At 38.5% G+C, this 72,089-nt stretch overlaps 3 protein-coding genes and 1 long non-coding RNA gene across 5 annotated transcripts; all 4 read right to left on the bottom strand.

The window, feature by feature from the left end:
• Positions 1-11,778: 11,778 nt before the first annotated feature.
• LOC306861860 (uncharacterized protein) lies at positions 11,779-15,432 on the bottom strand (the record flags this gene model as incomplete). The annotated part of the gene is made up of 5 exons (XM_079404337.1): positions 11,779-12,376; positions 14,073-14,195; positions 14,374-14,570; positions 14,801-14,903; positions 15,386-15,432. The coding sequence occupies 5 exons, from the start codon at positions 15,430-15,432 to the stop codon at positions 11,779-11,781; spliced, it is 1,068 nt and encodes a 355-aa protein (XP_079260463.1).
• A 2,760-nt stretch (positions 15,433-18,192) lies between these two features.
• Positions 18,193-35,904, bottom strand: LOC306861548 (cullin-associated NEDD8-dissociated protein 1-like). The gene is made up of 15 exons (XM_079403875.1): positions 35,577-35,904; positions 33,112-33,255; positions 32,474-32,628; positions 32,180-32,303; positions 26,400-26,656; positions 25,093-25,198; positions 24,744-24,889; positions 23,264-23,556; positions 22,995-23,136; positions 21,326-22,819; positions 21,084-21,179; positions 20,769-20,938; positions 20,523-20,687; positions 20,033-20,140; positions 18,193-19,738 (listed from the first exon to the last, which is right to left on the bottom strand). The coding sequence occupies exons 1-15, from the start codon at positions 35,642-35,644 to the stop codon at positions 19,514-19,516; spliced, it is 3,693 nt and encodes a 1,230-aa protein (XP_079260001.1). The 5' UTR covers positions 35,645-35,904; the 3' UTR covers positions 18,193-19,513.
• A 5,520-nt stretch (positions 35,905-41,424) lies between these two features.
• Positions 41,425-48,511, bottom strand: LOC306861224 (sterile alpha motif domain-containing protein 3-like). Its single transcript, XM_079403371.1, has 6 exons — positions 48,295-48,511; positions 47,325-47,418; positions 43,331-44,382; positions 43,077-43,232; positions 42,707-42,799; positions 41,425-42,556 (listed from the first exon to the last, which is right to left on the bottom strand). Exons 2-6 carry the CDS (start codon positions 47,338-47,340, stop codon positions 42,266-42,268), a joined length of 1,608 nt encoding a protein of 535 aa, XP_079259497.1. The 5' UTR covers positions 47,341-47,418; positions 48,295-48,511; the 3' UTR covers positions 41,425-42,265.
• A 2,070-nt stretch (positions 48,512-50,581) lies between these two features.
• Positions 50,582-54,104, bottom strand: LOC306861307. Of its 2 annotated transcripts, none has more exons than XR_013783462.1 (6): positions 53,852-54,104; positions 53,236-53,333; positions 52,704-52,835; positions 52,557-52,664; positions 51,354-51,467; positions 50,582-50,883 (listed from the first exon to the last, which is right to left on the bottom strand). It is a non-coding gene; the product is annotated as an uncharacterized lncRNA (long non-coding RNA). The 2 variants fall into 2 exon arrangements; XR_013783463.1 differs by having other exon boundaries at positions 50,582-50,886; positions 53,852-54,059.
• Between the last annotated feature and the right edge of the window lie 17,985 nt (positions 54,105-72,089).

The raw sequence follows: 72,089 nt of genomic DNA on the forward strand, positions 1-72,089 counted from the left end.
CTGATGGACATCGACTGTCTCCAGCAGGCTAACAATCCAACTGGTTTCCTGTTCATGCTTCAATTCTGTTGGTTAAAATGTGTCATTGAAGAGAAAACAAAAAAGACACATATACAGCAGCTGATGCCGTTTGGACCCATTGGCTTTCTGAGGAGCTTGAGACTTGTTACCTCACATATGATCACCGTAGCCTTCTGTTAGCCAAGCTCAAAAGGCCAGGGCATGAGTACAGAGTAGATGTGTGACAAAGTAAAATTACACTGCTTAATAATTGATGGGGTTGAAAATGAAAATGTGTGTGTGTGTGTGTGTGCGCGCGGGAAATAGAAAGACGCTCAATTTGACTCCTCCTTCCAAAGTAATGAGTACTGTCACTCTGTAATTGATCCACACTTTTCTGGGTTTGATCTTCTACTACTCAACTCAACAGTTATATTTTCCCAGTGCATGAAGAAACCTACTATGTGTCACACTAGTTAAACTACAGGATTAACAGTCTGTCCATCAGCGCTCATTCAGTCAATAGAAACATATCTGTTTACTTATAAATGATAGCAAAGCATCTGCAGAAAAAAAGGTTATTTAGGTTAACATGGGAAAAGAAATATACCATACAAATACTAGTATGTGCAACCTATTACGAAGTCAATACCAATTTTGTAATGGTCACAGGGACAGGTTATGGTCCTATATGTAAGCATGGGGGTGGGGGACACTTGTTCATTGACTGCCACGTGACAGTAGAAGTGTTCTTAAAGGAACAATTCAACTAACTATTTTAATTCTTTTATCATCTTGATACTCATAATAGAATTTAAATTTTGTGTAACACTGAAACATAAAACCTAATGACTGTTACAAGCAAAATCATATATAAAAGAGTCATAAAAATAGCTAAGAGTTATTGCCACTACTTTACCTATATCTCCAGACACCGATCACCATATCAGTCTTAAGTCACTGCTGCCGGTCATTCCTTATCATTATGATCCTTTCCTAGCAGCAATCAGTGCTTCTCATGACGCTTTTCAGTTTCTGTTTATCATCTTATTCGTAATCATTTTATACAGATCTGAGAATTTTTATGCTTAATCAGACTCTCTCACATTATCTCACATTGCCACAGGAAGAGGTTCACACTAGCTTATATAAACAACCAGACATAATTAAAAATGGTGTTGCAGTCAGAGAGAAAAATGAAACCCAAACAACTTGGCTATATGTATAATCTAATATTCCTCTCACTGCCCCATAAAACAAATATTGGATCAGTTTAAAATAATATGGCTGAGGGTTTTCTAGCCCCTCAAATCAGCGTCTTAGATTATTTTCTTTTCATTATTTTCAGGCTACACCAAATAGACAGCAGAACTGCCGAACAGACCAGAGTCTTAATTATGCATGGCAGGGTTTTAATACATCAGGGCCTATACAGACTGGTCATGGAGCAGCTTTGAGCTAAAATAAAAAAAAATAAGCAGTGCTTTAGTGCCTTCTTGACTTTCTCTGACATGTCAACCAAAAGAAACATCAAATGTGAAATGTGATTTACAGAAATTATGAGAGCTTCCCAGGGCCTGTTGTGTGTGGTACTGATGCTCCTTCACACTAAAAGGACATAATCAGGTGGTCTACCCAGGCTGGTGGCATTTTGTGGTGGAAAATGAATCACTTACACTGTGGACACTTTATTCACTGCAGCAAATTTAGTGACTACAGAAATCCCATGAGAGGAATGGACAGTTTTCATGCCTGCCGCCCGAGCTGCTCTCTGCTTCTCAAGTTACACCTCTAAATGCTGCAGGGTTGCTCATATAAAAGCATTGTCTTCAAACCCAAGACATTTTTTGTAAAGTTCACAGACCCTCTCTTAACTTACAAGAATGTCACATGACAATACTATACAAAACATTCAGAAAAACCCCCCCCAAACAATATATGCACAGTATGTGCAGTAGTAATCTAAGTAGTCATGCTCAGACTTCACACCCATAGACCACTGGCTGAACGTCTGTTACATATCGCGCACAAAATTGGAAACACTTCAGGAGTTTAGAAGTTGTCATCTGATTGGTTGAATTCTAAAAAATTTCTGGGAGACGGGTGTGTCATGTTCTTTAACGTTCCACCTGGAAACAAAAATGCTGTGATGCCAAACCCCTTTATGGAAGACGAAAGCCAGTATCAATCAGGATCAGGATTATCAGGATCAACTGAACGCTGGATTTTCAAAAGTATGTGCAATATTTAAAGTTTGCGGCATAGAATCTTTCAAATATGTCCAAGAGTTTTACACACCGGTCTGTTATTGTGAGGACATTTCCACGCCCCTAAACATGACACGGCACAATATGAAACGTGATTGGTTGCTTTACCTGTCAGTCATGTGGCCTCTTTGGCGAGCCTTGGTCATTCAAAGCGGTTCTGAAGGTCTGGCTGCGTGAGACTATATTCTAAGAGGATAGTTCACCCCAAAATATATTTATCTTAAAAAAATGTGTACAGAATATTTCACACTCAACTATATGTACTTCTCTCTTCTGTGGAAAGAATTTTGAAGAACATTGATGTCCAAACAATTTTGACTGTTGAGTTGACTTTATTGTATTTACATTAAAACTGCGATTGCTAGGGTGTTCTAGGTGGATGCTTACTTGCAAATGAGCCCACTTCTAAGTTTCTTCACATTTTGGTACCTAGATATGGTTTAGGCCTTTCATTCAATCCAAGAGCAGATTTACTAACAGCTTGAGCCAGCGCAAACCGTCTTTTGGAATTAAAATAGTTCTGTCAGCATTTATTAAAGACGTGCAGTGAAGAATTAGTGCTGAAAAGACATGGACACAGTTATTTTTCACCTGACCTTATTGAATACGCATTTGTATGAGTTTCCCTTTCAGACGCAAAATTTATGGGAGGAGAGTATTAAAATAAATCACGCAACACGATTTACTAACGTTTACCCTCATCAGATTACTAGTATTTGCTTCATTATTTAATGCCTGAAAAAAACATTTCTTAAAGCAGGTGGTAATTTGTGCTGCTCTTGGTATATTGCGCTGGTCATTATGGAAATGTTCTGGCTGCGTCTGTGTTCTTTAATGTGCGCATTGTCAGTAAATCACCTCCAGAATTTTCCCCTCCCATTGGCGCTTCTATGGAATTGCGCTCTAATGCTACTTTGCCCTGTTTAGTAAATATGGCCCCAAGTCTTTGGGATGTTCACCTGCTTGCCAGAAAAAAATATAAGACACACAATTGAAGGTTTCACTGATATCCACAGCACAGTCTGGGGACATAACGAGCACCACTAAAAACAATACTGGTTACAAGCATAATCCTCAAATTGTCTGACAACATTAATTTCCTTTACAACAAAACTACAAAAGAAAACCAAGCGAATATGAGCGCATGTTCAGTGTGTGATGTCCAAAGCAAAAAATAATCTGAAAGTTGGTAGGGTCTGCATTTTTCCATGCCACCCTGCCATCTGTGACCATCTGTGCTGCTGTTACTATGAAATCATAAAGGCTGATGGTCTCTAGCTTGATGGCACAGTGTGATTATGGGGGCATGGTGTCTGTAAAATGGTCGCATATATAGTAGCACGTCATTCTCATGACACAGTTGGACACAGATGGCGTGATCCTCAGGCCAAATTTTTCCTCATGGACCCAATGCCCTGCACAGCGAGGAGTCCAATTCAGCTTAAAACTAATCCACCTTTAAGACACTCTCTGTGCCCAACCATGTGTTGACCTCACAGTATCATAAAGCACGCTTACTGACATACGAGCTGTCACACTAACCTCAGGTGTGTCCCTAGGCTTAATAAAACACAGACACAGAGAAATTATATGGTTACACTCATTACACTGATCACAAACTGCACAATGTAGTCAAATGAGAAGTCCCTGCAAACATGCTCCTGAGGGGCACATGCTGGCTGTTTGCAGGCACAGTTGGCTAGGGCCAGCCCACCCCAAACCTAAACAGGCCCAGTGCGGGCTTGCCTAGGGAGGGCCACAGCTTTGGGCTCAACGTGGGCTCGCACACTAGCAGACTGTCCACATTTATCCCATGACGGCCCAGTGTGGGCCAACCTGTTCGGGCCCAGAGCAACTTTTGTACTTTTGGGCCCATGCAGGTTTTGTGTAGGCAGCCCTGTAATGCAACTAGGAGAATACTAACATTGACTTAACAGTGCCATTCTTTAGTCACTCAGTTGAAGTAAAGTAAAGTAAAAGTAAAGGATGAAATGGAATGGCTCAAACCTAAAGACACCTTTTCAGGCCAGGGATCCTCAAATCTGGCTCACAAGATCCACTTTCCTGCAGAGTTTAGCATTAACCCTAATCAAACACACCTGAGCATGCTAATCAGTGTCTGCAGGATCATTAGAAAATCACAGGTTGGTGAGCTTGTTGCTAAACTCTGCAGGAAAGTTAGTTTAATGTGCCAGAATTGAGGATCCCTGATATAGGCCGATTTGCTTTTCAGAGGCTGTTTGAAAGTGCTCCTTTCAGCCAAGTCCTTCCCGAGAATCTGATTGAGCTTTGCCAATGAATACTTTTGCACATCAAAACATATTTTCAGCAGAGGTCAAAGTAATAATTTGGTATTTTTTATGTTAATTTGTAGTATTTTTATATTTGCATAGATATGTTGTCCCTTTCAGAGTGTTACATTAGTTGTATTAACCTGAATTGAATGTTTTCTAATTTGTATTTAATAAATCCATTGATTTAAAATCCCTTTGACTATACTGTACATTTTTGACAATTCAGACATTAGTTATGTGGTGACTGCGTCCATTTCAGATATATAATAACTGTTTTTCCTAACGACTTAAGTTATAGTAGCTAAAAAGTATTTGTAGTGATTTATTGTGGTAGATTAATAGTGTGGGCCTAGTGAGGGCTTCCTGGGGGCTAAGTGAGGGCTGCCCGTGCAGGGCCAGCGCTAAAGGGCCAACATTTTGCCATTGAACAAATTCTCAGAGGCCCTGTGCTGACAGCCCGCTTCAGCATATTTTTGAGTTTTCTCAACTTGTTGTTTTAAGTTTATACAACAAAAAGTTGAGAATCTCCTACAAAAATAAGTTGAGAGAACTTGTTGGCTCAACTTATTATTATTATTTTTTTTTTAAAGTGTAGCCCTAAGTGGGCCCGTAAAGGGCCACCACAGGCTTGTTTAGAAGTGGCTCCCATGCGATATGTTCTACCATGAGCACCCACTGTTTTGTCGCGTAGCTGCATGTAAAACATATGGTCTGCCTTCTTAGAGCTTAGCTTAGTTTGTTCGTTGTGTTTTGTTTATTTATTTAAGGCTAATGTGCTTAGGACACCGGGTTGTGGTGTTGCCCCTTTGATTGACAGGTTGGGTGTCCACCCACATGAGGTCAGAGGTTGTAACCGTGACCTGTTTCCCGGAGAGTACAGATCAGCTGAGAAATACCTCCAGCTACATTGTACTGTCCCCTCCCATGCCCTGCCCGTGTCGCCCCACAAATACCATGCAATTCCCTGATACTTTTTATCTTTGTCCCTCTGAGCTGCTTTGGAAAGTTAAAGGGAGAATTTAAAAATACGACAATTTTTCACCTGCCTTTTTAGCCGACAAACTATCCTTCTGTTCAACTGCACATCTATTAACAGCCTTAAAGGAGCAAGCTAGCTAACTTAACCTCCAGAAACCAATCATTTTATTTTTGGCAGTCATTTCGTGGCATGGCGAGACACTCGCTAACCCTGTCCAGCTGTCCCCTCTGCTCTTTACTCTGGGTGCAAGGCTTTCTTTAGGGCAGGATTAGTTTACCTCTGCAGGAGTGATCTCACACACACATACACACACACACTCAAGGAGAGTGACAGGTTGAAAGGCTGTACAGGGCTCCTCACTGGCCTTTATAAAGCTGACTCACAGTATATGCAGGTGAATCAACAGTGCAGCCATTCTCTGAATACTGCCTATCCTGAAATAGCCCTTCAGGCCAAACACCTTTTGTTGTTGAGCAAGAGTCCTGTGGTCGTTTACGACTCTTTGAATTGCTTAAAGAACTGACTGACCCACAAAATAGGCAAGGCAGGGCAAGGCAAGTTTATTTATATAGCACAATTCATACACATAGAAAATATAGTGGTAATTCAAAGTGCTTTACATAAAAAAAGTGAAATAGTCATTAAAAATAATAATCACAACAATAAAAAACAAGGAATTAAAAATAATAATAAAAACAAGGAATTTTAAAATGATATAGAAATTGATTTAAAATTAATTTAAAACAGTTTGCAACAGTATGCATTCACCTTGAGAACTTCATCTTTGTTTCCAAATGCAATGACTTCAGTTTTCTCCTTGTTTAACTGAAGAAAGTTTTGGCACATCCAACTGTTAAAAATAGGCAATTTTAAGTTACCAAATGTTTCAGTTGGATTTAAATTAGCATGAATTATAAGTAATTTGAAGGCATTGTAAACATTTTTAATGGAAATACACACTTGTCCCTACTCCCTAACTGATATCATTTTTTTTAACATGAAAAAAGACAGTTGGATGGGCCACAGTTTTTATCCAATCAGTAAGCTATATAGAATCACTCTCTGCTTGAACAGATATTTGCCATCTTTGGACCATAGAATTTGTAGAGCCTAATCACTCTGCACTGATGATGTCTTGACAATGTTTAATATCTCATGCAAATATCAGGTAGTTAGTTACGTAAAGTTTCTTGTCATGACGTTCATGGAGTGGTGACAAGACCTCTTGTGCCTTCTTTTAAGCAGCAGGCTTTTCCCAGTAGGAGGCTAATCTGTATTCCACTCTCTTTCCTGCTCATTCTATCCCTGTTCTTTAATGTTTGTTTATCTTGAGGCTTGTAGAATAATTCCATTAGTTACACTGACTCTCAAGGGGCTTTGAGTCTGCAGTGCAATGACTTCATACGTGAGCTGATGTTACAATCACATCACACGTGGCCTTGAGTTCTTGAAAGATGTTTAGCTGTGTTCTCAATATAGTCCAATTAATTGTCAAAGACAAAATCTGTTGTATTCGAACGATGTCAGAAAGAAATTCTGCAGATAGATTCAACAGATCTTATGACTTGTACAAGATGTTTTTCTACCAAGCAGCAACGTCACTTTTGTACCACTAGATGCCAAATGGAATTGTGTGTGTATATATATATATAATAAGGAAGTCATCAACAATTTTCATCTGCCATGGATATCAAGAACAAAAGGAACCCATGCCATTAAGTTAAACTGGAAGTGAACATTGTGGATGCACGATGATTCCTCACCATATAGTAATCAATATTATGAGACGAGTGATTCGTCCATAAAGAATTTATTGGGGGTACTAGTTGAGCCCTCACTTGAGGTGATGTCTTTATTAGCATACTACAATCAAAATAGATTTTTATTGTCAGTAATGTACATAAAATCAAGTCCTTTGTTTAAGAGAGGTCGTAAAGGACATCTGCTCTACATTATTGCTGTTGTCTTGCAAAGTCCATGTGATTTCTCACCTTACACTGCCACTGATTAGACCACCACTGCCCAGTGAACCCCCCAAAGTGCTAAGTTAAATTCATATTGTGGAAATTAACTAGCACGCACGCTTGGAGATTCGTTTAAATAGAGTCCTTAAATAAATGGCTTGGTCAGCTCTCTCTGGCCCGCAGTGCATCGGGCCCCTGCGGAAGTCACAAGAGGACGCAGCCGTTTAAAGACAAGCGCCTGGCATGTGTTGACAGACACGGGGGGATCTGCTCTGGCAGTCTTGGCAAAAGCTTTTATGAAAGTTACTGAATGATGCAGCTCCAAAAACAGGCCACACAGCGATCCAAATGAACCCATTCACCTAGACCCGCACTCTCTAAGCCAACAAAGTGATCCTGTGCTTTCAAAACAGGAATGGTGAACCAACTATATACATTTATGACCTCAATTTATGGTCCATGAATTTTTATGATGCAAACAAACCTTATCAGCAACGAGCAGATTTGCATAGACAACACATTCTGTTATTTTGTCATGGCTTTATTTGTGATGGGAATCAGGTTTCCCGTTCCAAGTTTTGATGATCTTGTATTTTATATGGTTTTACTACAATACATGTTTGCTTAACTACAAATACATCCACACCGTAGTGAGTCTATTGATGCCAGAGGTTCTCTTGTGCCATGCATTTGTTCTGTGGCCCATAAAATATTCAAAGCACATTCATACTGTCACTTACATGTTTGGACTGATGCAACATATTTGCCACATTCAAGTCAGGCCATGTTCATTAGAAAGGGCCATTGACGGACATTAAATACAATGACATTGTTCATTGTTACCTGTATGTCATGATACCTTATGTTTTATCTGATGTTTATCAAATAAAATGAATTGAAAGTAGAACAGCTACTTTTAGAAACATCTGTAACCCTTTCTCTGCTTATTGCTGATGAGAGGTCTTCTGGTTACAGATTTGACACTGTCGTAATCTTCACGAATTGATACCGACTGCTGAGGTGGTAATTTGTGGCACTGCTGTGCTTGCAGTCAAATATAGAAAGTTACGTGAACACATCGGCACAGTGCAAAATCTCACTATGCACAAAAAGAGCATGCTGGTCCCTCTGAGAGATAAAGATCGCATGATGCAGTATTTCGTGAACAGGTGTTGTTCCTGAACTGGTTGCATGTCAGTTTCGGATGGAACTGAGGAGGAGCTCAAACTATAGATTACAAACAGCCGAGCAAAAACAGATGAGTGGTGAAAGCTTCACTATGGCCTTAGATAATCTTAGACAGGCAATAATCTGTAGGAGTTAGTGTATAAACACATATGCACATGCTTTAGTTGAGATCATATGACATTGAGCATACAGCGTACATACGCACAGGATTGACACCTCATTGTAAGTGAATTGGAGCGTGTGCCCTAGTGACTATACTGGTGGCCTTCCAGTTTTGGAGGGGGGTCTGATGCTGAAGCAACAACTGTGGCTGCAAGACTAATATTTCACTAGAAATCTGATAGGCAGATGAATGACCTCCACATAAGAGAGCTGTCTGTAAATGCACTGCAGCTGTTGCCCATATATGTTTCTTTCTCACAGTAACAATCAAACCAGAGAATTTTACAATTTCATTAAATGCTCACATAATACAAACATAACTCATCTAGGGGTGCAGAGGCAGTTTTTCTTACAGCTGAACAAGTCATACAAAGATCAGAAGACAATGATTAATTAATGCTCTTATCAAAGTATTTTGAAATTTAGGGGAAAAAAGTTTAAAGAATAGGTTAATCCAATGTCTGTTATTGACATTTGCTAATCCGTATCTCCAATCCTTAAACTGTAGCCCAAAGTAGTAATTATTTATAGTTAATGAACTATTCAATATTGCACAGCTGCTTTGTTAAAACTTCTGTAGATGTAAGTTACTCCTACAGTCATGTCCAATTTATTAACATTAGCTCATGCATTAGGTGTCAAAAACTAAAATGTAAAATACTTCTACAAAATTAAGTTAATATTAATTTATGCATAGCATATGCTAATACAAGTTGTATGTAATTTAACATTAAAGTATTATGAATTAAAGAAAAGTAGTAGGCTATATTTATAAATTAAACTAGATTAAGAAATACTATAAAAATGTTCAACAAGTAACATTGCACAACATAACCCTTGAGTTTTGCCAGGAAAAAGGCTTGTTATGCCCTCTAGTGGCAAATGTATTCCAGTACATGGTCACTAACTGGTTTATGTATTTACTCATATTTTCCCCTAGAGAGACTTTCCAACTGAAGTACACTTACTATATTTGCTTCAAGATTTCCTGAGAAACTGAGAAATTTACATCTATGGTCATTTGGCAGTTGGGTCAGTGTGTTCAGCATGGGGCCCATTTGCCATAATTCTCTTTAGGAATGAGAGGAATGCCTGTCATTTGGAGAGAAAAATGTCAGGCAGTACCGGGACAAGGTTGTGGGGTGGGGGGATGGGGGGTGGAGACGTGGGTAATATCTGACCAGATAATCGGAGCGTGAAACCAGGGAGCTGTTACTCCCATACACAAGCACAGCAGGAGAAACAGGACTTGAGAAAAAGGCCACATGCTCGCTCACTTACACACACACACACACACGCACACACTGACACAGCAATGAAGCTAAGCCTGGGCCGCTGAAGACCTAGGTTGTGACATGTTTGTTTATACTGAAAAAAGTGCATGCTAAGGTTGTTACACATGTTCCTGCCTTAATCACTGTAAAGCAAAGTTGGAAAAAGCCCTTCTATGCTTTTCAATATCTCCGTGCCACTGTATTTCCTGCGCTTTGACTAAAGAATGAAAAAATGAGAAAATACTGCTCCGACCTCATTGCTGAAGTAGCAATGGAGATCATAGACATGCTTGGTGATTTACCGTTGTGACATTTTTGCCTTTCCATTCCAGACTGTGCACTTAGAATTCTTCCTGACAGCGCTGTGAGACAGACTCGGCTCCACAGGGGGGGGCCTGGTCCACCCAATCATGATCTTGGCCCACCCTGGGCTGACCAGAAGGATGGGGGAATGCAAACATATTTCAGTTTAACCTAATTCAAATTTACAACAGCATTATTAATGAGCTTTTTAAATGAACTTAAATATGTGTGTTATTTCTACATGACAACACAGTGCTGGGTCAGAAACTGAAGCTGTCATTGGACCATTGTTTTAAGTTTAGCAATAATGTGAACAAGTTCCCATATCCCTTTAATCATTAGAAATCACTTACACACTCTCCTCAGTTTAAATAAAAGTATAACATTAAAAATGTAATATTATAAAGTGTTCTGGTTAGAACTGACTTTTAAATGACATGGCAGCTTTACATGGTAAATAATTGAAGGGTTGGGGCAAGAGCAATTGTAAAACACAAAATGTCTTTAGATCCTAAATTCACTGAAGCAGTGACACATATTCAGCATATCCTCAGTTAAATTATCTTCAAGCCTTAGAAAGAGTATAAAATCAATTCACTGCTAAGAAATTTTCAAAACAAACCGATTGCTTTCTATCTATAGAAGATTTCCTCATGGCCACGAGGTTGGGAGCAATAATAAACAGTTTTTAACATAAAAATAACTGTAATCATAGGTATATTAATGGTACAGTTACTTCTAGCAAATACACATACACACAAAAACACATTCTTATAACAAAAGATGGCAGATACATCTGTAGTAGGCTATTATGGAACTTTAAAAATTGCCCTTGGCTCCCTATCACACTGTAGATTCTTCTCAACTGAGAAAATTGTATTGATTTTAAAAAGAAAGGCCATGGAAAGAAAAATGACATTCCTCCTCAGTAAGACAGACTTATGATTCCTATCCTGGGATCCAGGAAATTGTACGGCATGACTTTATAATGCTCCTCTGAGGCACTTCCTATACCTGTGGAACAGTGCAGCCCCCAGGGTCCAATTACGACAGTTTAATGATCCTTAGGGCTTCCATGGTAACCAGATGAAAGATGATTGGTTATACAGCAATAACTTGAGTTGTGCACAGGAGAACATTATGACCGTGAGTGCAATAATGAGGACTGAGCAATCAGGAAAAATGCCAAGAGATTGCACAGATGTCTGTTTTGGCTTGAAAAAAATAAATTGGTGATCTTTTTGTAATCCTTTGTGCACAGATCAATGTTAACTTTGAACTGCACTGAGCAGCACTAAAGTCCAATTAGTCATGTCAGATTACTCGGCAGCCATCTTGGTTGTTCCTTTAATCCGCATGCCGAAATTCTGTGCGGCACAGGTGTTTCGGAGAAGGCGTCGGGCAAGTCATGGTGATTTTGGGAAGCTTCTGTCCTTGGGAGTTGCACAGCTCCACAGTGCGTTCCATCAGGGAATCGTATAAACCCCTGTGTGCAGGCAACAGATCAACCTGGTCCTGGAGACAAGGAAAGTGGACCTGTGGCAGAGCTGCACAAAAAGGCAATGGAGAGTGTAGGATCTGGCGGCACAGATGCTCCTGGAACCCATAAAATGGCTCCAGCAGGTGGGCCGCCAGTGGGCAGTCAAATACTCCTCCGTTTGGTGCTTTTTTCAGCACAGACCTCAGGGGCTGGCACGCTCTTTCAGTCTGCCTCATCTGTTGCATGGTGTCAGGACTGATAGGGTACACTGCCTGCACTACAGGACTTTGGAAAGTGAGTCGTGATCTCGGGGACACTCCAGAGGCTTTGGCAGGAAGCAAGCAGGGCCCATTTCCTTGAACGCTATGCACCTTGAAAGAGAGAGACATCTGCCCGACAGGTACAATTTTTGGATGCATCAATGCATGAACAGGTTTAGCTGAACTGAATTCCATTTTGTCCGGCCTTTTTCATAAGAGAATAAGAATCATTAGACATTTAAATACCACAATCTTTTATTTGCTCAAAACTAACAAGCATGCACACTTTGATAGTGTAGCACCAGCTATGTAATTAGTGATGCTTGCTTAGTTTCTTGCAAAACTTTAAGTATGTTTCATGTGTTTATTGTTTATGTTCTACAAAAAAAGAATGATACATCAATTTGAGTGGCTCAGTTGTGCTATTACTTTTGTAAGCAGAGACTATTGTCTTATAATGTCATCCAATGTCTTATATCTAATGACCAGACCACCTAAAAGTGCCTGACAATGATTCAGAAGACTCTAGTAAGTGCTTACCCAGTGAATGTTTTATTTAAAGGTTATTTCTTCATGTTTTTTAACATTCAAAATGTCCGGTTTTTTAATGTATTAAGAGCATTTTTTCTAGGTTTATGCAAATGTTAGAGGAACATTCCATTCTGTCATTTAAAAAATGTAATGAAAACGTTATTTTTCAATGTTTTCTTGACATTCAAAATGTCCAGTTTTAAGAATTTTTTTTTTCTTGGTTATGCAAAAATCCTTTAAATATTCTCCTGGGAACATTGCTTCTACTCATCCATCTATCCTCCACGCCACTTATGCTCTCTATGTTACTAACCCTTTAGTAACATCAAAGTAATGCACTAAAACACTGGGAAATTTGCAGATTAAAGAGAGAGAAGTTTAGTGGCAGAGTTTGGCTTTTTAGTATGAATGTGAGAAACTTGGGTCAGATGCAAGTAACACAAATCTATAACACAAACAAGTCTAAACATAAAAGTCTATAGCTTCAAAAGGAAATCAGTGAAAATGGTGCAGAATTATTAATTACATATGATCTATATGATCACTATACATATATTTCAAAGCCTTGTCTGCATAGTTGGCCACAGAATGGTCCAGTACTGCAAAGGTTATCAGGTTTTCAATCACATTAAGGTCCAAATACCATTTCATTAGCGATGGTCCTGGCAAGCAGAGACATCTGAAACTCATTGCTCTTAAAGTTCTGTATCTACCAAAGTCAGGCATTTAAACATACTCTCCGCGCTTTACAAGCAGACCTGACTGTGCTGTTGGTTGCATTGTGTAATTCCACTTTATTGGGACACTTTAATTTCAGTTTATTAGCCCAGCTGTGGGGGCTGATAGTATGTGAATAGAAATCTAAATGCCTTCTCTCTCCCTCTCGGTTCTCAGCGCTGAACTCTGTTCTCTCTCTCTCGCACCTCACAGCCTCAAATAAATGAGGAAAGCAGAAAAATACATGCCCATGTGACGCCGAGACTAACCAGGCTTTAAATCATTAATAAGCAGAAAATGACTCCGCACATATCTGCCGGGCAAGATATCGACTCTGCCTTTTCATTTTTGTTCTGTGAATTTAACAGCGCCCATAAATGCAGAACGAAGTCAAACCATGCAAAAAAAGAGCCTCCTGCCTACTCAGTGACAAGTATGAAAGAGCTTAACATTCCTTCAGCCAAAAAGCTAAGGGCACTGAATTCTGCTGCAAATTCTTATCGTCAGGGTTTAGATGGCCAGTCAGTAGATGGTTGATATTGATCTATGAGCTCACGGTTTTAAGTCCACAGTGGCGTGACTTTCATTTTTATAAAATGTACTTGAAATACACCTGCATAGGCTAACTTTTTAAGGAACAAAGGTGGCATTACCTGCATCCAGACCTACAAGGTGGTCTTGGGGGGTCTGTTTCCTTCCAAGTATTCCTGGATTTGGTGATTGGTGGGAGTTTGGAGACAGTTTTGCATCCAGTGCCTTTCACAATCAAACTGCACCTGGTAATCATATGTTTATACCAGCATATCATTGAATACTGACAAATAGTGGTGTTTGCATTACAGGAATAGTTAAGATTTAGAACTTGAGGGTGATTAAATGACAATATATTCGGTGAATTATTCCGATATAACATTGCTTATGAAGGGAACCAGTTAAAAAAATTATATTTTGTACCTGGCGGTTATGAGAGGGGGTAAACCAGATACGTTGTGATTCTTAGAATGTCTGTATGACCTCTTGTCTCTGGGTTGGAGGGTTAGTCCAGTCATTACCGCTGGCAAGCTCTTATGACTCCTAACATCATCATCATCATCTTCATCCCTGAGTGGCCCCTTTACACCAGGGAGACACGGAAGGCTGGCAATTACATCCTATGCAAAACAAGCAGAGTTGGCAAATACATCCATGTGATGTTCTAGATGCCATATAATGTGTGATAATGTACAGTTAACCAGTCATTACTGCAAAATAAATCATGACTAGGTGAATAGGTTCATTATGTACCAAGGCAGTTATTTTGCGACACTATCCCACCGACCTATTATACAACTACTTATTTACAGTTTAATGGTCAGTAGTCTTGTTGATTCTGCAGTTTTACCCTGTGTTGCAGAAATGAGGCCGGTTCTGAGAAATGCGATGGTACAGGTGAAACATCACGAAAAGGGGATTGACTTCTGTGTTTCCTGATTTCTTTGGAGGGCCTGTTGACAGAGCAAGTGATAAGATTTGATACATTTACATTGCAAGTATCCCCAACTGTGCTGTTAGCTATAAATGTGTATTTTATTGTTTGTTCTTGCCATACTAAAGGCTTATATAACCAAATACACTGCAAAAAAGCTTTTCTTACTTGCATTTTTTATCTTGTTTCCAGCCAAAACATCTAAAAAATTAAGCAAAATAATCTTAATTCAAACAGAAAACAATATTTTGCTTACCCCATTGGCAGATTTTGATTGTTTCAAGCAAAAACTCACTCAATTTTGACTTGTTTTTACTGAAAACAAGACAATAATTTTTACTTGTCTAGAAAATCCTTCTTGATTTAAGAATTGTTTAGATATTTTGACTGGAAAGAAAGAAAAACGTATTTTTTTGGCAGTGTACGTAATGCATCCCAACATAAATATTACTTTAAAATAGTTGCATTACTGTTTCATATTAACAGCACAGAAAATATTACCAGTCTCCATTCCCATCCACAGGAATGCCTTTGCCAGAAAAGCCCATCTTGATTCTTATTTACCCTTAAAGAGGACAAAATGTTAGAACCCTGAACACAAAAAAATAGGTTCATAATTACCAAATAAACTTTAATTAATATCACTAAACCTCTCCCTCCTATAAATAATAGTTTAATTAAAGATATTCTTGAGCAATAATTCCGCTCTTATCTTTACCAACAGGATTTCAAGAATTCCATTAGTCTTCAAGGAGTCCATTAACATATAAATAGGTGTTTCATTGCATAAATCCAATGCATGTGCACTGAAAATATATTTTCAGCCACAGTGGAGATAATTCATCTACTGATACATCAGGATTGTTTTAAATCAATCTCATGCTTTCACATATTAATCAAACACAATCTACCTTGAAATATAAAAGGTGTTGCCTGCCCGTTTCCTTCCACATAAACCTTAAATTTCCTTATTCTCCATTTGAAATTTGTCAGTGCCAGATTAAAGAAGATTTAGCATGAAAACTAAAGAAATTAGTGTATTCGGGTCTTGCAGCCAACAACCTAAAAAGCAATATAATATTGTAAAAAGATGCACACGTTTACTGGACACCTTGCAGTTCTCAACTGAACATAAGTTCTTGAAATGCAACAAAAGAACTTTAGAGTAAGGCAAATATCCTGTTTTGATATCAGGATAATTTGGAACAATATATGATAAAGATAAACCTTGTAAAACTTACCACTGGCATGCAGAATATTAACAAGACCGCTCAATGGCAAGGCTAGCTGCCGCCTTATACTGTGGACAATCCAAACTACTGAAATCAGGACATTACCATGACCACCTTAACAGACCAGTCAAAATCCAAGACAACAAAGCTCTCAGCTGCTGATTGGGTGGTTGTGTGGACCTCACAGAGAGTTGAGAACAACCCATTTTTGTGAAATGATTTGCAAAGGGTCATTAATATCAGAACAGAAGCAAACAAAACAAACCTCGACTCAAAATAAAAACGGATGTTATTTGCTAAATATTATACAACACAGTTGGTTACCTGGCCACAGAATGAGCTCATGACATGCTCTAAAAACCTTTCATCCACCTTAAATCAACAAACACTCCATAATCGTGCTCCAGTTCTGAGAAACTGCCTCAAAATACAGACATTTGTCAGCACAGAGACTTTACTCTGGCATGTAGCTAGTGTAAGCGTCATTAGTGAGATGATATGAGTTATAGTCCCCTTTAGGGGGTGAGGTCTCTTTGCATTGTTTAAATCCGGCTTAGAGGTGAAACATTAAGCTTCAGGCTTTAAAGCAGCTACAAGCAGCTGCTCAGCAGGCCATGGAGGATCTGTCAGCAGTAGGGAAGCATTAATCTGCAGTGTGCTTTTTACAGCCTCATGCTGCGATCTCCCATAGGGCAGTGCAGACAAACACTTCATCGTCATTACAAAACACATTTCATCTATAATGATGATTAGCCTTTGGGGGGGGGGGGCTTGCTCATAATAATAAGATCACAGTAGGCTGTGTGCCATAGGCTTCTTTTCGTCTTTTTAGAAAGAAAGCATTGGTTGAAATGTTTACATTTTTATAAAATTTCATGGGATTCTCGTGGAAATATCTAAAATTAGCATTAACATGGAGGACACATTTTTGAAGCGACGATGATGGCCTACATCTGTCCTTCTGAGCGAAAGATCACACCTGTGCATTAGCCCTCACACCTCTGATGCAAATCGGACCACTGTAAACTGGCCTTTAATAGCATTTGCGTGACTCATTAGCATGCAAATTGGAAGTGGGTTCATTTAAGCGACGACAAACTGCTAATGTACTTTAATGCTTCCAGCAGCCTAGAAGCGAATCAAAACCCTGTTCAAATCTCTTCTACTCTCAATTAGCCAGTTTGTCCACCATGGCATGTTGAAATGCTGATATTTTCATTTTTTTTGAGCTTATAAAAATGAATTGTTCAACATGCATGGGTAGGGTCGATGACCTTTGCATTGTTGCTTTGTCTTTCTGATGAACAATACGGACCGAGCATGGACAAACGTCAGAGCTGACCAGGTCCTCACATTGATGTTAATCATAAAACAATTTCCGACTTGCTTCCAAGTTATACTTTGAATGCCTCAAGTAATGAAAACAAAGTTACCCTAACTAGTGCTGATGAATAAACCACAACCAGGAACACACTAAACTAAATAAATGTCATGTTAACTTTACAACTATTCGTTCCTGAAAACAAAACAAAAATTCTTAGCTGATTGATATAAGATAAACTCTGTTACTCGTGCAAAACCGTTTCCAAGATGCGCTCAATTTGATGGTGTTGCAGTACAGCCAGTCTTGCAGAACAATCTGCTCCATACTGCAGATTATTCTGGCCAATGAATTCAGATAACGGTGTGGCAGTCTCCAAGTACAGCTGTATATAAAACACTGAAAGATAATGGAAAACGTGTATGGACTTTGGATAAGAATCTGTCCCAATATATTATTTCAGAGACAACTTAAATGAAATACGTATGAGGTACAAAAAGCCTCAAATAAAACAGTGGTACTAACCTTTGTCAAATCCAGAGTAGTTCTTCAAAAGTGTTCACTGTAATAACCTTCGGTTCCAGGTGGACTGATAGAAGAACCAGTACAGCCTCACTTGCAAAAGACATTTAAAGTCAGCAAAGCAAATTGGAAGTGGCAATTTCAGACAGCTCTTGTCATTTTTCTGCACAATTTGCATCAGCCATTATGATGGTTCTAACTGAACTTGAAGGACCATAAAATGACATGTAGATGCAGGCTGCAATGGACCTTTTATTGATTTCTTACGGAGGAACATTGCCATACTGTCACACTTCGATGGATGTAGAACGCGGTGCATACATGACCACACAATTAAGCCTAGACGGTGTATTCTACACACTGTGGATTCCAGGGCATCGGACTAAATTTCAGTCACCCATTGGTCAGATATATGGTGAGATCTATGATGGTGTTCCTTTCCCCAAAATACAGATATCCCTAAAAAGAGATCTGTACACTAAACACATTGTTGTAAATTAAACTAGCTCTATTGGAGAAAAAAAAAAATCATATTCCCAACCAATTTTACAGGTGAGCAGACGAGGCAGCATAATAGTGGATCTAAACAGCAAGAACACCCTTATGATTTTAGAATATAGTCGAACACCTGAGAGAATATTCTCCACTCATTTTATTCACATATGTGCGTTCCATACAGGGCAATATTTTCTCATAACAATGTTTGATGTCATATTTCACCTCTATATGCTGGAGCCAAACAAAACTGTCATCAAATAGAAAAAGAAAAATATTATGCAAAACGTGTGCAGCTGAATGCTCATTTCTCTGGATGTGTGACATGCTGATGACTCGCAATTCTGCAGACAGTGGGAATGTAATGAAATGCAGTGAAGGAAAAATAAGCAGTCACTCATCCAATGAAATACCCTAACTATGCCACACCTCTTCGGGATAATAGTTCTAAGACTTATCTCGCTCTTTACTCAAGCTGTCAACAGTAAAAAGAGGAGACATGACATTCAAATCGTACAAAAACCTAATAAAACCTGTTTGATAAGAAACATGACAGAAAAAAAACATGGTCCTAAAATGATTCAGACTCACTGAGTGCTATCGTTTACCCCTGTAGATCCCGATTTAAGTCATCAGCAGCCTAGAATGTAAAGAACGAATCTCCCATGATAACACAAATACTGTGGTCTATTCATTTTCAGGGAACCTAGTAAGGCCCTCTGCACCTCTGTGAGTGGAGGTACCTACAGAACCTCAGGAATTATGAAAATGAACAAGAAAAAGTAAAAAAAAAATGGAGAAGAATGGAGAACAATGAACAACTGAAGCGATTTCCTGTTGTTTATAGAAAAACAAAAAATGTGGTAATAAGCTTTGAAGCTTAAGAGAACGAATGTCTGTCTTTTCATTAGTTTTTTTTCTTTTCTTAACTTTAGATTTAGTTTTCCTCCTATTTTTTGATTCAGTGCAATGCATGGAACAATACAAGGGTCCCCCAGGGTTGGTTTTCTTTGTGGATTTTCTTGGGAGCGATGGTAACAGGTACGCTTTATTAGACGTTTAACTGGTGTCCATGGATTCCATATTGGCGCTGGAGGAGTCCCTCTGGATGCTTTCAAAGATGGCGGCCAGCTCAGGGTTGGAGCTGATCTGAGATTGGAACTCGCTCATTAGGGGGCTTTTCTCGGCCTCTGGGATGGTTAGCAAGGCCACTACAGCCCGCATGGCAGATCGTTTGAGCTCGTCCTGCTTCTCAAACTCCTGCTTCACAGAGTTGGCTTTTACCTGAGAAAGAACATAATTAGAAATCAAAGGACTTTTTGACCAAAGAATTGGCATCACCATTTCAAGACCTTTCCAGTAGTTTGTGATTACACATAAAAAGAGGAACTGGTGAGAAAAAGGGGGAACGGGATTGGTAAATAGTGCAAACTAAATTCAAACTTTCGCCTCTTGTGTATCTTATGTGTTAACTGCTATATGCAGCTCAAGATTCTCAAATCTTAAGATTTCCACTACTCAGTATACAAAGAAATTGCGGTATGTCTGATTTTGGTGTTTGCTGAATATTTTGCTTACCTTTGTGGTGCATGTTGCCCTTAGCGGCTCTACAAGTCTGTCCAACCTCTGTAACACTGCACTGGGACACAGACTGGACAATCTGGCCAGCATGAGGAATGTCAGCATCTGCAAACACATTAATAGAGCAAAAAGAACTATAAACCATTGTGATTCATGAGTCTATGCACATACTTTTGGTCCCACTGAAGTTCCTTGTAACTATGAAATACCCATGGCTTGCTAGAAAAATACTATATATGATAATTCCTGTAAAGAGTGTGTAGGTAAACTGAAACATTTAAATTCACATATTTTCTAGAACAAAGCACTCAATTATATTAAAACACGTTAATGTTGTGAATACATTATGCATTTATGCCTTTGATGACCGCACACTGAATCTTTGTTAATCAATTCACGCTTTCATCTTCTGTGGTCGCTAAATGATCTGCACGGCAAAAAGCCTGTCTCACATGAAAGATTCATGGAGTTGAGTCTGAAGGCTTACCTTGATATCGTAATGGTCCTTAAGTCCGTCTTCAACATGGTTTAAGAATTCAAAGATGTCAAGTCTATCAAGGCAACTGTCTAATAGAGTATACATGCATTCAAATGCAGCCTTCCGGATGTCCAGACCATCGTCCACTGTGTGTTTGAACGGACCCATCTCAACCTAGAAAGAGCCAGGTGTCATTGAGCTTTGAGGTTTTAAAAAGACAGTAAAGCAAAAGGCAGGGGACAAAGGGGAGATTACCTCTCTGATTAAATCCTTGCGCACTTTGGTCTCATTGTACAAATGAGGGAGAACTGTATCCAACAGGTCTCGAATAAGAGAAGGTTTGTTATGAGCTGCAGAATTGAAGGTAACTAGAGCCACTCTTCGTACATTGAGGTCTGGATCTTCCAATGTTTTCAAGAAATCACCTATAAGTATTTTAAAAAATTACAATTAAAACCAGTTCTAAAATGTGTTCTGGAAAAAAAAAAATCAACATGGTGCAAGTTTGTACTTAAAGAGTAAAAAGTAAAAAAATGTGTTATTTCCCAACCAAATGATAATAGCACTTGCCTATGCAATTTTTAAGAAGGGGGTCAATGGTCTGTGGGTGATCAGAAATTGTGAATTTAACAGCTGTGACTACAGAGCTCCTGGCATAAGACGATCCTGCGGAGAAAGCGAAGAACACTTCCATCAAAACTCTAAGATTTACAAGAAACAATTTATGACACAAAAACATTGACATAGTATAAAAATTCATTTAAATTTAAAGTATTTTGATACATATTTAACAGGCAGAGTCTGACAATCACCTGATAAGAGATAGCCTTTTAGCCTGGGTAGAAGAGTCTCTGGGTCAATGAGTGTTAACTTTCCCAGACATTCAGCTACCACATTCCTTGTGCCTTCTTCTGTACACTCGCAGTGTTTGAGCAATAGAGCCCACACATTTTCAACATACGGTTTAAGCCCTGCCACCGAGGCAGAGCTGATGATTTCCTTGAGAGAGTGCAACAGCAGGTACTGTCGCTTGGGTTGGCCAGAGATCTCTTGAAGCACAAAAGGCAGGTACTCTGGGAGATTCCCCACACTGATGCTGCCTAACGCATATGAAGCTGCTGATTTGACCTCTTCGCTGGCTGAGGAGAAGGCATCCAGAATGACCGTTTTCAGCTCAGGCTGACCGCTCAGATCAACATGATGGCCGACCTCTCCAAGGGACAGCAGAGCCAGCAATCGGATGGAGTCGGTGGAGCGCGAGTTCTTCACATCTTGAATGAACTGTCCCACCACTGCAGGGCCCTCTTTAGGACAAGCTCGGGTGAGAGCGGCCACACACTTAGCAATGGAGTAGTAGGATTGCTTATGGGTGAGCGCTGCACTCTGGGCATACACAGGACCTGTTAGCATACGTAGCAGATCCATGTAGCCCAAGCTGGCAGTTCCCGTAGCTACAAGAGCCTGGAAGAATTCCAGCATGGCGCTAAGAGCACCACCTTGCAGCAACGGCGAACGAACCAAAGCTATGAGTTCAGCCAAAATGGAGCCACTTATCTTAGACAGCGAGTCAGGGTGGACTCGTGCAAGGGTGGTGAGGAAACTGATAGCCATCTGGGAGACATGCATATCGCTTTCATTGATAAGAGGTGGCAGCTCAGCCAGTACAGCATCAATCATGGCCGGTGTTACACTATCGCTGTAGTTCTTAACCAGAATGTCCAATGCAGCCAGCGTGCTTAGTTTCAACGCTCGCTGGTTCTTACGTAGGAAGGAGGCAAGAATGGGAACAGCCTCACCTAAGATGGGCCTCAGGTTGATCTTTAGCAGCGACCCTGCGATGAGCGTGAGAGCTTTGACAGTGGTCAGCCTTGTTATCTCATTCTTCAGTCGCTCTAGGAAGATATGAAGAGTGCCTGGTAGGTCCGCACCAAGGCTATCACCAAGGTTGCAGATAATTTGCCCCATGCAAGAAATAGCTCGCTCTTTGACTTCCTGGTCGATATCTGCTGCCTTCAGCCTTTTAATGGTGCAAGCAAAAAGGTCAGTGATATAGGGCGAAGCATCAAAAGCATCTGTTTGATCGAGGGGCCTAATGACTTTGACCAACTGTTGGGTGACCAGCAGTGCTTCAGAGGTGATCTTATAAAAGGGATCACCCACACAAGCAACTACAGGAGGCACTATTGCCTGAACATGGGGGTGGAAGACTTGAGGCTGATGGTTGCACAGGATCACATACAAGCAAGACAGGGCATCTATCTTCAGATTTGAAGAGCTTGACTTATCGTTGAGAGAAAATATGATACCTAGAAGGAACAAAATTAAACGTTACTCCAAATACTAAATAAAGGAATTGCTGAGAAGGTTTACCTTATAAAGCTTTTATAAATGCTGATCAAACTTGTCAAGACTTAAGCATATGATCATGGAAGGAATGACTCTACTCTCTTTAACGTGTCGTAGTTTGCCAGCAGCACATACCTGGGATGAGAACAGGAATATGCTGCGTCAGGGCCCCTGGCAGCACGTTTACTAGTTCTGTCAGCATGTTGAAGCAGCACTGCCGGGTCTTAACACTTTTCTCCTTCATCTGTTTGTGCAGTGCTTTTACTATCATGGACACCTGCAAAAGCACACAATATATCACTTTTAGAAATAAACTTACATAATTAGAAAGCCTAAGAGTATGAAGTAATATTGTACTCTTCACAGTATATTGTAATGTACTAGATTAAAAAAACCTTCCATACCTGAATTTGAAGCATTGTAAGAGGAGTTTCTCCCTGTTCCATGGCATCCGGGTCACAAAGCCAGCTCTGGGCAGGGCGTGTTTGCTTGAGTAAGGACAGGTAGGCATGAAACACATCTGCCTTGACGTTTTCTTCCCGCTCTTTAAAACGGGCAATGAGTGCTGGAGAAACCGTGCGGTAGAACTCCGGTAACATCTCATGTCGTGTGCTCACCACGGCATCCAAGCACTTTGCTGCCGCTCTCCTCACTTTCCAACTCATGTCGTCATCATCACTGTACTCATCATCACTTCCTGTTTGGATCACATGAATTAGATAATATAATCAGAGTCTCTTTTTTGAATAATCCCAGCTACAATCCATACTGTTCACAATAATTGAATATTATGTATGTAGATGGGCAGGGTACTTTAGTTCCAAGCTAGCAGCCCCAAAAATTGTTTCTTTATTACTCTGACACTGTTAAACATACAGAGCAACAAGTTTGTCCCCTGTACCCTCTGCTTCAGCAACACCAAGAGCGTGGACTTCTGAAGCGTGGGCTTCTGAGAGGAAAACAAACATACCCTCAAATCTGCTGCCAAAGTGTACGAGCCTCCTAAGGCTGCTTACAAGCTAGTGCGCAGTCAGCATAATAGATTATTGAAAAGAAAACAACAAATAGGTAGGAATATGATTTATGGATGAAAACAACACTCCAGTTGGGCCTGAGAATAAAAATCAAGGCATTTATGAATGTCTAACTAGCTTTTGGACAGGGGCTTGTCATTACGGTCTGCTCCTGTCAAATTCTGAAGTGCAGCAACCCACATTTCTTCAACCATACATCCACATGAAACACTTCATTCCAACATGCAATGCTGAACACATCCAAACTCAGTTGTGCTTCAGAGCACTAATGGTTAAAAAAAGCATTTTCATTCGGAGAATGCACATCCTCTGTCAGAGAAAGTGGCAAGACATGCTCAGCACATGCATTTAGTAGAGTAAAAAATGCCTGCTTGACCATCTCTAAGGTAACACGAGGAATGGTGGCAAACGTTTAAGCCTGTCTGGACATTACAGGACAATCCGTACCCCCAAACCAATCTAAGAGCCAATTTCATCGGCTGTAAAGGCTTAAGCATTATTCAAAGCTGCTAGACCAGACAAGTCGCCATCATCCATTCATGCCAATAACAAGCTGATTTCTGATGGTCTGGCAAACAGTCTCTGCAGATGGCCAACTTTTCAGTCCCATACATGGACAGACTGCCCCTCCGACTGCTGTATTATCAAGACACTGCTTTTAAAGATGCCTAAAAATGTGGAAAAATAATTCCTAGGGTTTTTATTATTGTTATGCGACCAGCAGAGACGAACACACACCAGAACTAACAAACTGAGCTGGTAACTTACAGCTAAACAGACTTTTGGTTCAGGAGAGAGAATAAATCCTTCTTCCCTCAGACAGAGAGGAGAAATGAGCCCCGCCTCGTACCTTGATAATCTTCGTCTACACCGTCGGCATCCATTGCATTCTCATCTTCATCCTCATCGTCATAGTTGTAGTTGGGGTCATAAGTCAGATACTTAAGACAGATGCTAATGACCGTTGGGACATGTGGGTAGACTTCCTTCGGACACCTGGGAATCAAAGACATTAAGAGTTTTTTTAATTACACAAATAATCAGTTCACATTAATGCAGAAGTGAAACTAGTTTTATCATTAGCTTTTTTTTTTTTTTGAGAAATCTTATAATCTATACTAAAACTACTCACAAAAAAAGTAACAAGAGCGTAGTCACAAAAAACAAAACAAAAAAAATCCATCAAAGGTAAGACTAACCTCCTTACGAAAGACTCAAAAGCTTGTATGCAATATTCCCTCAGTTCATCATCATCAACATTGCAGAACTTCACCACCAACGGGATGATCTTCTCTAAGTACTCACCTGCAAGATAAAACCAACATGTTGTCATTTACCATCATTACACACAAACCAGAGAGATTTGTTGGGTTACAAAACTTTACATCACACTGCAATAATTCATTGAGAAATATAAATGAGTTTGGAGAGCTGCAAGATAAAGACCTTGCTGTGTTCAGCACAATCAAAGAAACAATCTTAAGATGACAAAAGGACTTAATTAAAACAGTAGTGCAAGAGATAGCTACAAAACAACTTGAGGAGTTCTTTCCACTGAAGTAATCTTGCGCATCTTAATCGCAGCTGTCTTTGTTTCATCAAACGTAGGCGGTAATTGGCTGATGGGGGGAATGGCGCACCATAGCAGCAAACCTAAATGACTTTTCACTTCATTTCATTTGTGCCAAATGGACTGCCTTAACAGCACACCAATGGAACAATGTTGATGACAAGGTGATGGGAAATAACGACCGTACTGGAGATTGTTACATCTCGTCGCAAAATAACATTCTGGCAGTTTGTTAGGTCAAATTCCAAGGAGAGCTGCCTTCAAGCTTATACTCTCTCTATATATATATATTATGAAATATATAAAATAGTCAAACTTTTGAATAATTAAGGACAACTTTTACGTGCTCTATTATTGTATCATTATTAAAAATTGTGGAAAAGAATAATCAACAAATTATCTTTGAATGACTTCAAAAACCTTCGTGTCAATGCAAAACTGATAGAGGGGAAAGATGGCGCACATCGGCCTGAATAACTTCTACTGCTCATCAACCGGAGCAATCATAAAGTGAAATGTAATCAGGATTCAGTGTCAATGCTGGTGACCTCAATCTTGAGTGAAACATTTTCTATCATAAGAAGGGACTCTGGACTTCAAGATCAAGCCATGGAGAACTGTGATAAAAAAGGCAATACCTAGGAGGGGAGGATCTCATAACACAAATGTATTTACACCATGCTTTGTGCAACAGCTATTGTAATAATTAGACCATTTAAAGACCTTTGAGAGCTTTGATTTGCTTAAGCTCATTCCAGCGAAGGCTAAATTACAGCATCAGTAGTGAAACTAATAGCTTTATGAGAAGATCACAGTTGATGACTTCAATAAGTGCACACAAAAATTGCTTTCAGCACTTAAAGAGTAACCGAGATGAGGTCTTGAACCCTGAAGACAATAAGTTAACTGAGGTCTGTAACAACGGGGAAGCCTCACCGATTCTGTGGCCAGCTTGTCTGCTGATGGCAGCAATACACTGGATGTAAGTCCGCGTGGTTGACATGGACTCGTTGCGTGAGAGCTCGGATAATAAGTGCTCGATGAGGTCCACAAAGACCAAGTTTCCGCAGCTCATGACCAGATGTCCCAGGGCTATGATGGTCCTCTTTCTCACTGCCAGGCGAGGGCTTGTCAGCTGAGGCAGCAGACAGCTCAGAATAGAAGGATGGAAATTCACTAAGAGGCCTCCTTGTCTGGATGAATGAACACAAAAAAATGTAAGACATTATAATAAGAATTTGCTGCAAAGGCCACATAATGACCACATAATATTGCTACTTTATTCGATAGGAAATACAGAATACTAACATAATACTTTTATTATTTCTGAAGTATATAGCATATATAGCCAATTTCTTTTATTTACCAAAATGTGCACTATAAAAAAGGCATACTGTATCCCACTATGCAGTTTACACAAAGTTCAAGTTTTAAACATACCAGGATTAAAAATTCCAAATAATTTTTATGTTCAAGATAACTGAATAGCACTTACTGAATTAAGCCTGTAATTGATAAATGTTGCAAAAATCTCCCGCTGCATAATGTAAGCTTTTTTTAAAAAAACAATAATGCACTGAACATAACATAACATACTGTGCTGCATAGTGGTATTCCATGTTAGTACTCTATTCTAAAAGAGTCAGATAATGGACAATAACAGGAAATGACTAGGAAATAAGGAGGATCAGAATTTGGGCTGGGCGATATATAAAAAAAAATTGATATCTCGATATTTTAAAAATTCTTACGATATTCGATATATATCTCGATGTGTTTGCATTTGCTTTTAAATAATAAAAAACCATGATTGTCTTTTGCACCATTAAAAAAAAACAAAAAAACAACAAAAACTATTTAGCTTGAACAGCTATTGTTACAAAGTAAATATAAAATGTTTAGTGCAAATTTAAGCATTTAAAAAAAACTAGACCTAGTGATCACTTAATGCTTTTTATTAAATAAACACATGTACAGGTACATCTCAAAAAATTTGAATATCGTGAAAAACTTTTTTTGTGTAACTTTTTTGTAACTTATTTCAAAAAGTGAAACTTTCATATATATTTTACATTCATAACATGTTAAGTAAGACATTTCAAAGGTTTTGTTTTAATTTTGAGGATTAGAGCTTACAGCTCATGAAAGTCAAAATCCAGTATCTCAATATATTAGAATATTTATATTGGAGTTTCATTAAATGACCATCTCTACAGTATAAATTCAGGGTATCTCATGTTCTTTGAAACCACAATAATGGGGAAGACTGCTGACTTGGCAATGGTCCAGAAGACAATCATTGACACCCTCCACAAAGAGGGTAAGTCACAGATTAAAAAAAAGTTGTGACGTATTGTCAAGTATGGTGACCCATACTCGAAATTGGTGCTCTGCGTTTAACCCATCCAAGTGCACACACACAGCAGTGAGTAGTGAACAAATGCACACACACACACACACAGTGGGCAGCCATGCTGCAGCGCCATGCTTGCTCAAGGGCACCTCAGTCATGGTATTGAGGGTGGAGAGAGCGCTGGACATTCCCTCCCCCCACCTACAATTCCTGCCGGCCGGGGGCTCGAACTCGCAACCTTTTGATTACGAGTCCGACTCTCTAACCATTAGGCCACGACTTCCCCACAGATGGTCATTACTGAAAGGTGTGGCTGTTTACAGAGTGCTGTATCAAAGCATATTAAATGCAAAGTTGACTGGAAGGACGAACTTGGGTAGGAAAAGGTCCACAAGCAACAGGGATGACCGCAAGCTTGAGAATACTGTCAAGCAAAGCTGATTCAAACATTTGTGAGAGTTTCACAAGGAGTGGATTGAAGCTGGAATCAGTGCATCAAGAGTCACCAAGCTCAGATGTCTTCAGGAAAAGGGCTATCAAGCCACTTCTGAAACAGAAACGACGTCAGAAGCATCTTACCTGGGCTAAGGAGAAAAAGAACTGGACTGTTGCTCAGTGGTCCAAAGTCCTCTTTTCAGATAAATTAAAATTTTGCATTTCATTTGGAAATCAATGTCTGGAGTCTGGATGAAGACTGGAGAAGTACAGAACCCAAGCTGCTTGAAGTCCAGTTTGAAGTTTCCGAAGTCAGTGATGATTTGGCGTGCCGTGACATCTGCTGGTGTTGGTCCATTGTGTTTTATCAAGTCCAGAGTCAATGCAGCCGTCTACTAGGAGATTTTGGAGCACTTTATGCTTCCACCTGCTGACAAGCTTTATAGAGATGCTGATTTCCTTTTCCAGCAGGACTTTAGCAGCTGCCCACAGTGCCAAAACCACTTCCAAGTGGTTTGCTGACCATGATATTACTGTGCTTGATTGGCCAGCCAACATGCCTGAGCTGAACCCCATATGGAATCTATGGGATCTTTTCAACAGAAAGATGAGAAACAGTCGATCCAACAATACAGACGAGCTGAAGGCTCAATAGTGCCTCAGCAGAGACACAGGCTGATCGCTTCCATGCTATTCCTCACTGATGCTGGCGTTTGTGACAAAGTGCATAAATGAACATACTTTAAAGAACTTTAACTTTTCTGCTTTGCAAATCCATTTTATGATTGATCTTTGGAAATATTCTAATATTTTGAGATACTGGATTTTGACTTTCATGAGCTGTAAGCTCTAACCATCAAAATTAAAACAAAAAAACTTTTGAAATGTATTACTTTACATGTAATGAATCTAAAATATATATGAAAGTTTCATTTTTTGAAATAAGTTAAAAAAAAGCAGTTTTTCACGATATTCAAATTTTTAGAGATGCAACTGTATATCTAACTGAACTAATGCAAAACAAGTACTGAACATGCATTGTGTCAACTTTTTTAGTGCATGCAATTGACAATTTACACTGTGCAACTGGGGGAAATAATTAAACTGGGATAAGGTTTAAGCTAAGAACACAAATCTGTCAACTGTCTCTGGTTTAAGAGAAGCTCTGTGGCATGAAATTATGTTCCCACAGGCACTAAAAACCCACTCAGATGGAGAGCTAGTGGTTGGAACACATAGGTATTTCTTAGCTAATTTAACAAATTTGGGGAAATGTGCCTTATGAGCACAAATCAATAGAATGTGGACTCATACACAGTTTATTTTACCTCTAGTGTACTGATTAATTATATGCTTATATAGGGGTGTGTGTGTGTGCGTGTGTGTGTATGTATGTATGTATATACACACATATACACATATATATATATATATATATATATATATATATATATATACACATATACATATATACATACATATACATATACATATATACATATACATACACATATACATACATATATATATACATATATATATAAAAAATTTAAAAACAAAGACTTAAGACTGTCTATATTATGAAAACTTGTAAAACAAATTAAAAATATTATAACAGTGAAATTCCTAATATCAATTCCAAATTTCAATAGCCTATGTTTCTCTGTTCAAACAACAGCGGTTGAGTAAGTGCATTTATTCAGCGATCACAGTTGCAAACAATATAGTCGCGATATCATGATTCATGACAGAACACAGACCGGCTGAGTGACACTTTCATTTAGATGCTAAACTCCAGCTTGTTTGTCAGTGATTTCAGATCATCGGCAGCGGCGCTTCCACAATGAGGAGCGAGCACTGTACATGGTTGCCAGATTGCTTAAAATAAACAAAACACCGGGCAGAAAATGTATCCTTGTAACAGGGAAGCTCTGATTTGGGGATGTGAACTCTTGATATCTGGCAACCGCACTATTGAAAGCTACCTCACGTCTCTTGCGCGGTAATACTTAAAAGGACGTAATATTGGACGTTCGGTGCGTTCTTTTGAGAAAGTATGCTTGAATTTGAAATATTCAATATTCATGATATTTTAAAGGTCCCATGGCATGAAAATTTCACTTTATGAGGTTTTTTAACATTAATATGAGTTCCCCTAGCCTGACTATGGTCCCCCAGTGGCTAGAAATGGCGATAGGTGTAAACCGAGCCCTGGGTATACTGCTTCGCCTTTGAGAAAATGAAAGCTCAGATGGCCCAATCTGGAATCTTCCCCTTATGTCGTCATACGGGGAAAGGTTACCTCCCCTTTCTCTGCTTTGCCCGCCCATGAGAAAATGAGCTACGACCCTGCGAGGCGAGCGCAATTTATTTTTTTTCCTCGAGAGACATCATGGCTTGCAAACGAGCGAAACACTGTTTTGCGTCTCATTAATAAACTGCGCATATTAACAGACAAATTATGTTCATATTTAAAAGTCCAAACAGTCAGTAAGCGACAAGTGCTTGTAAACGCTGTTTTGTAAATAATTTATTGAGGAGTCTGCTGCTTTAAGGCAAACTGAAAGTGCTTATTCTCTGCCGCTCGCTGCTCAGAACAGACGCCGAGAGCAGTACTGGAGACATCTTCCAACTGAATGATAAGGTTTTTTTTTTTTTAAGTCGCTAGGTTTGTTAGTATGTACCCGTTATGGGAAAAAAACCGCCTAAAGGGTCTGAAAGTTACTAAATATTGTTCTAAAGTCGTGCTCGTGTGTGTGAGACGCGGGAGCTGATGGCAGCGGGTGGTGGATATTGTTGCCAGGTAAAGTCTATGTGTGGGAAACACTGACCGTATCCAGACACAATATTTTAAACTAACCATTCGGAGACGTCCTGCTGTAACCGCAGATTCTGGGTCAAACTGAAAAGCTTGAAGGACTGCGTGTCTACGAGCCATTGCGATACATCCACTGTCAACATTAGCGCATGGAACCGTGGCCGCAAGCTGCAGGACACACACCCACCCTCCACCTTTGCCCCGCCTCTCTCCTCATCATTAGCATTTAAAGCTACAGACACAGAAATGGCTCGTCCTAAGGAAAGCTCATTGTGGGACTGGCTCGTAGTGGCTGAAATTCTGCACCAAGGCTGAATTTCGGGAACGAGACTTCAGATACAGTACTAGGGACCACTTAGGCCTATATAAAAGCATCCAAATAACAGCATGTCATGGGACCTTTAAAATTTTACATCGTCGTCAAAATTATTGCGATATTATTGCTAATATTCTATATATCACCCAGCCCTAATCAGAATATGTTGCAGACTGAATTCAAACCTGTGTCAGCCACATGAGAACCATGGCTTTTTGCATGTGAAGCATGTAGGCTAACTGCTGCTCAATTTCTAAAGTTTAAGACCTATTCACATCAAAACTGATAACTAAAGTCAAACCAATGTTACTGTCCATTGATGTTGATCTTAATACAGTTATTATAGTTTCCATTTTAGTGTGAATAGGCCTTAAATCCTAATCGTGGGGAAATACATGTTTTGCGTATAAATAATTCCATGCACCTCAACTGGTAGTGCATGACGTTAGCAATGGCACGCTTGTGAATTCAAATTCCCAAGAAACACACAAGCAGGATAAAAGCTTCTGCCTAATGCATGAATGTAAATATAAATGCAAAATGCAATCAATCAAGACAAATTCAAAGTATGCCATTAGTTACCACACAGAGCTGAGAGTCAGCCTCTAAACTGAAAGATCTAAAAGTATATTCAGCTCAGTGAACTGAGGAAAAAGATAACTGAGAACTGCCACAGAGGGGAGATGCATGTTCACAAACACTTCCAGAAATTACCTGGCAGGAACCCATGTGCACTCAAAAGCACAAGTGGTCTAAACAAAAGCAGCAGTCATCACATGGCTCATCTGACATACCTGCACAGCATGTCTGCCATGATGTCCAATGCTTCCAGCTGAACTGAGACGTCCTCCTGCTTGGCAATGGCACTTGTGAGGCGGCCTGTAATCTTTTTGCAAACGCTAGCAGCAAGAGCAGAGCCTAAAGCAAAGAGAAATGGACTTAGCAGGCAAGACGGTGCAGGAAAACAACTAAATATAGCTGAACACATGTGAATGAATTCTCTGGCCTTTTAGCACATGATAGAGGGAAAAACAGTTGTCGACAACTCTGGAAACAACTGCATTAAAATCGTTAGCATGTTGTTTTACCGCTGGATGCTGGCGGGAGCTCTCCAATCACCGTCTTGAGGCCGATGCTGGAAATATCTCGAAGCTGCTCCTTATCTGATAACATGTTTGTACACAATGTATCAACAATGGTTTCGACCTGGTACTCCTTCACTTTGCTGACAAGTGGGCCCAAACTGTAAGAAATAAGGACTTTTAGTGCAACCTCTGAAATGCTTCCTATTTGTCTATTGCTTGCAAAAATGTCCATACTGCAAAATGGTAGATTATTTCTATTTAGCATTCAAGTCAGTTTTAATCCATTCGCAAGATGGCTTTATCTTTCATAAGGTTTAAAAATGAAGGCTCTGTAAGCAAACTTACACAAAGGCCAAAATAAAATGAAGAGAGATTACTGACTTATTCATGCAATCCCTTTAAAAATAAATAAAATAAAGGCGAATTTTAGAGGCTAATAACTGAGATAAATCAAAGTGAAAAACAGCAATACCTCTTACTAAATCACTCTGGGACAAATCAATTTCACATTAAAACATTTTCAGAGGATAAACCGAAGCCAATTCATGAAGGACACACTGAAAATAGCTAACTAAGAGAAGCTTTCAAGTTTATGCAAGTGCAGAAGTACTGGAACAAATTAATAATGGCTAAATTCTTACCATTTTACAGCCAGGTTCTGAACTTCTCCGTTCTTGTCCTCCAGGAGCTTTAAGATCATTTTGACCACCTTCCGTTCACTATCATCATCCAGCTTTATCGAATCCTTCTGCAGTTCAGACATCAAATCATTGGTGGCCATGAATCTGAGGGAATAAACAAGGACTTATTATGAATGACTTATTTAATTTTATTCTCAAGAAAAATGTGTTTCTTCCAGCAAAATTTAATAACTTGTGCAGCCCATGTTAGTAATCCCCTACCATCCAACGTCATCATATAAAGACCATTTTTCACTATCCAACTAATTCCCAATGAATAAAAACCAACCACCATCAACATTTTCTTCCATTGCATGTCCTTTTTCACTCATAAAATCCAACATTTTACATAAGCAATGACTACCAGTTGCAAGGCTTTTTTTCCAAAGGTGCTCCCAATGGTCTAGACACACTGACACACTTAAAGAGTGTGTCATATGACTTCAGCATTAACAGAATGGTTAATGTAAAGTCACCCACATGGCCGTAACGTGAGAGCCACCTGTATGGCGAGGCTGCTGGCATTATGTCAAAGCAAAGCACCTTTTCCTCTCACTTGTCATGGTTTGATAATTCATAATCCACTTCTGAGCTGAAACTGGAGTGGATTAAAATTAAATCTTGTCTTTGGGTGCCAACATCAAAGCCTCAGCACAGAACCTCATATGTGACATGAAAACCTTCTGCATACCCTATTACGTGCCATCTCTCTTTCTCTCACACACACACACAGGCCTATGTGCGTCTGCTTTGGCATATATTTGAAGGCATGGAATCTCTTATTCCAGCGAGAGCCTAAGTAATGAATAATGCATGAGACGCACATGCTCCAACAGCAGGGCGAAAGAGGGAACGCCAGCACACGCCAACAGAGGAGACCTAGAATGGTGTGTAAGCAAAATGTTCCCACGGGGTGAAATCTTGTGAAATTCAGAAAAAGCTGGAAAGCGAACAGCAAACAGCTTGATGGAGATGACAGGCAGGGAAGACTCTGGGAATATGATCCGATGACTGCATTAGCATTCATTTGAGAACTCCTGTCGGATATGTATAAAACTCACAAACCATTAACCTGCTGGTTAGCCACTGCTCAATATACTGACATCATTAGAAGGGAATCCCCCAACAGCAAGACAGCCCAAAATGCAAATTAGAATAACTATATAGACTAGCTACAACTTTTCAACTATTATTATCTAAATTTACAAGTTTCTGGCCTTGACAGCATTTCCCTGATAGCACACATACATCTCGGAGACGTCTATTTGATGTCTGCATTTACATCTGCGAGTGTTTGCTCATCTGCAATACATCTATAGGACGTTTCGTCAAATAGACGTCTATTAGATGTCTTTAAGATGTTTATGATTTAGAATGTATGTAAAACTGACATCTGAAAGACGTCTGCCAGACGTTTGTAGACAGCAGATGCTTTCCAGATCAAGAGATCTTAATAGACATCTTGCAAATGTACGTCTGCTATCTGGGTTCTGAGCAAGCAAGTATTCTCAGACCAAAGTCGACAAGGAACTGTCATACAGTCTTTGCTTACAGGTGTAACACTGAGGTAAATATCTTTCACTATTGTTTAAAAAAATAATTATTTTTTTCTTTAAATGTTGCAGTCATTTCAATTAACCAATTTAACACTGACTTATAAAGTACAAGAATCAACCACTGCCTTTATAAATAAGTGTCAATCTGCACGTTAGCAAGTGATTAAGTGAATAAAATAAAGTAATAAATGCATGACCTGTCAAACCTGTCAGTACGTACATTTAAAAAGGTTTTCTGAAAGATTGAATGCAGAGATAAATCCTGAATTCAACATGCATTTTACATTATACAAACTTCTCTAAAAATATGCACATATCACAGACGTGCACTTATGCTAACATTAGCCAACTTATGAACCCTAGGGGAATAAATTACATCAAATACGAGCTATTGCACAGACTCATTAACTTTCTGCACATTCCGCCCATGATTTGTTCAAAATGATTGTAACGTTACTCGTTGCAAATGGTATGACAGTTCGCGTGCAGTGCCACCAAAAAGATATGCTAAAGCTAATCGGCTAATTCTAGCGGCTAGCTAGCTAACATCCATACTAAAACCAACACTTTTTTGACAGCTTCAGTTCCAGCAAGTGATGTCAAATATACAATTTTAATTTGTTAATTATAGCCTTGAATATATGACCCATTCACAATTTTAAACAGCAAAAATCAAAATGAAGGCCCGAGCAGTGTGAGTTTGACATGCTAAGCTAATCAACTCCCTAAACAACAACAGTCGCGCTATTCGCGGCCTAAAACTTTCTGTGGCATCGTTATTCATTAAGACATTTAAACGCCATCGCAAGCGCTAGAAATACACATGCATGCTATTTAACACCCATTCAATATATCTGCACTACGACTGACCTGAAATCCTTGTCGCTGGATGTCATTTTCTCCAAAAGATTAGAGATGTGGTACGAGGCACTCGCCATGTTTGCAGTCTGGAAAACCACTTGTGAGTTCGTTTAGGGCCAGAATGATTTAGTTCGCCTCTTTCTGGAGGTCTGAAGGGGTTATAAAGTACAAGACGAATATCCAGAGTTTGTTGTGCAGGTAGGTGATCAGCAGCAGTTGTGCGGGGAAGAGCAGACGCTCATGCCTTGAGTTTGGATGGGTTTGAATGAGGTGCTGCAGCTCGCTTCTGCAGGAGGGAGGAGCTCAGGCTAGGCAGACACTGCTATGAGAAGAGAGTGGGGCTGTGTTGCAAAACCTAGTCCTAGTGAGCTGCCTACTTGGACTGCATGAGAACTCCATCTTTTGGCCACCATTTGTTTTTGGTGTGGTAAAGATGTTCTCATGAATATTATTTGATTGTACTCGAATAATTTAGCATGATTCTTTATTGTTTTGTGCTCAAATTTAATCACATGTGCTGCTATCTTCCTGTCTCTCTGTGTACACACACACACACACACACACACACACACTGTCTGGTTTGCGATCATTGTGGGGACTCTCCATAGGCGTAATGCTTTTTCTACTGTAAAGACCGTATTTTCTATTGCCCTACACCAACCCTACAACTAAACCTACCCCTTACAGGAAACTCTGCATTTTTAGATTTTCAAAAAACGACATTCTGTGTGATTTATTAGCTTGTTTACCTCAGATTAGGTCCCCACCGTGACCCGAGTCCCCATGAGTGTATTCAGGTTTAAGTCCCCACCTGAATAGAAAAACAGGTACACACACACACACACACACACGTTTGTTTCTGTGAATTGTGGGGACTTTCAATAGACTTATATTGTTTTTATACTGATCAAAGATATTTTCTAACCCTAAACCTACCCCTCACTGAAAAAATGTTTGCATATTACACTTTAAAATAAACACAATTTACAACCCCCCCCCCCCCCCCCCCCCCCACTTGTAGATTACTTTTAAATTCCTTTTGGCTTTACATATTTATCACATTGATTTAAATATGATCATCTCTTATACCATACTGATATACAAGTACACTGTAAAGAAAAACAAAAGTTGAGCCAACTTAAAATTTTAAGCCAACCAGCTTCAGCAGATTTTTGAGTTCTCTCAATGTATTTTTGTAGGAGATTCTCAACATTTTGTTGTATAAACTTAAAACAACAAGTTGAGAAAACTCAAAAATCTGCTGAAGCTGGTTGCCTTAAAATTTGAAGTTGGCTCAACCTTTCTTTTTTTTACAGTGTACAAAGAGAAAGAAAATATATTCCATTCATTATTATTAACAACACGAAGTGCATGAAACATTACATTATGTCAAGGTTTCCCAAAGTGGGGTTCGTTAAAGGAACTGCAGGGGGTTTGTGAGTTTCATGAAAAGGAAGAATTAGGAAGAATCAATCAATTGTGAATAATTTATTACTATTGTGTGAATAACTAAAAAATAACTGTAGTCTGATTATGAGTATTTTAAAATGTAACATAATCTAATTAATAGTACTGAATTTTTGGATTCTGATTATGTAATCCAGATTACATGTAATCAGTTACTACCCAGCAGTGTGTGTGTGTGTGTGTGTAATATATTACCTATACAGTATTTTTTTTCTAATTTTACAGTATCTTTTCATTAAACAATCTAAACAATGTTGTTGTTTTTTTTGTTGTTTTTTTTTACAATTCTTAGAAGCAATAGAGATGAGATCCATCCTGGCTATTTGAATCAGTAATGAGAGGTCACTTGATGACTATGTACTCCAAAAAGCAATGGTATTTTGCAAATGATATATTGTCTAGAACCTCTAGTGAAACATTAAATAAATGGGTGTCTATTATTTCATTTCAATCACTGAAATGACCTGGTGCATAAAAGAGTTAGAGAAAGAGAAAAAGAGAGAAAACACTAGCAATTATCCCTTACTCTGTACTCCCTAAGACAGGTTTGACTTCTGGAGTTAGGTGAACACTCTATGATACATTCATGCTGTCCTTCAGTGTGTCTACACTCAAAGCCTACCCTGTTCACAAAGAGGAGTGCAGCACACCTCTCTCATTTTTTGCTCTGATATGCTCTTAGTAAAACCATGAAATAGGAATGAATAGATAGAGAGACTTATGCAATTGTCATCATTTTGTCCCATGCAGTATATGCAGACTAATGCAGAATATTTTGTTATGCCAAAATGACTTTTGCCTTAGACGTATTTGGATGATGTTTTTGCAGAAGACTGCCTTCCAGCATTGTCTGACCCACTCTCACAATCCCAAAATCTGCATTCAGCATTACAATGTCTTTTGTCTTTTTCTCTGAGTCGGTTATGGTTAGATTCACTGCACATTGTTTTTGACTCCGTAGTAGACAGGAGGTCAAATATAATTAGGATTACAATCATCGCACTGTTGGCGGTGCAGGGCAGTGAAATGCACCTTTGCGCCTCCACATGCACACAAATATATGAATCACAGAATAACTGAAGATAAAAAAAGCAGCCGAAATAGTCACTGTGTGTAATGTAAATGCAATTGTATAGATAAAATATGTTTAAATTTTCACTGAATAATGGTAAATTATATATAAATATCTGGCTTTGATTTCATGCTTTTCAATCTGTCAGTTTATTTTGAAGCACAACAACAAATCAATTCACCATGAAATCAGTTATGATTTCTCAGAATACCCTCAACAGCTGTGTGGAAAATGACTCTTGGATGGACACCAGGTGGCAAAGGCATAGAAAGGAAATAAAAAGAAAATAGCGCGTGTGTGTCTGCATGCAAAAGCACAGATGAGAGGAGAAATAAAGCAATTTCATTCAAGACTCATAAAGTGAGTGAATTTCTATTTCATTTCTTTTAAAGAGCCCACTAGATTGAGATTTTAAACATGTCAGTGATACATAATTGCTATGCAGAAAACTAAATTCTATGAGAAAACTGTCATGTCAAGAAATTGAATTTGATGTGAGTTTTCTTTAAGAATTAGATATATTTTTTTGGAGTATGTACGGAGTTCAAACTGTCATTTGATTGCAGTGGGACAAGGCTCCAGTAGGTGTCATGAGAGCGGGAGCATGATCATGTGTTTGTGTGTTTTGGAAAGACATTGAACTGAAATGATAGAGAGAGACCTCCTGTCATTGCGGAGAAACATCTCCTTGCACTGAAATAAATCTTGATGCTATTGCCTAAGATTATCCAAGGCTTTTTCAGGAAATAATGTCCCAATTATGTTACCTCATGGAGGCATTGATGTGTGATGGAAGCAGAAAAGCATGCCCATAGCCCTCCCATAATGGCATCCTCCTTCTGGAGGCATTAACGCTCAGATGCTCCAAGCAAAATAGGGGCAGGGGCGGACTGGCCATCTGGCAGACTGGGCATTTTCCCGCTGGGCCGACGTACTTTTTGGGCCGGGCCTATACATCTTCTCATACCATATTTGTCTGATCGGCCCATAAAACTCTTAAGCAGCCTATAGTTTTTCTGCCTAAATAGTTGACGGCGCTGTGGTCTTTGCGGCTGTTTAATGTATTTGTCAAAAAAGTCGGTTTAGGATTTTTTCCCCAGACAGACCGGCCCATGAGACATTTAATCAGCAGCCCATTGGTTATTTTCTTAATTGACATTGGGCTGACCCAATCACATCTTTACAACTCCCCTTTTGGGCTCTCTCTCTTTCTCTCTCTCTCTCTCTCTCTCTCTCTCTCTCTCTCTCTCTCTCTCTCGCTCTGTCTCTCTCTCTCTCTCTCTCTCTCACACACACACACACACACACAGTAATAATACTTTGTTACAGTACTAAAGTATTTTTTGGGAGTATCTGTAGCCTACTTAAGTTTTTATATTTCAGCCAACTTTTACTCCGATACATTTCCCCGAAGCATATTCCTTACTTTCAACAAAATAGTCAGAAGAACACAGACTGCTGGAAAGCAGGTTTGAGAATCAATGGTCTGGTCAAGTTAGAACAGCTTTGCTCATCTGCAAACGGTGCAAACAAGTGCGCGCACAATCGCGGATGATTCATTTTCCACTCAAAGTCGCGTCTGGGGTGTGTGATATACAGTATATCTTCTGCAATAATAGGGTAAGTGCTGTTGTAATGATGTGTGATCTGACATTATCAAGTAGGCTATATCATCAAATCACACACAGAGTGCACGCACGTTAATTTTATTAATGTATTAAAACTCATAATTCCAGGCATTCTAAGTTGTAGACACAAAAATGCTTCTGTATGATTTTTATATTTATATAATATAGTTAACTTCTAAATATTGCACATATCACCTGGACTATATCTATATCACACAAAGAGTACAGTTTTTCTGCAGATATCAGCATGAACACATTTAATAATCATTTCATATAAGTTCAGTAAAGCAGTGACTTACATTTTAGACTTATTGCTTGTTTTTGCTAAATTTTGCCAACAAAAATAGTTCAAAACAAAGATCACAGCACTGTTTTGCGTCTCTGAGCAATGGACTGTGTACTTATTGAATAACTCCGCTTTTTGAACGAATCGGTTGAATAAATGATTCAGTGATTCACTCATTAACACAGTCAAATGCTCTGTTCCTGAATGAATCAGCCGTTTGAATGAATCGGTTGAATAAATGATTCAGTGATTCACTCATTAACACAGTCAAATGCTCTGTTCCTGAATGAATCAGCCGTTTGAATGAATCGGTTGAATCTCAATGACTCACTCATTAATGGTCACTTTCTGTCACCAAAGTCTTTGCTGTCACCTACTAGCGGTTTTAATTTCACATTTTGACTATTTATTTCATGGTTTAAATTATTTCAAATATCAGTATTGATGTTTTATGTTAAAAACACAACATTAGGTCTATTTATGCATCTGTAACTGCAGTTTAAATGCATGTCCCCTCTGAGATACATTAAACTGTGTAAATAAATACATCTTAATGCTATTAATACATTATTATTATAGCGCAGGTTTAACGTTTAAACATTGTTAAATACTTGAACTGTTTTAGTATATCTAGAGATTTTATTTTAGGCAAGTCGTGATTATATGAGAAGGCTGACTCCTCTCCTGTCCCTGTGTTGAGAGAAATTGAGAGTGAGGTGCAGAGGAAGAGGCACTTGCTTCAACCTGAGGCTTATTAATTGCACTTTTGGTGTAAAAGGGCCTTTACAGTTATCAAAAATATAACTTTTTTATTAAAAAACAAATAAGGAAGCCCAGCTCTGGTGACAAAAAGTAACGCAAAATTAATGTAATTAATTACTTTCCATTAAAATATTGTAATGCAATACTTTTAAAAGTAACTTTGCCCAACCCTATAGTCTGAGGATAGAAGAGTCATCAATATTTTTTTTTATCTGATTTCTCATATAATAAAAACAGTACATTTAAAAAAATTGTATTTGCTAGCAATGCTTTTGCAAATAAATTTAATCAAAGCTAACACATGTAAACTAACACAAAAAAAAACAATAAGTAGAATTTACTCAATTTTTCTTTGGCAAGTTTTTGCACGAATGTTTTTCAAGTAAATTTCACACATATGGAAATTAAGTAAATCTACTTAACTAAGTTAAGTAAAATTAACAAACTGAATGAGTACATGTAACTTGACCTGTTAAATTTTATTTAGTAATTTTTACTTACAAATCTGATGTAATTAATATAATTAAGTAAAACCAATTGTTCTTTTAAATACATTTTACTTATTTTATGCAGTGCTGGCAATTAATTTAAATTAAATTTTACTGTTGTAATGTGTGTGACAAAATAATACCATGACAATGTGTAATTAAGAGTCTTTTATTAGGAAGAAATAATGCAAGAAGTAACAAGCGCTGAAACCTATGATGCTTAAGATCACTTTGCAATAGTTTAAACAGCTTGAGCAATGAGAAACATCTGCTTTCAATAACATATTAAACACATTAAAACTCCAACATTAGCAGTTTTTTGCATAGATATGACAGCTTCTTAATCTCAGTATCAAAACATGACTAACAGACTGCAGTTACAAATAAAACCTGTTAACTAAGACCCTGACCCCCACCCCAAAAATGTGTAGTTAAGAGTCTTTTATTTGGAAGAAAAAACAATGCAAGAATTATCAAGCACTTACAGAAATCTTTGATGCTTAAGATCACTTTAAGGCAGCTTGAGCAATGATAAACATCCATATTCAATGACATATTAAACACTTATTAAAACTCCAACATAAGCAGTTTTATGCATAGATATGACAGCTTTAATCTCAGTATCAAACCATGACCACAGGCTGCAGTTACAAATAAAACCTGTTTACTAACCCCTGACCCCAAAGCAAAAAAAAAGAAAACTCCTTGCCAAAGTGCATTTTGAAAAAAGTTTTTAAACTAACCAAAAACCTGAAACAAAAATTCAGAAATTTGTAAAATGTAAAATTATTTATTCAAAACTTTTATCAAATGAGGGTAACCCACATTAATTCTGTTGTTGCAATACAACAGAAGAATTGTACATGCAACTAATACAAATGTAAATGGAAAGGTTAAACACAATGAACATTTTGGATATATGAGGGAACAGGTTTTCTCGAGGGTAGTCAACAACGCAGATAAAGGCCTAAGGACATCCAGAGTACAGAAACATGTCAACCAAGCAGCTTGTTTTTTAAGGACTGAACTTTAGGAGAGAGCTTAAGTCCATCAAGCTCCAGAAACAGTTTCTGGAAAACCTCAAATGTGTATTTGAGCTTTGAGGGATACTGTAGATTTAAGGCATAAATCAGTCCCATCAGGAGTGCACAAGCTTTAGCAGTATTTTCACATTTACTTAGAGCCTTGTTTCCTTCAAGAACAATGGAAACCACTGGCTCTCCGTCTCCGTTTCCATGGACAAGAATCATCATGACATCTTCTGTGAAGCCTTCTTGACTGCCAACCTTATGCATTCCAGGAGGATGATGGGGAAAATCAAATTTAGAGTGTTAATAACATCATAAGCTATATTGTTGTAGAAACAGTTAAAAAAATGGTCAGGACAGTTTTACAGACTGGATAGAAATGTTTAGCATAACATGTCTGGGACTTACATTGCCGTCTTTGAAAAGATTCTCTGCCCCCTCTCCAAGATATTCAATGAGACTGCGGATCAAGCCATCTCGTCTTTTCTCAATGGTATGTCCCTGTGAAGAAATGTATTGCTAATAATCAATACTGAATAAAAGAAATCTCATTTTATAAGACTTTTTCTTAAATTGTTAAATAGTATTAAAACTTTTAATTCTTTAAAACTGTTTCAATGGTTTCACTAAGTACAACAGACAGAAATACAGATAGATGTACAGGAATGGGTGTGGTCGAGCAGGATTTGTGAATGATGATATACAAAATTATAGTAGCCAATACACAAATTAACATTGCAGAATGTTTAACTGGTTCATACAGGTACTGGTTTCTTACCAGAATCAATGCACTGAGTGTTGACCGTATCTTGACTCCTGCAAGACCTCCCTTAGCTTTTAAAAGCTCTAAGAGTTTCGGCGTGTAGCCGTCTAGTTTGGACATAAAGGTTTGCTCCAGGGGCACAGCCGTAATTCTTCGGAATTCCTCCTTTATCTGTAAAGAATTAAATAATCCACACACAAAAGATTTCTTATATCAACAGCAAACAATTAAAATATGATATCTACAATAATATAACTGGCTTAACTTACCTGAGCTTCTGAGAATAAGGCATGCCATCTCTGCAGGAAATCTTTAATTGGTGGGCTTAGATTAACAACTTCATGCCGCCTGTAAGAAAAAGTTTTAGACATTTTCTCTCCTACCACTCTTTGATTGTCTTTCTTTTTGACTTCGTCCAGCAAAGCTTGTCGCTCATTTTCTAAAGTCTCAATGGATTCCCCGTTAGGGTGTGGCGGTAGATAGTTCAGTTCTGCTTTTTTTGGTTTTTTGACATTTTTGCTTGGAAATCTCTCACTTGGCAGCTTCTTTTTCAATGTGTTAACCACAAGCTCAGGGTAGGCTAGCTCTCGGTTTCTTAATTTTGCACGATAGTTGCCCATTTTGTATTTGAGACTTTGTTGCCAGCCATGCATCCCTGAAAAACATCCCGGTTCCTTTAAGCATGGATACTTTCGTAGCAGAGCCTCTATGACGGACTGTATCTGCAGAGTTGTGGGATATGCCGTGTATTTGAATATTGATTCAGCAAGCTTTTGTAAGATGTCAGATTTTACAGTATGATTCTGAAGGAGAGTATCATTTTCAAAATATGATTGATTTCCAGCTTGGAGAACTCTGTCAATATCGAAGGAAAACTCTGGAACTTCAAATGTTTCAGGCCACTTTTCCAAGCGAGCCTTAGCTGGTGCTGGTGCTGATAGCACTGTTTCCCTAGAACTGGTTGAGGCTTGGTCACCTGTAGAATGTTGGTCCCAATCCTTTGGAACTGATAAGATATCAGAGTCACAAACAGGTGTCAGTGTCAGAATGACTGGATCTTCCAATTTTTTTACAATTTTGACTGAGTCCTTGTTCTTAATGTCGTCAGTAGAGGTCAGAGTAAAAAACTGACCAAAATCTGTGTCCATGTACATGAGACCGTAATCTCCATCCAACTGAAAAGTGTCTTTTACAGTTGTCAGAAGTTCATTGACTGTGTTCGGAATCCCAGATGGAAGGAACAACTTTCGTATGTCATGGTCCTGTAGAATTATTCGTAGTACAGCTGGGCAAGGTGAGGACATTGTTGATATTTCACAATCTAAAAGAAAATTAAAAAAGTGTATTAGTTCAACTTTATGACAGTGACTCTCTCATTCACTTCACACACGGTCATACACCTGCACACAATCACATACCTATACAGACACATACACAAGCAGGCATTCTTCATTACAATCGCATCACCATTAACAAACAATAACACAAGCACACTCTTACTAAAAAATGCAGGGTTTTTTTTGTTTTTTTTTACACTAATGAAAAGGACTTGTATGTAATATAAAGTAGGTGCATACCATTTTAATCAATGCAAATGTAGTGTTTTAGAGACACCATCAAGTGTCGTCCTCTGGTGTAAGCTGCTAGTGGATAAACATCTGTGAGCTGGGCTTGGTGGAGAATTTTAATATTGTGAGTGGGTTCTAACATGAAAACCCTGAGATGTTCAATGTACCAGGTACTTTGCAGCCTGACAACAAAGCTGAGTTCATCTTGAACAACCACCATTTGAACAATTTCTGCAAAGTCCGGCAATCCTCCAGTTGATCCAAATGCTAACATCATTCCTACAGTGTAGTCTGTGCCTAGGTAGTCAACCTTATTTGTCATGTGCACTGCAGTGGCATTAGGGAACTGTTTTGTCACAGTCTCTTTTATTCCTTCATGTAACACTTCAAGTGGCACTTTAGACATTTTTGTCACTGAAATGGCAGGCCTTGGATCTTCAGAGTCATACAAATGGAATGCAATCATTGCTTGATGCTTCCTTGCCAGAGACAACAAAACATTTCTAAAGCAACCAGTTTGCCGAAGAACCCTTTTGAAGAAGCGATGTTTGGCCTCGAACCTCATTGTCCACAATGCCACAAGGGGTCCAAACTGTTTAATGAGCTGAGGATAGTGCTCAAGAAAGTGTTCTTTCGGGAGCAGCCTCTGTTGTGGAAAAAGTTCACGGAACCTGTGTCGATGTTCAGATATCTTGCTATCAAGAAAACCGATGCTTGCATCAGAAAAGACAGGTGACAGAGCAAGATCAACAACATCTTTAAGACACATTATCAACTGCCATGCCTTCTCATCTTCTGGTATTTTGTGTCCAACCATTAGTGACAGCAACCTCAATAAACACCAGTTTTCGTGGGCGTTGCCACCAATGCTGGTTTTAGACACAAAGTTTGGTGCAACAACTTGAGGTGAGTTTGTTCTGTCACTCCATTTGTATGGGAAGGTTTTGATTTGATGGTTGAGCTCAGCAAGAGTGAAATACTTTTTCCTGATCAATACATCCAAGCACAGCGCCAATTCAACTGGCACAACTCCCTCAAGCAAGTCATGAAGCACATCAGGAGGATACCCTGATACTACATGAAAGTGATTTAGACTGTCAGTGATTGGACACTGGCCTTTCACTCCCAAGCAATGAGTTCCAGTCCTTAAAGCTGTTTGTACATGCGTTTCATGGTCTTCTTTATTTCGTAGAGAAAATGCACCAGATCTGACCTCTAACTCTTGGAACTGGGACCGTTCCGCAGTACAAAATCTGCAGATGTGTGACCCGGAAAAGCTCTCAAGAAAACCTCCAACTGCATGAGCACCAAGATTGTCAGCAATCACGCAGAACACTGTGCCCTTGATAAATCTCCCCAAAGAGGACACAAAAACACCATCTTGCTCCAAACGTTTGAGATCAGTCAACAATGGTTCAAGTACACAAGAATATCCATATGTCTTAGCGTCATTTGCTTTACAAAGCACAGCCAGATAGATGGATGTCAATGAGGAGCGCGATACACTGTGAATGTTTCCCAACACCCAGTAGACGGCAGTAACTTTGTGTTTTTTCCGAGATGTCCCGAGGGGATTACACACCTCGAAATCATCAATGTAGAGTATAAGAGGGATTCTTACATCTCCAGACAAAAATAAATTTTCTTTGAAATGTGAACCATCACAAAAGGATTCATAAGTACCTTTAGAGCTTTGTGCATTCCGGAATGCCTCATCCTTCTTAGCTAAAATCTGTGGCAACAATTGCAAAATGGGAACATACTGGAATGTTCTTTTTTCATCTAGTATGTACTCTACTGGTTCAACAATAGAGAATTGTTCCTTCAGAAATCTCTCTCTTTTGTATGAGGTCTTGAAAGGTCCATCCACCCCGAGGGCTGCATTTAGTGGATTAAGGGAGGTAAGATTTTCCACCAAGTTCGAGACTACTGACTCATCAACACTGCAACCATTACTTTTTAAAGTCGTTTCAATAATCTGTTTGATAACTGGACTTGAAGCAGTTGATGTTATAAATTGTAATTCATCTATTATTTCATCAATGCACTTGTTAGAAACGTTGAAAACACTTTCTAATTTAAGAAAAAGGCAACCCAACTTATTGTTGATTATTCTGACAAAATCTTGTTCTTCCTCAACAAAAGGTTCACATAAGTTACTTTCATCAACAGTCAATTGAGTATCTTCAGGTGTTTGACAAGTGTACTTTTGAAGTATGGATGGTTTGAAATGTTCAAGTGAGTGAGGAGTATGCTTCCTGCTTTTATGAGATGCAAAAGTTGAATATATATTTGTTCTGTACTCACAATTATTGAAAACACAGGTCACTGTTTCATACTTTTTTAGATGACCTCGAATGTGCTCAAAGTATTGTTTTTCTGAATGGTTACTTACTGCATTACAAACAAGACACCTAAATGACAGGGTCTGTGTAGAGTCCAATGATTCTCTGTGATCTCTAGACAAATGAGAGTGCAGGGAACTCCAGGTCCTGAAGCAACAAGGACAATCTGTGTATGGGCAAGGAATTGAGCAGTTTTGTGTGCTGTGCCAGTGCTTTAGTCGGTAATGTTTTAAAAGTTCTGATCTTTTCAATGAAGTAAAGTTGCATTTTTTGCACAACAACCTCATCAGTTCATATTTAAATGCTTAAATCAAGAGAAAAATATGAACTGCACCCCTGTGTGGACATACAGACAATTCCTTCCATTCGGTCTCTCCCTTCTGCCCCTTTCAACCAGGTTACAGCAAAGACAGAACAAAGGACTGGATGCACATGAGAAATATTCTGCAATTAAGAAAACAGATAAAAGAAATAAGTCAACAGCATACAATTTTTAAGTAAAAGTTGATTAGTATTTGCATTTCACATAATGTATGTCACTAATTTTGATTAAACGAACAAGGAATTTTTACACACTGTAGAAAAGATGGCTATCTTTGAGTTGTACTTTTTTTTTTCTGGCTCTTCAGCCAGCCATGCAGAAGGAGATTAGTCTTTAGAATGAGATCACACAAAAAGTGGGAAATAATAATAATAAAAAAAAAACTCAATGAAACGTCAACACTTTATTGATCCAAATCAGATCAAACTCATAAAAACATGACCGTACAAGATCTCCACGCCATTTCCTTCCATTAAACCACGTTAATTTAGTAAATCGTGTCCATACTGTAGTAATCTTTCACTCGTCTTTTTTTTTTTTAAGTCATTTACATTTAAGTGGACACCATTGAATAAAGAAGGGACCTATTAATAAACAGAACGCACAATTTCGTAAATTAATTAAAGAATGGAGGGATTACTTACGATTTATATAAAATGAGGGAAGGAAAACCTCTTCACGTATTTTTAATTCGAGGACACAACATACTTTTTTTTTTCGAAGAGCAATGCACAAGCAAACAAAATAACACACAACATATTCTCGAATTTTGCCCGTATTTATTTGAAACTTGACGTTTAAACTGGTTAAATATTTTGCAACGTAGCCTAACGTTAGCTTATATGGCGCTCCTTTAACAAAGCTATCTCAAGAACACTCTAAACTTTTCAAAAGCACGAAATTAAGTGATGACAACACAATCATCTAATGAAATTACATTTCTTGAATAAATTTAATCTTAAAATACGTAATATAATGCAGTTTTAAATAATACTTACTTGCCAAGAACAGATAGAGATGTACTAGAAGCCATCGATCTTCGCGGGATTTCTTTCCACGCATGCGCATATTCCTTGCTTGAAGACTGCGTAAATTTTGAGAGGGAGTAAAATCTTTCCGTGCCACGGGCATATGCCACTCCACATGTCACCGCTACGTGCGCATGGCACTGGCAGCTGCCACTCCACATGTCACCGCTACGTGCGCATGGCACTCGATCTTTCACTGTTATATGCGCATGGCAACCGACCCGGCACGGCCATGCGCGCATTTCACGGGACCCGGCACGGCCATAGGAACCCGTCACTCGACCTGGTGTCTTCACATATCGGCTGTCATTCGACCTGTCACCGCTACGTGCGACTGTCACCACTTAAAGCTTGGTTTATACTCGCAGAGGTGCGCGCGGCGAAAATGACTGCGTGGTGGGTCATTTCGCTTGGTGTGGGCACGGTATTTTTTGTAACTTCGGAGGTTAGCATAGGATTAGCAGGAATGCGCTTTCAGAGCACATGTAAATTACCCAATATTGTCGGAGACTATATAAAAACATACGTTTTTCTATGGAATTTTTGTCGAGATGGTAATTCACACGCATGTTATCTTTGACATTTGTTTATGTCCTTGAGTATTGTTTGTTTTTGGTCACATTTCAATACATTGTTTTATGTAGTTACACCAACTATTTGCAAATCTGCATAAAGTTTAAATTGTTACTGAATACCCCTTTATTTTTAATTATCCCTCGCCCATTTGTCTGTTCATACCTTAAGCACCAGTGTTTTATCAAATTTTACAAATTCAGAGGCTAATAACGACCTCATTTCCTACACCATTCATTTGTACACTAGTCACTTGATCTGGTATTCTCTGTATGCACCTGTCACAGCATTCTCTCAAATTACTATTAAACAACCAAAGGAGATCAAGAAAATTAAAATTGTTATTAATATTAAGACTACTGTCAAGGCTAAATTAAGCAAAACGTTTCAATCTAAATTATAATACTATATTGCTTTTAATATATAGTAACAGCAACCTAAAGTAACAGAAATAAAGTGACAAGAAACACGTTATATATAAATAATCACACCAATCACTTCCTTTAATAAGACCTCTACAATGTTCCCTATTTGCATTTCTATGATCAAAAATAAATGACATTTACTTTATGCATAAACATGCAAATAAATAAATACTTCAATAACAATTTTTACATACATTCTTGAATGTCAGTGAAATTATTTAACTTCAACCACTAGGAATGTGAAAAGAAGTTGGGGACAGGGCCTAGAGTTTTTTTTTTTTTTTTGCTTTTTTTTAACAATGGGCCTCCTCCTCTTGCCTTGGTTCAAAATGTAGACTGTACTGAGTACAGTTGTTGCGTGCCTCCATTATCACACAGGACAACATTCCTGGTGATGAACTGCTATTAAAACCATTTTGGGTTTCAACATTTTACCCTTTAAAAGAGAAACAGGACATGTTCCGCCCTTCGACGTTTAGTTCGTTTCCTAGTCGGACCCGTTTTAGTGACGGACCTAGTTTCGAGCCGAGCTACAGCCAGCAGGGCCTGGCGCTCTCCCTGGCAGTGGCAGGTCGTAGCGCCACTTCCGGTGGCATCGCCAAATGCCACCGGCAGCTGCTAGAGTTCGTGGGAGCTGCCAGGTCGTTTCTGGCAGCTGCCAGATTTCTCGTGGCAGATGCCATGGTTTTTCTCGCTGTTTGCTCGGTAAAAAGTACACTGTTCTCAGTGGCGTGCGGTGGTGTTTTTTGTTGTAGTTGTTGTATTATTATTATTATACATTTTTATGGATCAGCTGCCAGAGTTAGTGCCAAGAGTCACGATCGTTTGTCGCCGTTTATTTTTAAATGAAAGATTTGATTATGCATATTATATACCAGCAAGCAGATGCGATCAGAATATGAACCCAATAAGCTAAATTGCATAAGTATTTTGCCATAAAGAACATACACACAGATAAGGAGTGCCCAGCTGCCGCTAGCCAATACTGTATATGCACACGCGCTCGCACACACAAACATATTTTTTATGTATTTAATGTAACACTAGTTAACACTAGTTAACTAGTAGCTTGCATATTACTATATAAGCTGTTTATTAGTACTCATAAAGTACATACTAATGCCGTATTATACGTGACCGGTCCATATTCTACATCTTACCCTATACCTGAACAGTACATTAGTATTAGGAGTTTGAGGCAAAAGTCAATAGTTAGTTAATAGTGAGAAATGGAGACCATTGTAATTGATTTTTTTATTGATCATTGATTGATTTTTTATGACTTATTCTTCCTCAAATCTGGCGAAGATTTTGTACTTTGATTTATCAATCATTTTATCAATCATTCCTCATAATCTTTTTTTTCCAAAAATACAAAAGTGAAAAATTCCACCGGAGATCTTTCATCATAGTCACCCATCCAGCTCTGCAATTTGCTTTGGCATGCAAATTTGTTCCTCCTTTTCCAGTGAAAGGACACTGGGAAATTGTATTTCTCCATCCCAATTTCTATTTCTGCACCAGTCAGCTGCAGTCCTGGTGTCTCTCACAAAATGTTTTCCTGCTGTGAAAGAAGAAAGTATGGTCAAAATATTTGGTGTTGTGTATATACAAATGTTACAATTAATACCTCAAACTTGTAGGCCTAGAGCATGTACAGTACATGACATAAATTATCTTTTCTAACAATGAATGTTTTCTATAAATACATTACTACCGTTTTTCTTTGTAAAATAACAGTAAAAATTATTTGCAACAAAACTTATGAAAATTACACATTGTTTTGCAACAAATAAAACGTTTTTCTACACTCACCATAGTTTAAGCATGCTATTTGTAGTAAAACTGTGGCTATAGCCTACAAATTGTAATAAAAAACATTTAATTTCACGGTGATCCCACATTTGCCCATTTAAATTTTTAGCTTTTCAAAAATTCTATACTTAATTGAACTGCCCAATTTCCATTCATCACTTTATTAATTTGCATGCATGCAATTAATGTAAAATAACCTGCAAAAATGTACATAACCTCAAAGCCACAATGATCATAATTTAAGATACTGAATTTCTGATGTTTGTGTGTTGTACGGCTTCTGTCATCAGTCGTTGCCTGCCATCAGTCAAGGCAAGGGAGGCAGAGACTCTTTAGAGAAAAAAAAAATGGATGAGAAAATTATCGATATTACAAAAAAATCAATGCAAGTATTACAAAATATGACATTAAAAGCGTAAAAGTCACTAGTATGTATAAAGTAATTGTCCAACAGCGACACCCGCTGGTAAAGTTAAAAAGAACAGCTGAACATCAGTTGACAAAATTTTTTGTATTGTTACTACTTTTGTTATTATTTTGGAATAAATGTAAAAATACGTAAAAACACTAACTTGATGACATTTATTGGTTTTGATAAACAGAATATTACACAGTGTAAAAATACAAAATATAATTGTATTTGGCCTTTTTAGTGTAATGTTTATTTAAGGGAAATGTGACAACATATACACATACACGCTTAGAAAGTGCAAGACAGACTCATATTGAAGTAATAACTTACAAAGTACCAGGAAATCCCTAATATGGACAAAAGCATCCAGCTATCACTGTATGATCTGAATAAAAGGCAGAAACCTTTGGAAACATGAAGGCATTAAACACACGATTGCGACCATATATGGTTTATTTGTACTTTTTTTCAATCATCTTCATGTGATTTTATGGTAAATTACCAGGTAAGTTTATGAACAATTCAGTGCTACCTGACATAGCATTTATTACAGTACAAAAACTATTGTCTTATATTTGATAAAAATGAATAAAAAAAAGTGTTTGTAGTACATTAACAAATATATATATATATATATATATATATATATATATATATATATATATATATATATATATATATATATATATATAAATAACATTTTTGTCCCACTCCTGAAATGTTGGCTATGCACCTGTGTATAGTATACACGTGCATACGGTCTATACAGCTAAGCACTCCTTGTGTGTTCTTTATGGGAAAATGCTGTTTAGCTTATTGGGTTCATATTCTGATCGCATCTGCTTGCTGGTATGTAATATGCATCATCAAATCTTTCATTTAAAAATAAAACTGTGTAGTTTACAGCAGAAACGGCGATAAACGATCGTGACTCCTGATACGAACTCTGGCAGCTGATACATAGAAATGTATTATAATAATACAAACAATCATAATAAATAACACACCTGTGGGAACTTTGCATTATTAAAACACCATCGATCGCCACCATGAACAGTGTAGTTTTAAACAGCACCAAAAACGGCGAGAAAAAACCGTGGCATCTGTCACGAAATCTGGCAGCTGCCAGAAAAGACCTGGCAGCTGCCACGAACTCTGGCAGCTGCCGGTGGCATTTGGCGATGCCACCGGAAGTGGCGCTACGACCTGCAGTTGATTATGTGTAAAGCAAAGAGCATCATGTTCCTTTCTCGACACTGGGCGGTCCCCTTCAGCTTCCTCCTCATCTTGAACAGAAAACAAACAGACATACAGAAGTTCAGTGACAAAGTATGACAACTTTGGAGGGTGTAGCTTATGGGACCACTGGGCTGGTGTATTATGGCTCGTTTCCACTGAGCGGTACAGTACAGTACGGTATGGTTCGGGTCAGTAAACCATGAATCGGCTAGCGTTTCCACTGCCACAGTACCCTTACTTGATAGGCGAGGTGTAACCTATGCCGGAAAGAAGTGATGTGCAATGTGCATTAAAATTGTACGGTACGGTTCGGCTTTTTGGTACCATTCACAACTTTTGACAGTGGAAACGCAAATAATTGCGTACCGTACCGTACTGTACCGCTCAGTGGAAACGAGCCATTAGACTGCATTAGTTTTAGCTTTATGTTTAAGAGATTATTCATACCACTGCAAAGATCAATGGTACAGTCTTGTTCCATCTCAGCCATGGAAGAAGCAGGTTGCATGTCAGGGCGTTCATCTCTCTTCCTTTTCCTCTGATACCTAAAGGAAAACAAAAGGAACAATTAGAGCTGTGTGAAACCATTTAATCATTGTCTAGTTAAACTAGGCCTGCACAATATTGCTTTAATTAAATTACATTTAAATGTAATCAATAATAATTAATATATTATATTATAGTATCTCCTTGAGGCATGCATATGCACTGACACACATCAGACCAATATGAGTATTGATTTAATTTAAACAAGGTCCACAGTCCATTTAAGACAGAAGGAGAGAGAACGTGTGACTCAAGAAAGGGCTAGTGAAAGTTGTTCAAAGACATTTGGATAAGGATTAGACTAGGTGGTCTAGACTAGTCACAGTTAAACAAATGTTGTCACAAAGTTGGCGCTAGCCTGCGGCTAACTGCTAGCAGCATGACATTTAAAACAAACCATTAACCAGCATAGCTTAACGTTATAGGCTAGTGTACAGAAAACTGCAAAAAAATCATGCAATCCAGGCTTTCGAGTTTAATCTAATAGAAAGGGATGATAAAGGAAGGATGACTTTACCTGATATGAAGTGAGCACTACAAACACGAGCCTCATTGATCGTAGCATTGTCCCAGTCTGCCGTTTAATAGCTTGCAGCCACAGATGTCGTCTATTTTTTTTGAAAAGGATGAGATCCTGCAGGAATCCTAAAAAACTTGACTCCACAATTGGTGCGATTTGCACCGTCCACGACACAACAACTAGGCATTTTGATGAGAAATCATCTGGTTAACAGTAACACAGGATGGCGCGTTCTGACCCCGACATGCGCAGTACGCACTTCGAATTTTCCTGTGACGTCGACCGTGAAGTCGTCCGTGATCTGCTTGAACATGGCTCATGAACTTAAAACAATTGTGTACTGTACTGTGATCAATGCAGTGGATATAGCATCTGTATCCTCCATTAACCAAAGACCACCATCACATTCCCTTAGTCTGAATATACATTTTGTCCCCGTGAGGTTAATTTAAAAATAAGAACAATCCACTGACGTACGCGGAAAGTATAGTCTACACTCGTTATAAATATGTGTGTGTGTGTGCGCGTGTAGCAAACTTTTGTACCCCGTTCGTTCGTAAACCCAATTCCCCAAGCCTCACAAAGTTTAATTAATAAGCCTACTGTGTTGTATTTTTCTTGTCACATGAACATGTATGGATTTATTCTTTAGTGCCAGCCTTTTATGTCTTTATGCAGCCTTTTTGAATCTTTGATTGCACGTTCAAGTTTAATTTTAATTTTGCTCAGCATACTATAAAAAAAAAAACAAAAAAAAAAAAAACAGCAAACAAACAAACAAAAAAATGTCAAATTACAATGATTGAAGACATAACAACATAACATTTATTATTCAGAGCACGATATACAACCATAATGAGTCCCGTGACCGGCTTATACAGCTGTGATGTGACCGACGTATTTAACCGTGAGGAGTCCAGTGGCGTATACAGACGTGTATAGTCGCGTTGAGACCGATGACAGACGCACATGTCAGTGGCAGCTGTTGTACTGGTAGCGGTGACGTGCGAGTGGCAGCTGCCAGTGCCATGCGCACGAAGCGGTGACATGTGGAGTGGCAGCTGCCAATGCCATGCGCACATAGCGGTGACATGTGGAGTGCCATGCGCACGAAGCGGTGACATGTGGAGTGGCAGCTGCCAGTGCCATGCGCACGTAGCGGTGACATGTGGAGTGCCATGCGCACGAAGCGGTGACTTGTGGAGTGGCAGCTGCCAGTGCCATGCGCACGTAGCGGTGACATGTGGAGTGCCATGCGCACGAAGCGGTGACATGTGGAGTGGCAGCTGCCAGTGCCATGCGCACGTAGCGGTGACATGTGGGGTGGCATATGCCCGTGGCACGGAAAGATTTTACTCTTACTGTAAATCTTACATGATTTTTAAAATTTGCTTCAAGTACTTTATTAAATCGTGTAAATATGATAGACATTCACAGGTCAAATTTACTTGTATGTCGGATGTCTAAAATTTACAAGAAAAAAATGAGTATATATTTAGATTTTACTTAATATTCAGGAGTGTTTAATTTTACAAAAAAATCTTAGCCAAAGATGCATGATTTTTCTTGTTTTATTTACTGAACCATAAAATCATTTTTTACAGTGAGAATGATTGAGTGAATTTGAAAAAACTCCTAGAGTGAATGTTTTTTAAAATTGAAGGTTAGATAAATATGTCCCTAAAATTGGGTTAATTGCAATCTGAGCCTCAAAAGTCATTTAATTACACAGGCAGCAATGGCTCTGTGGGGCTGAATGACAACAAGGTTGAATAAATGGAATTGAATGATGAACTTTCTGTTTACAATGAACCCCTGGGAGCTGTAATAGATTATCACATTGTAATTGTCTTTTCTTTTTATTTTCAGCATTAAAAAGTCAGCCAGCATTCTTTCCTACAACATAAACTCTCTCCCCCTTTCTGCTCTCAATTGCTTTCTCAAAATTTTCCCCCAATTTTCTGCTACATGCAATCTGGAAATTACAAATGACCTCTTGTTTTGAAAGGGCTACAATTTATGGACCATTAATGACTTATTGAGTTAATTGCGTTCCTCTCAAGCAGTGGCCACCCCTTGTTGCACTTAACATTAAAATTTTATTTAATTTCCTGGCCCAACACTCAACATAAATTGCTAGTCAAGTAACAGATGCATTATCTGGAAAAAAAAAACAAACAAAAAAAAACATTGGAATTCATGGGCCACATTGGATGTCAGCCGTGAATACAGTGCAATAGCAAAGATGTTCTTTACTCAATACACAGAGCCTCAAGGCAAAGTCTCAAGAGAGCACTTCATTACTACAGGCTCCTATACATAGACATTATCGTCTGCTTTATCCTCACTATCTCAAACAAGCACACAGATGACTGTGAAATAGCAACATTGCTCATTTCTTCACCCTTTTTCTGTTTTATTAAATGTAAATTGTGTGATTTCACACTGAGAAAGAAACTGCAATTTAAGATGTTATTTTCATCATTTTTGTTTAACTATTCCATTAAGCTGGACTAAAGAGAATGCATAACATCCACATTACTACACACTTCACCTTTATCAAACTGTTTTAGCAACTGTTTTATGAAGGAAAGACATACAGACAGACATAGACTCAATAGAAGTGTTTGTCTTCATATTTCCTCCACATTTTCAAATAAAATTATACCCACAGCTTCAAATTCTGCTTTTTAATATGGACACCATGTTGCTTCCGACAGCTGCTTAGTCAAAGTATTTTATATCCAGATCTGAATCACTACCATTATTAGAGCCATTATTACAGCAGCATTAATCAAACTGATATACGGCACTGACCTAAAATATTAATTCTGACAGTATTTACAAGGCCTTTACAGACGCTACATGTGCTGTATGTGCTCAATGTTTGACCCATCACCACGTACTTGTCAAGAGCCTCTCAATTTCTGATTGGTCAACAGCTGCTAAATTAAATGCAAAGGGCATTTATACAAGGTCATGTATTCTTAGACAGTGTCTCTTCACTCCTCCATCATCCTCCTTGAGTCTGTCTATCACAATGTCTGATCATCACCAGTGCTCTCTTTAGGGTCTCTCTCTCTGCCTCCTGATTCACAGTGAGAAATAGCTCAGAGCCCTCAAGGGATGTTGCCCGGAGGAGCGAATGCGAGTGTATAGGTGTATGAGTCTGTGGCCTCATTGCAGGCGTGCTCTCTGATTAATCAATGCCGTAAACACCGAGCACAGCGGAATAGCCCAAAGGCTCCCAAAGGGGATGTAATGCAAGGTATAAAGCACCTTCCAGCAAAACCTCTTTGACCTCACCACCTGCTCTGAGACCTCAAGTTGATGGAGAACATACATGTCACTGATTAACAATCTTCAACAAGTACAGAGCCCTTAATAGGGGATAAGATACTAAAATATACACTTACTCTGAAAGGATTTAACATATGATAAATCAGTTACGTGACTTGCCCGGTCTCATAAAAATGCATATAAATAGTGCTCCAAATAAAAATGAAAACTTGTGTTATTGATACGCAATAATGGACTTTGGCGTCTATATGATACGAATGTGTTTGGGGTGCATATAATACGCAGTTTTCGCGTGCATATGATATGAAATTTGTTGGCGTGGATATGATACTCAGTTTTCGCGTACATATGATACGCATCTGGCTTAGTGGTCAGTGCAGGGACAAGACCATCATAGACATGGACATAGACATAGACGTGTGGAAGAAACGGGTCCAATTCTTTATCCTATTTCTTCTCTCTCTAACCAATACTTACCATCGTTCTACTGTTGCTATAAAAACAAGGCTAAAAATAATAATGACACTGATTTATTGGCCTTCCTCAATTTATTATGTTGGATAAATACAATAATGCAACAGTTATTTCTTGTCCTTGGATATGATTGGTCAAGCAGAGTTTCTAGAGTGGTCATATAACAGTACAACAGCATTAGGACTTTCTTGTTTTTTGCAGGTTTCTGCAGGTTACATCGCTATGCTAATATGTGACAGCAAGTAACTGTTTTTATTAATGAAACATTGAATCATTCATTCAAACTATTTGTTCAAAAACAGTAATTCATTCAGGAACAAGTCAAGTGATTGTCCTTATAAGGGAGTCATTGTATCATTCACTCAACCAATTTGTTCTTTGTGGCTTTGTTTGGAATTATTTTTGTTGGCAGCACAAAATAGCAGCACAAGTAACTCGCAATACTGTGTTTAAAATGTTCCTCAGTATTAACTTGTTTATTGAACTGCTGAAAAAAAATCTGCCTCGTTTACTCCAAAAACTTATCTGAAACAGTGCAGTGCAAGCTGTTGTTGTTAGATCTAACATGACTCAATTTATAACGAAGGCTTGGACACATGAACCATCAAAGGCAAATCCTGAACCTGTTAAACTGTAGAATAAAAGCAGTATCATGATTATATACGTACACAACTTGCCCATGTGATATCGCTTTAACATATGAAGGTGATATTTTATTAGGAAATTGTTTATTTTTACCTAATGGAGCTCTAAAACATCAAGTCATATTTAGTGTATTTGTGTTGCACATTGTTTCACAGCAACTTTATATTAAGGGATATTGTAACAGGAAGTAATACATTAGAGTCTACATTAACCTACGAGGTAATTGAAAGGTCTGTGGCTAAATAGAGACCACTAATTTAATCATAATTGAGAAGTGAACAAAACATCTCATTTAATAATTTATGTTTCCAGATTTAAGATACCGCCACAAATTTAGGGTCACGCAATAAACAGAGGTGGTAGAAAATCATGTTCTCTGTAAGTCATCATTTGACATGGTCATGTCCTTTCCAGTAGATTTTGGCCTTGCCTAATTAGACTCATTATTGGCCAATCCATTCTTATTCTCAACACATTTAGCTAATTAAAGAGCTTAATTTAATTCACATTTGATTAACCAAGCACCCAATGAAGCCTTAATGTTGACAGCAAGACCTCGGAGAAAGCTGTTTTCCAAAGCTGGTGATTTAATTGGGTTTGAAATTTAAGGACCGCAGACCATGTGTGATCATATTTTATTTCATAATTTGGTCTTTAATGTCTCCAAAACCGATAGCGATGTCTCTGTTGGCTAACAGCTTTTTGAGTTGGAAATATATGTTGAAGTGGATATTTATTCTGTATGTGAGGCAGAAAGACTTTCTGTACCAAGATCAACATGAAAATGCAGACAAATTATAAATGAAATATCTAAGAATCAAAGCAACATGAGACTTACTGTTTAACACTTTTCTTATTTTAAAGAACAATACTGTTCTCTGTTTGTCACGGGCACAAACAACCATTTTGTATTCAGGTGGTCTTCTGAGAATTGATGTTTGTAGTGCTTGCATAACAACTGTGTCTTATTAAAAAGTGCTCTCTCTGCATCACTTGTTTGCTAAAAAAAATCACATACTCAGATAAAGTCACACAGAGCATGTAAAGGATCCACAAAGGATTCATCTGTAAAGAATTTTAAAGAGAGCTGTGGGTTTTGTGTGAGCAAAATGAAGGCTATTGAATTCTCTGGTACTTATAAGTGCGTTTGTTTGAAAGATCTGTTGTTGTTTTTTTTGCACCAAGAAGCCACGAAGATCAAAAGGCAATGAGTTAATTAATAGAAAGTATTATTTAAAACTATATATGTGAGAATGAAATGCTAAATGCATTGATAATTTATCAAGAAATGTGTAGTTGCCTTAATAAGAATTTACTGGCTGAAGTAGAAATTTTCTGACAACTGGTGTTTTTTAACGTTCGAAATAATCTTTTTTCTCAACAATTGCTTATTCAGTGAACGAAATGCTGCACTGTTCTTGCGTAACATCAGGCCTTTGACTTGTCTCTTTCAGAGGTTGTATTGGCTCATTTATTGCTCTCCCAGTCTAGTGATTCAGATGCTTGGAGCCTTTGTGTTCTTTACTTCATTGTCCATTTCAGTCCTGTTTCTGAACTTATGAATCTTATGATAACTTGAGGTGAGTTATTGAACATCCTGGTCTCTCTTTTTTTAAATACAAGTGTATGTGGACTGGGGCTTTCAAGCTCCAAAATAATAAAACATCACATCAGTGTTATTACAGTGTCCTTATGACTTTAGCTCTATATTCCGTGTCATGCAACAGGTTTGTGTGACAAACAGACTTAAATTTCAGTCATTAAAGCTGCAGTCCGTAACTTGTTATGGTTAAAAATGATCCAAAATCAATATTTGAGCAAGTACATAACCAGCCAGTGTTCAAAACTATCGCTTTACTTCAGCCCGATTCACAGTGGTTATCTTATAATAATGTTTTCTAATTTGAGTGGTACGGGTAGGTTTTTGCAGGAAATTCGCGCATGGCACTGTGTCATTACGTCATGTCTGTAAACATAAAAGAAGTTGTCCTGGCTACTAGGCTATAGCATGTGAGGATCATGCAGGTGGCGGCTCGTTTATAGCATTTTCTCACAGCAGCTAGAAAAATTAAATGTATCATTTTGATGGCGGATTGTAATCCAGAAAGGATTATGTGTTTATGAAACATATGAATGAAATTAAATTATATTCCAGTTTTAAATGTGCCGATTACAGATATCCTGGGATTACACAAGATTTGTATTTTAAAGAAAACCAGTTCGAAGTGAGCATAATTAGCTTTTTGGGTTAAAATCATTTCTTAATCTGAACTTCGAATGGCATGACAATTAGATTAGACTGTACAGAAATTAAAATCTACACGTTAATACACACTATACCCATAGTCTCGCAATGCTGATGTTGTTAACATTAATAATTTGAGAATAAAGTATAACAATACAATAATAACAATTTGCCCGGTTTGGTGTGATATGAGCTAACCGACTGTTAGATTTAATCACCATTGTTAGCGCGATTTATGGTAATTATTTTTTCCTCAGTTGGTCAGAACAAACGTGGCAGACTTGTTAGTACTTACTTGTTCAGATGACAATATACAGTGAAAATTCTTATTTGGGTCATATATTCCAAGACATAGACTGAAGTACAGTGAATATCCTCACCGGTGCGGTGACTGACTGCCATACATTCACCTCAAAACATTAGATTCATCCGCGCTAGCGCCGTACCAGAGCACATCCGAGTTTGGAACGAAAAGAGGGTGAGTAAATGATGACAGAATTTCATTTTCAGGTGATTTCATCCTACCAAACATGATTCATAATGGAGCGTTCGTTAATGGATTTAAGGCCTTGGGGAGATTACTTTGAGTCATCACAGACAGTACATTTAAAACTTTCAGAGGTTAAAAGGTACAGAGGCACACTGATGTCATGAGTTGTCATGATGCGTTTGGGTTAGTGGCTGACTCTGCAGTGGATGTTTCTAGGCCTAAGAGCAGAACACAGCACAAAACCCTGCTGTGCCTCCAAGTTTCACAGTTGCGGCTAGTTGTCATTTTGATTCATTGAACATCAGGGTACTTGACAAGCCTTAGACGGGGAAGCCAAATAAAGACAAAATTATTGCCGGCCATTTCTGACACAGCAGAGGATGCGTGACGACACTGTCAAGAGTGGTGGGTCTCATAGGGAATGTTCTCTGCACTCCAGCAGTGCCAAAATCATGTCATAATGTACAATTATCAGCTTCTTGCTTGCCCACTAGAAAAGGTCTATGCTATAAAAATACTCCAAGGACTGTCATACAAAGTCAATAGCCTCTTCTAGTCATGGTGATCCTGAATTTCTTTTGAATATTTTGTTCATCATTTCTCCCTGAGTAGTTGCGCACATATCCCTTTTGTTGTTTTTCACTTTCTCTTGATTTTCTCCTGCGCTATATCTTGGCTTTTCAGTATCTGTCCCTCAGCAGCTTATTGGCTGCTAAGAGGAAGTACACTGCCACTGGAGTTTTATTTGGCCATGCATACAAGAAGTGTAATGGGCACTAAAGCGCTCTGATTGAAGCAGAAATCATATTGCCTTTGATTGCCCCGTGAGACTTGAAGCGCTGCCACATGGCCGTGAATTACATTGTGCTCAGGCAGACGTGGTGCGAAGCCTGGCCTTTCTCAGCAGCAGTGGTGTGAAGCCTGGCCTTTCTCAGCAGCAGTGGGAGCCGGTCTCTATTGCAAGACCTGCATGCGAATTCGTGATTTTAGCTCCCTCGACAGACCCTCAGGTAGCTCCTATGGAGCAAAGAAATTCACTTTTTTTCCAACTCTCCTATATTCTTTATTTATGCTCCCTCTCTTTAGACTCCATCTGTTCAACTCAGACGTACAGTACAGAGAGATTCACTGGCCTTGCACCCAGGTGGTGCCAACTGCTATCTCCAGCACTGCTGAGAGTGCATGGGAATTCAGCTCAAGGCATGCTGGGTGTGTATTTAGAGTTGGGTATAACCGTGTGTCCTGCCTGAAAGGTCATCTCATGAATCACAGTTGGGTGAATGACTGTTATTAACATTGACAGTTAAGAGCAGTAATGGCGGCTTGCTTGTCTTTTGATTACACCTTCATATGAGGCAGTCCATCATTCGGTATGCAAGCATGCCAATACTTAAACGAGACATCAAGATCAATGCCTGCTGATTGTTATTTCATAACAACTGCATGGTAATTACAGAGTGTTCAATTATGGTCAATTATGTACAACCACAGTGGACAGGTTGAATGGAGAAAGTTTATTTAAAATACAGACTTGCAGAAGCATCAGGCATCCTTCGTCACAGCTGAAATAGCAGCTCTGAAACATCGCTCTGTGATTTATCACATCAAAGTCTCTCAGAAACATGCTCGCATTAATATCCATCAAATTGTGACAATAATTGGGTTGCTGTCTTCCTTTGCAGTTAAATGAGAGTGTATTATGGACAAGGTAGATGACAAGTTCAATTGCTTGGAAGGTAAAAGCTGGAATGTTTGGACCATGATGGAAAAACTGTGAAATGTTTGCAACTTTTTGGAAATCGTTATTCAGGACGTGTCATCAGCACTGTGAAACGCTGTTCAATTATGAAGCTATTTCTAACGAGAACATCTATTCCCTTTGCATTCATGACATTCTCATTATTACTATTTTAATATAAAATAGCAATTGAAAGACTTTTAAGATTCAGTGCATGAAACTGTATCTTGTTATGAACTTCTGTGTTATTGAACTGCTATTCCTTGATAATAATTTTGGAGTTTTGTCCAGTACAATACAATAATGAAAACTGGTTTGTAATGAGAGATATAGGATGGGTCAAATAACTGCTACGCCTCAGCAATTTTATCTAGTCACCATATGAAGGCCCACAAAGTGCCAGTTTAGCATCATGCTTCATTAACAGAACAGATTAGGAGTCATTGACCAATCTAAACATTAGATGCACATGGAAACAAACCGTCCATTTTATCCAGAAAGGAGGCATTTGTTTAAATAGCAACCTATATTGTAGCCTTAAAAATCTTTTATTTTTGTCCTTTATAAAATAAAATATAGTGCAAAAACAGGTGCTGAAAACAAGAATGGCCTTGAGGAGACCTCTAAATTTAGTTTTCTTGACTCCCGTCACCACCCCTTAAAGACTGAGGTCACAAAACAGTATTTTATATACAGCCTTGAGTCATCATCCTCTGGCGCAATATGATTAGCAACAGTAGAAACCTACACAGTTTAATAGGTGCTTTAAGGAAGCTTGGCCTGCACCTAAATCTCTAAGTAAAATCCCTCCCAAGTGTAATATAATACCATCCACACTTCTGCCTCTCAACATCTTCAGCTCTACACCGACCAGTAAAAACCATTAGGCCTTGGGAGCCACTAAGTAAGGGCATTGCATTCCCTCATGCTAACCCCCCTTCCCCTTTCCACTTCCTGTCTGCTGTATCATCTCAGAGGATGATGTGCTACTCGGTATGTAGCCCGAGGGATGAATGGATGGCAAAATGGAAGGATGGAAGAAAGGCCTCAGAATGAGGATGAACTCTGCCTGACTTGACTCATTACAGACTGGCCTTGCCCCGTAGTCTACACTCCAGCGCGTGTGAAGCCGCCAGGGCACCCCGGTGGATGGATGGACAGGGAATGAGAAGAGGGAGGGAACACATAAGGAATAAAAAAACACCAGGGGCTGAAAAAAAGTAGGCCGATGATGATGTGTCATAATGCCCACTAAGAAGCAGCGTCACCTAACCTACATTTATCTGGATGCTTTTTTCTCCGTGGCTGTGTGTACATACTGGAAGAAACAGTGCCATGTTGCTTTATGCCAGCGGTAATGGAGACCACCAACATAGACAGCAACCAGCTGTTTAGGGCAGTATAGGGTTAAATAAAAGGAGTGCACCCTAAAGAGAACAAAGATATAAGCAAAATATGCCAGAAATGGTTTTTCATATACAACTGTTTTTGAGTAAAAATCTAATAATTGTTTTTCCAGTGTTTGCTTCTCTACTGCTGTTGAACGTAAAATAACAGCAGATGTGATTGGGATCAGATGTGAATATTTACTCATGTAGTACTAAACATTTATCTGATTACATTAGCTGAAGTATTTATTTTTATTTTTACTGTGCATATATTTGGTCCCTAATCTAGTAACATCAATGGAAAACTTATATGAGGCTGAAAATGTTACATAAGCAGATATAATTAAATTACCAGCTCGCTGAAATAAACGGCTAATTAAAGTTTGAGTTCAGCACATTAGGCTCTCGAAACCCACTCACCAGGAGATAGTTAAAGGTTGAAACGGTAAACTGCTGCACAATTACTGTAGGTGGGCTGATGCATACTGCATGCAGCGGACAACAGTTAGGTAGAAAGATTAATGCAGCTTTCATAAATTACAAATTGAGGCTGGAAGATATGGATCATGTTCCTTTTTTTATTTTATTTATACAGGTGGAAAAAGAGTGGTGGAAATAGATATTGAAAATGTGTAAAAAGGCCACTATAATGAATTAATATGTTATTGGACATCTGACATAATTCATTAGTGGTGGTATTCACCTATCTGGCCATGGAATGAAACACACTTAAGTAAGGTTAAACTAAACATGCATTGAAAAGCATGCAATCCATTAAAGGTACTACACTTCTGGAAGAGAACATTATGCTTTGTAATGAACCATTTACAGTTACAGAGGGATATAGGAAAGCACTTTTTAATAACTTTTGTGCCATTTTCTACAAACACTTTGATTTAAATATCAAGTGGTGTAACCATCAAGTACAGAAGTACTATACTTTTCTTTGAATCTTGAATACTTGTCAAAAATGGATATTTACATTGAAATGGCAGACAGATGTTTTTCAAATATTACTCACATTTTAAAACAAAATGTATGTTTTTCGTAATAATAAAATATTAAACAATGACTTTTTCCAAACCAACATTTTTTTTTCAAGAATTTCAGAAAATAATTTCCAATCAGTTACATTAGCCTACATATTAAAATAACTTCATCATAATAGATCAAGTCATTTTATGAATTGCATTTTATTATTATTATTATTACATTGCCTTATACATTCAGACAGACAAAAAGTGAATTTAATGTTATTGACCCATTTGTTGTTGATTTAATTTTATATTTAACAGCCATTATGGTATGGGTGGAAAATGTATTGCATAAAATTGATTCTATTGAAGTATTTGATCTAAATGAACAGCACTCTATGTTTTATGTGGCTAGAAAAGTAATAAACCTTAAAAAAGGCAAATAAAATTTATTCCAGGGGGCAAATATTGCCTCTAAATATAAAAAAGTTCATTTCTGATTGCTTCACACACACACCAGCAACCCACCCCATTTAGATGTGAATGAGTGCGACCACACACACACACACACTTTCAAAAGACTGGAATAGACCATCAGCCCCAGTGTACACAATTACACTTCATTTAGACTACAGACCAACAGAAACGAGTTGCGGGGTGACTTTACATTTGTACCCTACTTGGGCTGCAGTGTGAAGCTTAAACGAGACAAAATAATGAGAAAATTCTTGGCTTGGGGAAGGTAAGGGAAAGACTTTATTGTAGTAGGCACCTTCACGTTCGTGTGTCTGCTCACACCCCCAGCTCAGCTCCACAACGAGGCTGAGGGAGACACGGCGTTCGGTTACACCGGCTGCCAGTGAATAGAAGGAACGAGGCGCGGGGAAATGCACGCCTGTGCCGTCAGTGAAATGCGCCTGAGATTTAGCCCCTGAATGCACACGACGCCACCGAAATGCCGGGCTGGAAGAAAAATATCCCCGCTTGCCTGCAAGCCGACCAAGAAGGAGGTATGAGAAGCAGTGCTGTAATAGTTTTGCTTTTGCACGAGCGTTGTTTCAGGGGCGCGTTCTATTTATTGTTATGGTCTCGCGGTTTGTTTGTTACACTGTAACTGTTGATTGGCGCGAAATGTTTGGAACGTTCGGCGCTACGTTGTATCAACTTTTTCCCGGTGATCAGTGAACTGAGAGATAATACCGCGCCCGCCGCGAGGAATTCCCTAGTAATGCACTTGCTCGGCCGGTTGCTTTCCGTAAATCGACATTATAAAGGGTATTTACGTTTACTTTACTCTTTAATTGCTTCCTTAATTTTTGGTAGAATGGATTTGGACCTCTGTTGTTGTCAATGCACCGCCCATATTGATAGTACAGATAGTATATTTGATGTTCATTGTACTCGGTGTTAAAAATGTTGCCTACAGTCATGACATTTCTGTCGCTTCCACTTGGCTTGGCTTATAACCATGTGTATGCAGTATGTGACAGTTAATTTTCTATTCGTTAACTGAATGTATAATACACACACAATTGAATCGTGTGATTGTACTAGTGCAGTAAATGTATGTCTATCATATGGGCTTATCCTTTCGCGTTAAAAGTGTCTATAGCCGTAGGAAATGAATTGCAGCTCGTTGCTGCCTGTAGTCGTTGTTATTTAACGTTCAAGGTGTGTAAATAGTAACGTTCGCTACGTTTCCTCGCGTCCAGGTGATTTTGCGTTAGAAGTCGGCGACAGAATTTCACTATTCAGTACCTAATGAAATCTTATCCATCACAGCCATGCATGTCGAGTGAAACGGGTCTGAATGGTCAGGGGAAGAAGTCAGATGCACTTGCCTACAGCAAACACGCAGAGTAGCCTACACAGAGCATGAGCTTATAATGAATCAAATCAAAGTAGCGTGGAATGATCATGTTTCAGAGGACAGTGAAATATGTTTGCACACGTGGTTTGTCTGTGTGAAGATTATGTTTGTCATACTCTGTATGGAGCAGCACTTATGGAAAGTATTGATGCAGTGTTGTGTGTTTTTTTTTAGATTTAGATTATAGGTAGATCTTTGGAAAGGGTTGAGTTCTCTTAATCGGTTCAGTTTTCTGGCAGTTGATGATGCACGAGAATTTTCTGATTAAAATTGGAATATAAGTATTTTGATTCTGTATGCGCCATGTTAAAGTGTTAATTTGATTGCAAGAAAAATTATTTGTTTACTATAAATCTGAATTAGATTACTGGTATGCTCTTGTATTAATCACAATTCTGGGTCATGTAAACAATATCCATATTATTTATATTTTGTGGAACAGGCAGTTGTTGAAAGTCAAAGAAAGTCCAAGAAACCTGTTTTGGAGCAAGGAGAATTTCCTCCAAACATGAAAAGAAATTGCAGTTCATTGCAACAGTTGCAACAGTAATGGGTTGAATAAATTAACATGAAAAAATGAATATATAAATGGAAATGACAAGCCTGGCAAGGCATGGATGTTTTTTTTTTTTTAAACCAAATTACAGGCTTAACCAGAATATGCACATTGTTCAGAAAGTGCATGGGTTCTGGATGGGTTGTGTCATTGTGAATGGGCTGATTCTGATATTCATATTCTGTACATTTGCATTGACACATACTACACACATGTGGTTTTGGGAGACCTATAAATAAACCTTGTGTGGAGAAAAGTGTTTGAGATCACATCTGCATTTCTTAGATGGCGTAACCATCTCTCTCAGGTGTTGACTGTGAACGTTTGGCCATTGTCATCATGACTCAGGACTGATTTCATTTCACCATTGTGTCATGGATGATTTCAGCTCAGTTGCTTGTGCATGAGCCATGCTTCCTTGAGACTCTGTAAAAGCATTTACATCCTTTTTATAGAGTCTGTTTAGAATGCAAACATAAAGGCTTATTTTATTAGACAAGGTTATTTTAAGCCACTCACAGTCAAACAATGAGACATACATGTAGCTCCCACAGTGTGAGTCAGTATGTGGTGTATATTCACTTTCAATGCCAAGTATGTAGACTTTATTGGAATGCTGTTGAATGCTGCAGGTCCACATGCAAAAGGAAATTTTGCGTGGCATTAGTGCCATCTTTGGCACACTGGCGCTTGTGATCTTGTGCCCTGCTGCCTGGCAATGTGGCATGTAATTGGGTAATTCCGAATGAGCCCCCTCTTACAAAACGGGGATATTGCTGGAAGCTGTGGATGATGCTGTGTCCTTGGATCAGTGCAGAATTGCTATGGCTTGCAAGCCTCCTCCACCTCCTCCTCTGTGTCTTTGTATTGAACGGGTAGAGAGATCTAGGGCATGGAGGGTAAAGCTTTGTATGTCTCTTAGAGGCTGATTCTCTTGTGCACTGAAGGACTGCAGTCTGCAGTTGTTGGAACAAATAGGTTTACGTTTTTATCATTCTTTTTGTAATTTAATTTAAGGATATCTGGTTGTACTTAATGCTTGGTTCTTGAGCATACAGGTGTGCTTGTCCGTGTACCTAGGCAATGCATCCATTCTAACATTAGGTAAAGATGCAATTCATCATCTGAACTAATAAGATCATGTAATCAGATTTTAGGACTTGGTGATGGATAGAATGAGAGTATTCAATTTATAATAGCAGTCAGAAGTACCTAAAATATGATGTATGAGCAGGTTTGAATGATGCGACACGAGTCAGATCTTCTTGCAGTGTCTGCCTCAACATATTGATTATATGCTTATCATTTTACAGAGATACTGTAGTTTACATAAAGGAGGACATTTATCAAGCATTTTATACTTTTTATCAAGCGTTAAGGTTATCAAGATTTTGCTAAAGGTGTCTACGTGTTGCAAACTCAAGATCATTTTGATTCACAGGAAGTCTTTGTAATTGTTCATGTTTCAAAATGTTAGTTTACCTTGCTAGTTTTTGCGAATTCTGTCATATATTTATGTAACCATTTATTGCATATTTGAATTGAACATCAGCACTGTGTCTTGTGAAGTGACATTCAGCCAAGTATGGTGACCCATACTCGGAATTCGTGCTCTGCATTTAACCCATCCAACGTGCACACACACAGCAGTGAACACACACACACCTTGAACACACACCCGGAGCAGTGGGCAGCCATTTTATGCTGCGGCGCCCGGGGAGCAGTTGGGGGTTCAGTGCCTTGCTCAGTCGTGGTATTGAGGGTGGCGAGAGCGCTGGACATTCACTCCCCCCACCTACAATTCCTGCCGGCCGGAGACTCGAACCCGCAACCTTTGGATTACAAGTCCGACGCTCTAACCATTAGGCCACGACTTCCCACTTTGTCAGTGTAGAAAAATATTTCATAATTAGACCATTTGATTTGTCTCTTTTGCACCTGATTTATTAATTTATTTAGCTTGTACTGTGTTTTTGTTATTTGGAAAATGCTTCTGCACTTTTATTTTTTTTGCTACCTATTGAAAGACTTATTTTGAACAGCATTATTTGCAATATGCCATGATACAATTCTGCTTGCCTTTCAGCGCTTGGAGCTGAATGTCCATATGTGTTGCATTAAACAAATGAGTCAGTAATCAAGATCGCACAAACACAAAGCAAAAACAGGATGGTGACGTGTTACAATGTTTCAGTATCTCTCTTAGTTATGAATGGGGAATGACCTGTAGTCGTTCGTAAAAGCACAGACTTGTTTTGCTATCTGATCGGTTTAGAAGCAGCTGAACCGCTAGAACAACAGATTAATGTCAGTTCCACACCTGAAGCCGAATGATGATATTTGCCTCTTGAAATCGGTAATTGTGGATTTTTATAGAAGTGTGTGGGGAGGAGTGGAGGCCTCACATTTGGGCATTCATACGTGCTTATCGCTGCGTCACCATTATTCCGTACTTGTGATTTCCTCTGGCTAGAATGAGAAAGCAAAATGAGAGAGTGGAATTGGAATTGAAACTGGGTGATTCAGTGCCTCCATCTTGCTGCCATCAGATGTATGCTGGTCAACCCAAATGACCTTTGGACGTTTTAGTATTATATTCAGGTAGTACTTTGACAGAAACTTAAGTCTTTGTTTTTGAGGTTATATAGACTTTAAATGGCTTTTAAAGATGATTTTTGTCATTTTTAGATATTAAAATCATACTTTTCCAGCTTCATATATAGAGACAACTGTAAGTTAAAAAACTGATAGGTTGAATGCCTTTTGAAAAGTGTAAACACTGACTCTGTGGTGCTATAGGGTAAACGTACCTATTAAGCTCTCCAAAATCTACACTGAGACATTTTTAGTGCACAAGATATTGGTATCAGTACAAGTTATGTTAAAATAAAATATTAATATCTCACACAAAAACATCATTTTATTTAAAATGACAAAAGCATTTCAATTAAAATGTACATCATTCAATTCAAAATGTCTGGCTTTGCTTAATGGGTACATTTTTATAACAGTGCTTCTGTGATTTGAATGTTTGTAACACAGAAATAATAATACTGTGTGTGGTTGAAAAGACTGTGAAGCTGTTTCGTTCATATACATGACAGCGGCTCTCCTTAGGTCAGCAGCAGCGCGAATGCAGATTTAAATGTTCTAATCACACTGGTGTAATCGTACGCTGCACGGACGAACCAAGTGATCACAACATTGTGATCGCACGTCAAAGGTTGAGGAATGAAACCGATGAATTATTGTAATATAGGAATAGAATCACGTTGGTGTTTGAATCATGTTCGCGATATTTAACAATCTACTAAATGAATGTCATGTTGGTGGTGACACCTCTCTTGCAACATGTTTAGCTATCACAGATATTATACTTAGCTTTTTTGGCTTCTGATCGCAAATGCAGCGAAACTTTGGAGCGCTTAGATTAGCGAGCAAGTCCTGGCAGATCGCACGGTCACACTAGTCCTCATGAAGGCAAAAAAAGTGCATAGGAGACGATAAGCGGAATCGAAATTTTAATTTGACAAGTATCCGATTCTGGAATTGATTTTCAATTCCCAACCCTAGTGCTTAATGGGTACATGAGCTTAATAAGTACGTTTACCCTAAATATTGCTCTGTTTCTTGCCTTGCCTTCCTGACCAGCCTAACATGGCAACTTTGACCAATGGTTTGAGTTTAGGGTGGGACTATCCAATGGCAGGAAATTCAGGAAACCTATTTGAAAATGGTGATCATTTTAATAATACAATACAGTACAATACAATACATCTTTATTATCAACCATGGTTGAAATTTGTCTTTGATCACACCAGCGAAAACCAAATACACATACAAACACATAATCCTACAACAAAACACATAAAAAGATCCTACTGAATCACACCTTTTGGTTAAGAAATCTGACCACAGCAGGTACAAAAGATCTTTTATAGATATTTGTCTTTGCTCTAGGCATTAAAAATAGTCTCCCAGAGAGCAATAAAACAAACTGATCACACAAAGGATGAGTTGGGTCTTTTAAATTACACTCCGCTTTCCCAACACATCTTGAGGTGTAAATGATGATGATTTTACTAGCTATGTTAGTGACTCTTGCCAGACTATTTTTCTGCTTCCAATTAAGGTGCCCATACCATGAAGTTAAATTATAGGTCAGCACACTCTCTACCAATGATTTGTAGGTAATCTCCAATATGTTTTGACTCACTCCAAACCTACTGATTCTCCATATATGAATAGACGTTGCTAATTTTAGTGTTATCCACAAAACTCAGTTTACTGTCAATGTATGTGCCAAGATATTTAATATTACCAACAATCTCAACTGGATGACTCTCTATCAATACAGGCACAACTGTAACATCTTGCCTAGTACGACTGATGACTAATTCCTTAGTTTTGTTTATATTTAATATCAGTGCACTATTACTACACCAGCCCAAGAGTTCCTCAACATATTTCATATATTCAACCGACTCATTTATATAATCTTTTTGGAGAAGTCCTACCAAAGCCATATCATCAGCATACTTAAAAAGTTTAAAAT

Source organism: Barbus barbus, assembly GCF_936440315.1.
Source record: "Barbus barbus genome assembly, chromosome: 42".
Classification (NCBI taxonomy): domain Eukaryota; kingdom Metazoa; phylum Chordata; class Actinopteri; order Cypriniformes; family Cyprinidae; genus Barbus; species Barbus barbus.

Coding starts and splice junctions, on each gene's coding strand:
- LOC306861548 (XM_079403875.1), bottom strand. CDS start 35,644: ATGGCGAGTGCCTCGTACCACATCTCTAATCTTTTGGAGAAAATGACA. Junction 33,256..35,576: donor TCCAGCGACAAGGATTTCAG/GTCAGTCGTAGT, acceptor TTATTCCCTCAG/ATTCATGGCCACCAATGATT. Junction 26,657..32,179: donor ATGGCAGACATGCTGTGCAG/GTATGTCAGATG, acceptor TCATTCATCCAG/ACAAGGAGGCCTCTTAGTGA.
- LOC306861224 (XM_079403371.1), bottom strand. Junction 43,233..43,330: donor CCTTATTCTCAGAAGCTCAG/GTAAGTTAAGCC, acceptor AATTCTTTACAG/ATAAAGGAGGAATTCCGAAG. Junction 42,800..43,076: donor CACTCAGTGCATTGATTCTG/GTAAGAAACCAG, acceptor ATTTCTTCACAG/GGACATACCATTGAGAAAAG.